Source organism: Peromyscus leucopus, chromosome 8b (genome assembly GCF_004664715.2).
Source record: "Peromyscus leucopus breed LL Stock chromosome 8b, UCI_PerLeu_2.1, whole genome shotgun sequence".
NCBI classification, from domain to species: Eukaryota; Metazoa; Chordata; class Mammalia; order Rodentia; family Cricetidae; genus Peromyscus; species Peromyscus leucopus.
In genome coordinates, this window is record NC_051086.1 from 50,104,051 (window position 1) to 50,175,911 (window position 71,861).

General features: G+C 42.5%; 2 protein-coding genes across 3 annotated transcripts in view; both read left to right on the forward strand.

Moving 5' to 3' along the window:
- Window positions 1-11,670, forward strand: part of Myh4 (myosin heavy chain 4) — a 21,671-nt gene extending 10,001 nt beyond the window's left edge. The window contains 24 exon segments of the mRNA XM_028869378.2: window positions 1-37; window positions 552-639; window positions 718-835; window positions 1,008-1,131; window positions 1,223-1,359; window positions 1,475-1,730; window positions 2,624-2,866; window positions 3,135-3,311; window positions 3,519-3,664; window positions 3,929-4,019; window positions 4,114-4,503; window positions 4,952-5,078; window positions 5,435-5,553; window positions 5,678-5,874; window positions 6,342-6,525; window positions 6,613-6,778; window positions 6,873-6,997; window positions 7,242-7,550; window positions 8,144-8,347; window positions 9,867-9,992; window positions 10,080-10,250; window positions 10,336-10,440; window positions 10,539-10,634; window positions 11,409-11,670. The exon segment at window positions 1-37 is cut by the window's left edge and continues 37 nt beyond it. Coding sequence (XP_028725211.1) covers window positions 1-37; window positions 552-639; window positions 718-835; window positions 1,008-1,131; window positions 1,223-1,359; window positions 1,475-1,730; window positions 2,624-2,866; window positions 3,135-3,311; window positions 3,519-3,664; window positions 3,929-4,019; window positions 4,114-4,503; window positions 4,952-5,078; window positions 5,435-5,553; window positions 5,678-5,874; window positions 6,342-6,525; window positions 6,613-6,778; window positions 6,873-6,997; window positions 7,242-7,550; window positions 8,144-8,347; window positions 9,867-9,992; window positions 10,080-10,250; window positions 10,336-10,440; window positions 10,539-10,634; window positions 11,409-11,561 — 3,889 coding nt within the window. The 3' untranslated portion in view covers window positions 11,562-11,670.
- A 14,842-nt stretch (window positions 11,671-26,512) lies between these two features.
- On the forward strand, window positions 26,513-57,437 carry LOC114693131 (myosin-8). Of its 2 annotated transcripts, none has more exons than XM_028869377.2 (40): window positions 26,513-26,569; window positions 26,795-26,838; window positions 28,252-28,491; window positions 29,285-29,428; window positions 29,511-29,667; window positions 32,782-32,809; window positions 32,907-33,015; window positions 33,108-33,200; window positions 33,329-33,392; window positions 33,999-34,097; window positions 34,183-34,286; window positions 34,444-34,582; window positions 35,760-35,878; window positions 36,007-36,156; window positions 37,699-37,869; window positions 39,027-39,336; window positions 39,446-39,513; window positions 41,286-41,373; window positions 41,456-41,573; window positions 41,869-41,992; window positions 42,090-42,226; window positions 43,618-43,873; window positions 46,055-46,297; window positions 46,409-46,585; window positions 46,664-46,809; window positions 46,891-46,981; window positions 47,232-47,621; window positions 48,051-48,177; window positions 48,508-48,626; window positions 48,751-48,947; window positions 49,715-49,898; window positions 49,983-50,148; window positions 50,243-50,367; window positions 51,854-52,162; window positions 53,163-53,366; window positions 54,426-54,551; window positions 54,638-54,808; window positions 54,971-55,075; window positions 55,710-55,805; window positions 57,149-57,437. In XM_028869377.2, the coding sequence occupies exons 3-40, from the start codon at window positions 28,282-28,284 to the stop codon at window positions 57,296-57,298; spliced, it is 5,814 nt and encodes a 1,937-aa protein (XP_028725210.1). In that variant the 5' UTR covers window positions 26,513-26,569; window positions 26,795-26,838; window positions 28,252-28,281; the 3' UTR covers window positions 57,299-57,437. The 2 variants fall into 2 exon arrangements, with proteins under 2 accessions (XP_028725210.1, XP_037057021.1); XM_037201126.1 differs by having other exon boundaries at window positions 26,524-26,569; window positions 28,256-28,491.
- The last annotated feature ends 14,424 nt before the right edge of the window (window positions 57,438-71,861 follow it).

Consider the following 71,861-nt stretch of genomic DNA (forward strand, 5'->3'; position numbering starts at 1 on the left):
GGGTTCATCTTTCCAGACGGTGTCAGCTCTCTTCAGGGTACAGTATATATAATCCTACACTTAGAAGACAATTAAACTCTCCTTAATGAGAGGTTTTAAAGGATGCTTATGGTAAATGTGAAAAAAGTAGTATTTTTTTTTTAAATCTGAAAAATGCTTCAGGAAATTTTAACAAATAGAAGGCATACTACATCTCTTTTACAGCAAAGCCTATTATTATAAATGAGGTATTTCCCCAAGCTTCAAATACAAGAGATCTGGTAGAAGAGAGATTTTTACATAAAATCAAGCCCTCTTTAAAAATCACCTACTGTGTTCAATGACATCAATTCCATATGATCAAAGTCTCAAGACAAAACTTTTCTGATGGGCATGGTTTGAGAAAAACAAACTGAAATGGACTACTTTTGTATGATCAGGAATGTTCTAGAAACCCACCTTCCAGACCTAGGATTTCTCTTGGTCATCATGGTTTGAGACAGTTTGTTAGAATGTGAGAGAGGAAAGATACAGTCACACGTTATTCTAAATCTCTCCATACGGTTTTATAGGAGAATTTAAATAAGCTGATGACCAACTTGAAGAGCACCCACCCCCACTTTGTCCGCTGCCTCATTCCCAATGAGACTAAGACTCCTGGTAAGACACTTCTCATGCGCAGAGCAACCTCAGTGTGGCTTCTCTTTAGATGGCTATAAGATGTGTTCCCCTTTCCAGGTGCCATGGAGCACGAACTGGTCCTGCACCAGCTGAGGTGTAACGGGGTGCTGGAAGGCATCCGCATCTGCCGGAAGGGCTTCCCCAGCAGGATCCTCTATGCAGACTTCAAGCAGAGGTTTGTCTCACATCTTCCAATGTTTTATGTAGAGCAGTGTTAAATTTTAATTGCCATTTGGTTTGCCATTGTTTGATCCATTTTTTTTCAATAGTAGCTATTACTGTTCTAACTTTTATTTCTCGATGAAGAAAAAAAAATCATGTTTTAAATATGCTTTTCATTTCGACAGATACAAAGTTCTGAATGCAAGTGCTATCCCAGAAGGTCAATTCATTGACAGCAAGAAGGCCTCTGAGAAGCTCCTGGGTTCTATTGACATCGACCACACCCAGTACAAATTTGGTCACACTAAGGTACCACCAAGTCCAAATCGCTGACATGAATTTAGCACTTTTAGAGTTTCTGCTTGAGTGGAAATAACACATCTGACTGTCCTCTGCCAAGGTTTTCTTTAAAGCTGGCCTGTTGGGAACTCTAGAGGAGATGCGAGATGACAAGTTGGCTCAGCTCATCACCCGCACTCAAGCCATGTGCAGAGGGTATTTGATGAGGGTGGAGTTCAAGAAGATGATGGAGAGGAGGTGAGGAGCAAAGCGTGTTTGCCTTTTCCACCACCATCGTCACCAAACTCAGTGCAATTATGATGGCCACTTTACACATTTTTGCCCATTTGTATCTATTTCTCTCCTCCCGCAGAGAGTCCATCTTCTGCATCCAGTACAACGTCCGTGCCTTCATGAATGTGAAACACTGGCCCTGGATGAAGCTGTATTTCAAGATCAAGCCTCTCCTGAAGAGTGCCGAGACAGAGAAGGAGATGGCCAACATGAAGGAAGATTTTGAGAAGGCCAAGGAGGATCTGGCTAAGTCAGAGGCAAAAAGGAAAGAGCTAGAAGAAAAGATGGTAGCTCTGATGCAAGAAAAAAATGACCTGCAGCTCCAGGTTCAAGCTGTGAGTGCCATGCATTGCACAGAGCTCTTTCATATTACCTAATCAGGATGTGACTGGAATTCCAGGCTTCAGAGTAAATGATTTATATGCAGGAATCTGCTGTGGTTTCCTGCCTTTCAAAACACTAAGATTCAGACCCAAAGAAACAACAGCTGCAATGCCACACCCATGATGCTTATATTCATGTGTGTATAATACACAGGCATATCCATGATGCTCATGTTTATATGTGCATCCTACACAACACACATCCATGATGCTTAAGTTCATATGTGTGTCCTACACACACACACACACACACACACACACACACACACACACACACACACCCAATATGCTTATGTTCATATGTGTTTCCTACACACACATTCATGATGCTTATGTTCATATGTGCTTTATACACAGTCTGGTCACTAGTGAATAAAGTCATGAAAATATCTCTAGGCATTTTTCTTTCTGTATGGAGCACCCTCTTATATTAGATATTCTCTTTCATAAATATTGTTGAAATTTAACTAGAAAGTACATTGTTTTTATCAGAGCAGAAAAAAAGGCTAATTTAAGCCCTTAATTGAATGTGGAAAAAAAACTGAACCCAAGAATTAGTAAATTACTTTTCCAAGGGAGTGAGGGCTAGTAGATCATATATTTTTGCAACAAAGCTATCTTTTCCTGATTTTATCTTCCACACATGGATATTTAGAGGGAATGTTACTCTACTTGATCAAAGGATTAAGATACTTGCATTTTGTCCATTTAATTCTTTAAAAGTTGGCAATTTAATGGCCTATCCATTAACCAAGTGGTGGTCATCCATTCCTAACTTTTAACACACGAGTGTGTGTTTGCAGCTAGAGCCCACACAAATGAAAATGCACTATTCCTCCCCTTAGGAAGCAGATGGCTTGGCTGATGCTGAGGAGAGGTGTGACCAGCTGATCAAAACAAAAATCCAGCTGGAGGCCAAAATCAAAGAGCTAACAGAGAGAGCTGAGGATGAGGAGGAGATCAACGCTGAGCTGACGGCCAAGAAGAGGAAGCTGGAGGATGAGTGCTCAGAGCTGAAGAAAGACATTGACGACCTTGAGCTGACACTAGCCAAGGTTGAGAAGGAGAAGCATGCCACAGAGAACAAGGTACAATTATTATTCACTTTGGAGCATTTACAAGTGTTCATTTAGTGCTGAACCTTAAATGTTAAAAATTACTGAATGTGAAAAAAAAAGTCACAACCACGACATCTGTTTGCTTTCAACTTAATTTCCCATTGTATTCAGCCACATGGCCTACCTTGGTTTCTGACTGCTGTCAGGATGATGTTGTCCTAAGACGTTGCATTATCATGCATTTTTGTCAAGATGGCACAGTTTCATCAGCCTTCCTACCATCTGTTCAAATCTAAAGGTGAAAAACCTCACAGAGGAGATGGCAGGCCTGGACGAAAATATTGCCAAGCTGACCAAGGAGAAGAAGGCCCTCCAAGAGGCCCACCAGCAGACCCTGGATGACCTGCAGGCAGAGGAGGACAAAGTCAACACCCTGACCAAAGCCAAAACCAAGCTTGAACAGCAAGTGGATGATGTGAGTATGAAAAATATCTTCTTCCTTAGAAGGAATGAAATAAACAATGGTGAAATGAGGCCATCAGTGGTATCCATGAGCCTCGAAATCAGGCTTTGAGTCTTCATGCTGTTTGTTCTCTTATAAGTTTTTTTTTCTTCTTGAGTTTCTGGCTAACAACATATGGTTCAACGCTTGAGAACCTAAACAAAATCCATTATAATTTAGCTTGAAGGATCACTGGAACAGGAAAAGAAGCTTCGGATGGACTTAGAAAGAGCCAAGAGGAAACTGGAGGGGGACCTCAAATTGGCCCAAGAATCCACAATGGACATAGAAAATGACAAACAGCAACTTGATGAGAAACTCAAAAAGTAAGTGTGATGGAATTCAGCTCTGGCTTCTCACTGTGTGAGCGCAGATAAAGCACAATGTGTCCCAATTATTGCCTCATGACATGGGATAAGATAAACAATGACAACTTTGATTTTTTTTTATTTAATTCGAATGGCACATTGTGGATTGTAAAACATGTACTGCTCTCTTTTTTAAGGCTGTCAGTATGAAAAAGTTCACTTATACATAGATGGGGCTATGGGAAGAATTGACCATAAGCTAATGTGTTGCTGTTAAACTAGGAAAGAGTTTGAAATGAGCAATCTGCAGAGCAAGATTGAGGATGAGCAGGCCCTTGGCATGCAGCTGCAGAAGAAAATCAAGGAGCTGCAAGTAAGTAAATGGCTTCCATCAGTCTAACTAATCAGGAAAAAAAAAAAAAAGGACTGACCCAAGAAGCTGAGTCTGTACTTTCCACCACCCCCAGGCCCGAATTGAGGAGCTGGAGGAGGAAATCGAGGCAGAGAGGGCCTCCAGAGCCAAAGCAGAGAAGCAGCGCTCTGACCTCTCCCGGGAACTGGAGGAGATCAGTGAGAGGCTGGAAGAAGCCGGTGGGGCCACTTCAGCCCAGATCGAGATGAACAAGAAGAGAGAGGCTGAGTTCCAGAAGATGCGCAGGGACCTGGAGGAGGCCACCCTGCAGCATGAAGCCACAGCAGCTGCTCTTCGGAAGAAGCACGCGGACAGTGTGGCTGAACTTGGGGAGCAGATTGACAACCTTCAGCGTGTCAAGCAGAAGCTGGAGAAGGAGAAGAGCGAGCTGAAGATGGAGATCGATGACCTCGCTAGTAACATGGAGACTGTCTCCAAAGCCAAGGTCTTTCCTAACTTCTTATATTTATCTGAAATACTTGAAAGTGACTATATAATGTATGTGACTCTAGCTAGTCACACTGCATGCCATCTGAGATTTTCTGATTGACATCACTGTATTGAAGAGAATCCCTCAAGTTTACACATCTTATTTTTTAAAATCATCTTAAACTTCGTTGCTATGGCCACCACAGTAGTAATGCATTGACAAGGTAGAGTCCCCTCTCCATGATGTGGGCCATAAATGATGCTCATGTTTCCCCAAAGAGAAGAATTCCACATTCATTCAATCAGTCACCTATGTTCCTCCACTGCTTCCCAAGCACCGTGCGAGGCTTCGACAGCAGCATAAATACTACTCTGTGCCTGTCATAAATAGTTACAGATCTTTAAATCTCAGCCTTCTGAGTAGAAATGTGTCATCTTATCTTATTTTCTACTTCCCACCCCAGGGGAACCTTGAGAAGATGTGCCGCACCCTGGAGGACCAGCTGAGTGAAGTGAAGACGAAGGAAGAGGAACAGCAGCGCCTGATCAATGAGCTGTCGACCCAGAAGGCACGCTTGCACACAGAGTCAGGTCAGTCCGTGAGCATCACTACCTTTGGAACAGCAAAGCATGGAAGGTCGGGACCATCTGTGAAGCATGGGTCACACCTTGTCCAGCGTGTGCACATTTATGATTTCTTACTCCTTCACCTTTAGAGTATAAGATCGTTACAAAGCAATGACTCTAAGCTATCCCTGAGGGCAGGGGGAAATTAATCTCTTGGGTTTAGAAGTTTTGTTACCTCAATCCTAAAATACCAAAAGAAAGCAGTGCACTAACACTCTGGAGACACCGTTTGCGTTATATGAAATAGGAGGGTCCAATGCTATCCCACTTCACTCTTTGCCGAGACAAAAGAATCCAATCATTCATGTTTTCTCTCTCAGGTGAGTTTTCCCGACAGCTGGATGAGAAAGATGCTATGGTGTCTCAGCTCTCCCGAGGCAAACAAGCATTTACACAACAGATTGAGGAACTAAAGAGGCAGCTAGAAGAGGAGTCAAAGGTGAGAATCCTCAGCTGATACTTTCATTCATGAAACTGGGCAACCTGACACACTACTGAACTTCACAAAGAGACTATCAGTGATCAGAATACAAATTCACACCATATAATTTTGGGTTACTTAGGCTAAGAATGCACTGGCTCACGCCCTGCAGTCAGCCCGCCATGACTGTGACCTGCTGCGGGAACAGTATGAGGAGGAGCAGGAAGCTAAGGCCGAGCTGCAGAGGGCCATGTCCAAAGCCAACAGTGAGGTGGCCCAGTGGAGGACAAAATATGAGACGGACGCCATCCAGCGCACGGAGGAGCTGGAGGAGGCCAAGTATGGGTTTCAATGAATTAAACAGAAAGAAACCAAAAAGAAGGGAAACTAGGAAAGAATATTCATGCCACGATGAATCATCAAATAATTTCACAACTTCCATATCTATACAGTTAAGAGGACCATCTGCACAATGTCTAGGATCCCATTCAATTGTAACATTATTGAGGAAATATATCCTCTATTGAGTTGTCTGGGTTAACTCAGCTTCAGAGTCCTCCTCTTTCCTCCTTCTCTCTGGTTTTGTAGATATGTTTGATAACATTTGAAATGAAGAAGAACTCACCAGGGAAATCAGAACTCAGAAAGAGATAAAATGGGCTCTAAGAAGTAATTCTGGGAAAACCTGTGGGCATACAGAAATAAAAGATCTCAGGGGAAAATAGACTTTCCTAATCAGCAGCTAGGCAGAGTTCATTGTGGTAATTGATTCTTCTCTTGGTCACTCACACTGACCAACTCCTCAGGAAGAAGCTGGCTCAGCGTCTGCAGGATGCAGAGGAACATGTAGAAGCCGTGAATTCCAAATGTGCTTCTCTTGAAAAGACGAAGCAGCGGCTCCAGAATGAAGTGGAGGACCTCATGATTGACGTGGAGAGGTCTAACGCTGCCTGCGCGGCACTTGATAAGAAGCAAAGGAACTTTGACAAGGTAGTCCACGTGATCCGTGAAGTGTCCCTCTTGGGAGAAAGAGGTATTATACCCGGGTTCAGAGTTTAACTAGTGATGTCCTTCCAGGTTCTAGCAGAATGGAAACAGAAGTATGAGGAAACTCAGGCTGAGCTTGAAGCCTCCCAGAAGGAGTCCCGTTCTCTCAGCACCGAGCTGTTCAAGGTGAAGAACGCCTACGAGGAGTCTCTGGATCAACTCGAGACTCTGAAGAGAGAAAACAAGAATCTGCAGCGTGAGTCCCGACCTTCTCGATCCTACTCAGCCCTGGCTGGACCCTCCCATGTTGCCACCGTTCCAACCACTTCCTCTCATCTCTTCTTCCACAGAGGAGATTTCTGACCTGACTGAGCAGATCGCAGAGGGAGGGAAGCATATCCATGAACTGGAGAAAATAAAGAAACAAATTGATCAGGAAAAGAGTGAATTACAGGCATCCCTAGAGGAAGCAGAGGTACATATGTTTTTTGCGCAGCTGTCTATTATAAACAAACTGAAAAGAGAATGGCAACTGAGGTCTACCATTTTGTAAGCTTTAAGGGGGCAATGCACGCCATCAAGGTAAAACCTGACATGAATGTCTCGCAAATGCAGAATCAATGATCTAAGCTGAGATATGTGAAAGTTTGGGGAGGAGGGCTAAATGCCTCCTTGAGAAATTGCCATAATGAGGTCACCAAAATGTTGCTTCTATTAAGGCATCTCTTGAACATGAAGAGGGCAAAATTCTACGCATCCAGCTTGAGTTGAATCAGGTGAAATCTGAGATTGACCGCAAAATTGCTGAAAAAGATGAAGAAATAGATCAGCTGAAGAGAAACCACCTCAGAGTCGTGGAGTCCATGCAGAGCACACTGGACGCGGAGATCAGGAGCAGGAATGATGCCCTGAGGATTAAGAAGAAGATGGAGGGAGACCTCAATGAGATGGAAATCCAGTTGAACCATGCCAACCGCCAGGCTGCGGAGGCAATCAGGAACCTCCGAAACACACAAGGAATGCTGAAGGTACCTTGGGGTGAACACACGCTCTGTCAGCAGGCCATGTGTTACTGTAGAGCTCAAGTCTTAAAATTTTAGGAAAATTACAGGCCATAAATCGTCAAAGGAATGTGGTAGCAAGATTTTTTTTTTAATGTATCTTGAAAGGGAGCTAAGTTTCATCTGAAAGGTCCAAGAGAGAATTTGCTTTGTCATCTCAGACAAAATGAGTGGTAAATAAGTGAAGACAGAGTGATGCAAGAGTTCAGCCTTCCAAGTGCGAAGACTGTAGGCGTGACCTACCAAATCTAGATCCTGGATTTCCCTTCCTAAATATGTAAAATAACATAATCGGGTTAGCTGATTTTTAAGGATTCTTGACAAAGAGTTTCATAGATTTACCCACGATTGTTTTTATGATTTGGGATCTGAAATAAAACATTATGTGCTTTTACATTGACGGATTGCACCAGGGTTCCAAGACTATGTCCTTATTGGCACTTGTAGATGCTCCTGTTTGATCAGACTCTGAGTTCATAAGACCCAGGTGTGAGCCTGATGGTAAATTTGAATCCACGTTCACTGGAACACAAGTAAGAGTTTCTCTGATTTCTGTGCAGGACACTCAGCTGCACCTGGATGATGCTCTCCGAGGCCAGGATGACCTTAAAGAGCAGCTGGCCATGGTGGAGCGCAGAGCGAACCTGATGCAGGCTGAGATCGAGGAGCTGCGGGCATCTCTGGAACAGACAGAGAGGAGCAGGAGAGTGGCGGAGCAAGAGCTGCTGGATGCCAGTGAGCGCGTGCAGCTTCTACACACCCAGGTGAGGTTCAGGACCAGGCTTATCAAAGGCACTCCCTGAAGCTAAAGGCTGCCTGAGGGGATGTTCATAAGATGCACACTGGTTTATTAAGTTTATTAAGGTACACAATATTTTAGGGAACACAATACCACCACATTTCCTCTTTTTTTGTCTAAAATTAAAGAAAGCTTATAACTAATACAAGAAAAACTATCTAATAAGTATATACAATATATACAGCCAAAAATTACATTAATGATGTCTAGTCCATTAACATTTGACAGATTCAGATTAAAAACTCTATTATATATATTAACAATGTCCAGTCCAGTAATATTGGCAGGGAAACCTTCCCAGGGTTTGGGGAAATGCACAGAAGGATCTAAATATGTACTGAGACATGGACAGTTTACAAGTCCACTTATGGGCTGGTGCAGTTGTGGACGAGAAACGATCTGGAGTTTAAAACTTATATAAAGAAGCACAGAAGACCACCTATGAGGAGATATGTATACAACACTGGTGGCCATCTTGTCTTTTGAAACTCTACACAGCAAATAAATACGCAAAAAAAAATGTAAAAATAACAAGTCATCATGATATTTATTATCATGTGCGAACCTAAAATTAACCTCGCGGGATACATAAAGAGCTCTTGGGTTCAAATCCACGGAGCCATCATCAGTGCGCTTGTGTTCTGCACTGCATTTGTGGAGTAAATGGTGGTATGTCCTCGCAATGATCATATGAAGCATTCACTGCCTCAGAAAGACAGTCACAAAACAGTAAAAGAATAAAGCAAATTAAGGTGAGGGATCCCCTAGCTTTTTTCTGTAAAAAAAGTATTCAAGAAACATTCAAAAGCATAAGCAAAAGTGTTATTAATGGTTGTCTCTGGTTACTGAGCATGTATTATTTTTTGTCTTATGCTAATTTGCATGCCCTCTACTTTTTAAATAATAAACCTATGTAACATAATATTTTGTACATTGTAATATATAAAATCAGCAATTATGGGAATGTTCAAATCAATAATGTAATTTTTAAATAAAATTTATTAATATATAACACTTTTCTTACTAATTATGAATATCTAGAATTGATTGACTATTTCAAATACTGTTAACTTTCCAAAAACATGGAGATTCATTCTTGGTCAATCGTTTGTACTAATAGAGATGCTATTTATGAACTTATAACATAGAGCCAACCAATAAGGATGAACAGCTAAAATTAATGAACTATTTTTCATCAGCTGTGTGGTACACAGCATTCTAAAGCAGGATGGTTTTACTTTGTGTTTACAAGCATCCACAGATAACAAGTAAATACCTTTGGCACTAGAGATTAAATTTTACATCGAATCATTTATGTTTTATGACCAAGGATATAGGTAGAAAAAGCCACAAGCTTGGAAATAACTTCTGAACATTTTTATTTTTATTCTGAACATTTTTAATTATCAACAATTTGGAACTTAATGGACTAGTTATAAATGTAATTAAATGTAGTTTTCTTATTTTTTTTTAATTTGCAACAGAACACCAGCCTCATCAACACCAAGAAGAAGCTGGAGACAGACATTTCCCAGATCCAGGGAGAGATGGAGGACATTGTCCAGGAAGCCCGCAATGCAGAAGAGAAGGCCAAGAAAGCCATCACTGATGTGAGCAGAGGGCAAGATGCAGATGGCAAATCTGAATCCTGCCGGGCCTTGCCAGCTCTTAACCAACTCTGTCTTATCACTCACCAGGCTGCCATGATGGCAGAGGAGCTGAAGAAGGAGCAGGACACCAGCGCTCACCTGGAGCGGATGAAGAAGAACATGGAGCAGACAGTGAAGGACCTGCAACACCGTCTAGACGAGGCTGAGCAGCTGGCGCTGAAGGGCGGCAAGAAGCAGATCCAGAAACTGGAGGCCAGGGTGGGTGTCCCCATGTTCCTTCAGCTCCTGGCCTGCATGTGTGAATAGCCACAGGCAAACTGTTAACCGCGCTTTTCTCTTCCAGGTGAGGGAGCTCGAAAATGAGGTTGAAAATGAACAGAAGCGCAACATTGAAGCAGTCAAGGGTCTTCGCAAGCATGAGAGGAGAGTGAAGGAACTCACTTACCAGGTGACTGGCCTGCCCTTCTCCACCAGGCCTACAACCTTTGAGAAAATAGAGTAGGGTAGTGTCAGTGAACGATGCCCTCTGCTTGCTGTGTCTTTCAGACCGAGGAGGACCGCAAGAATGTGCTCAGGCTGCAGGACTTGGTGGACAAACTGCAGACTAAAGTGAAAGCCTACAAGAGACAAGCTGAGGAGGCCGTGAGTATCTTCTCAGAAAAAGGATGCTCCAGAACCATGTCCGGTTCTGTGAAGCGCTGAAGTCCCTCACATCCAAGGGGCTTTCTTCTAAGGCAACGATCAAACCAGGAGCCCAGACTTAGGTGGGAAAACGAGTATTTACTTGGAAAACTAAAATTTTGCTACAAATTATTGGAGCTTTAGACATTCTATCTGATTTCTCAGAGACTGCATCAAACAACGTTTCAAATGAGTTAATACAGAAATGCTTCTCCACTGCACCACACTTATTATCTAGAACATTCCAAATTCTCAGCATTCATAGGGACTATGCAAATGAGGGTCTGAATTATTCTAAGCCTTACTTAACATTATGATTAAATACAGTTCTGAACTTCAAAAAAAATTATCTTTCTCATTCTGAAAGTTCTGAACTCTTCCTTGGGGCTCTCTGTCCCCAATATCACTACTGTGTCTTCTTTTTGAAGTTTGTTTTGCAGAAACAAGATTAACTCAGATCCCTGCTTCTTTGGCCTTGTGTAGTCACTATAGCATCCTCAGTTTGCAGGGAAAAGAGTCAAGTGAAAGAGACTGAAGGAGGGGGTGAGCAAGAACACTCATTCATGTAGTCAGATCCGTGGGATGTTCTGCCCCCAAATAAGAATGCCACCAATTGACAGGACCCTTTACTTTCTCATTCATGAAGCAAATCCTGTAGCTTCTTTTAGCAACAAAGGCAATTAGCAAGCAGAAAATGTCAAATCTTGTTCTCTCCAATGCGCTTCCCGTTCACAGGAGGAACAATCCAATGTCAACCTGGCCAAGTTCCGCAAGATCCAGCACGAGCTGGAGGAAGCCGAGGAGCGGGCTGACATCGCCGAGTCCCAGGTCAACAAGCTGCGGGTGAAGAGCCGAGAGGTTCACACCAAAGTCATAAGTGAAGAATAATTCATTCTTCTGTTGAAAGGTGACAGAAGAAATCACAAAATGTGACGTTCTTTGTCACTATCCTGTATATCAACTAAATAAAATCTGCAGATAATTTTGCAAACTAAAAGCTCATTTGTCTTTTAATTAGAAGATTCATGATGCTTTGGGGACCAATTCATTTCTTAAACATTGGTTGAGTAACTACAATGTGCAGGGACATCACTAGCACTCATCCAACTTTACATGAGTACATGTCTGGTACTAAAATGGTCACCAAGGAAATGTTATCCCTGTCTTTGAGGAACTCAGTTGAGGGGGTGGGGGACAAAGACCTCAGACAGATGTGGAAGGGTGCACATACTCTGACCGAAGACTAAAGATAATGCATGGCAATGATATAAAGTGATACCTAAGGGTCCAGAGAGACTTCTCAAAGGAGACTGTGAGCTCCTTCCTCAGAGACGAGCAGCCAGTTAACAGGTAATAGGGAAAAGGAGATGGCCACTGTGAGAGAAAGCAAGTATGAGATTCCACAGTCATTTTTACCACAGACATCATGAGCAAAAGGCAGCAGATGAAACCAGACACAAGAAGGGAGAGCCTGACAGTGAAGGGTATATATGGTCCCTCACATAGTACTGAAGGACTAGGGCATGCATCAGACTGCTCTGATTTCACAAAGAAGACAGTTAGCCAACTCTGGTAAGGGTGCAGGGGGAGGAATAAGTAGGCTACGAAAGATGGGAGCCTGTGAAGGCTGTTCAGGAGGCATGGTCCTGACTCAAGGCAGTGGTGGTTGGATGAACAAGAAAGCAGAGTGAATGCAGGGTTCTCATGCTGGCACAGATGAAGTACGGAAGCATGGAAGAGGTCAGTGTCATGACGTTCAAAACATCAGGTTACTTTTTGGTTATCCATTTTCTTTCATTTCAGGAGAAATCCTTTTCCTTGGAACCCCTTCCCCTCCAAGAAGAACGGCTAGAACACTTAGAAGAATTCTCGTGGCCTTTCTACAGAACTTGACTTTCCTTAGTAGCTTATACATTTTAAGGAGGAAGGAGAAAGGGAATTTATTTTATAATGTCAAAAAAAGAACATTTTATCATAGCTGTTGTTTGAGTGATTTTTTTCATTAATTCTTTCTTGTAACTTCAAATTTTGATTTTATTGGGTGGATGTTGAAAAAAGGAGGCAGTAAAGGTCAATTTCTCTTTTTCCTAGTGGCAGATATCCCTTTCTAATGAGGAGGCCACTTTGAGAAACTGTCTTCCCTTGCCTGAGAAAACTAATTAGTAATGAGGAGCTTGCTTCAGCAGCAGAGAATTTTAAAAGGCTAGAAAATAATTATGAGGAATATCTCACCTCAGCTGTGATGAAGACTAATGAAGTATCCTGCATAGAGGAGGCATTTATTATCAAATTTTAATTAAGCTCTATAGAGTTAACCTATTGACCCCCACAGCACTAGGCAACTAGGCCATATTATTCTGTCTCCCAACTACGAGATTGCTTAAGTAGAGTTAAGAGTGGGTTCTGTTATATGTAGGTCAATTTTTCTGCCCCATCCTAAAAGCAGGAAGATTAGAGATCACAGTTATTCTGGTTAACATTCTTCCTCATTTTCCTCACGGATTAGGTGGGTTTCAGCCTCCATTCTGTATCTACTAGAATAAAGCCACACCTTATCATCTCAGACCATTCACACAATACCTCTTCTCCTTTTCGTTCATTGCCCTGGGGCATTAAGTGCTATCTACACCTTCCTGAACCAAGACAGGGTGCAGGCAAAGAGCAGGCTGCATTGAAATTTCAATGTAGACAAATGTTCTCATTACAACTGACACTTCATCTGAAGTAGCTGGCTAACCAACTAAGAAGATCCTGGGGCTGGATAGATGCTCAGAGCATGCACTGCTCATGCAGAGGACCTGAGTTCAGTTCCCTGCTCACAATGGCCTGCAACTCCAGGAGAATCTGGTGCCTCTGCCTTGACTTCCATACTTCTTATCTTCTTGATTTGCTTTATTTCTGTCGTGCTACAAGATCAATTGCTCATCTGTCTCCTGCTAAAATATAAGCTCTACAATGACAGACAATGCATTTGGCTTATTGTTGAGTATGTGGTAAGCCAGGCGTTGTCTGGCCCATAATAAATGTTTAAGAAATGCTTACAGAAGGAATGAAATAGTTTAGTAAGAATTTTCTCTGTCTAGTGTGCAGTGCTAAATTATACATGTACCGACTACAAATGAACCTAAAAGCAGTGGATATTTTAACTCTCTCTCATACATTTAGTAAGGAAGACTTTCCCTTCTGAGGAGATGGAATCGTTTGTTTCTTTACCTTTTTTCCCAATAAGTACAACTAACACCCCCAGACACTTCACTTCACACTATCATAGGAGACTCTGCCAGGCAGAGTGAAGATGGAGTATGAAAGTCCTTAGGCTCCCGGACTGGTACACTGGTGAGGTCTGCGACTTTTCTGCATTTCATCAGACACCTGGACTTGGTGTCAAGGGAGCAGACAACCAATGGGTACTGAAAAAAGAAGGTAAAGAAAGAAAAGGGGGAAATAAAGCTCAACAGAAGCCGTTTTCTCTAGGTAGAGAACAAAGAAATGAGCAGCCTAGCAAAGCAAAAACCTTTTTAGCCAAGAACTGTTCTACACAAACCAAATGAAACAAAAGCACGCTTCCACCCATCCCCAGCAAAAGTTCAATGCAAAGCCTGTATTTCACCTTTTTTGGGATTAGAACAAGGTACTTTTATACCAGTGGAGTGCTGTCAAAGGAGGCCAATGGGGAAGATGGGATTCATCCCGGCTAGTTAGCAACAGGTCACATGACATCACTAGCAACAGCACTGTCACTCTTCCTGCCCACCACCTGAGAGCAACAAGCTTCTGACCTCCTGTTGGAGTACTATTATGATTATTGTTTTAGTCTCTCCCCAGCAGTATGAAAACTACCCATGTCCAAAGGAAGCGGGTGGACCCTCTGTGTCAACAGAAGGCAATGAGGACTTGTACCTCCATCCTGGGAGCAGCCAGTGCATGACCCTCCTTCTTTCATAACAGAAATGTTGCAAAGATCTAGCGTAAGGTTGAAATAAGATCCAGGGTCCAAGAGCATGATGGAAAACTCCCCAGTTTCAACAGGAGTCAACCACGGTACCAGGAAAATCTCACCCTGAAGAGAGAAAAGGTAACTCATGCTTGCAAAATAAAGACTGCCTAAGGGCTAAGGGAGACGACTCATGGAGAAAAGGCACTTGCTGTGGAAGTTCAAATCCCCGGCACCCGTGTAAAAAGCATGCCTGTGTATGCCTGTCACCTCAGTGCTGTGTGGGTCGGAGACAGGAAGCTCACAGAGGCTTCCTGGCCCCCAATCTACTCCAGATTCAGTGAGATACTCTGTTTCTAAAGAATAAGGCAGAAATTGACAAAGCAGGCATATTCCTCTGACCTCCATAAGTGTGAATATCCCCACCTCACAGTTTCCCTCCTACATCCACACCAAAAGACTATATGGATACTTACTTCCTCTTTCTTACCTAATTAAAAAAATGTAATAGAATATGCATGTAATGTATTATTAGGCCTGCAATCACAAATGGATATCATAAACACATGCAACATAAATAAACGTAATGCACTCGGCAATACAGCACAAAAGAGGCTTATGGGAGCAAAGCTGTGTTGAGCCAGGAAATGAATGCAGAGAGTAAAATAATAATTCTAACAATGCATTTTTGAGTTTGTAACATTAAGAGATATATTACGTATAAAATAAAATGACAAACTAGAGGAAAGGGAATAGAGCAGTATGAGTAATACTCTTAAATATCATTATAAGAACTGAACTAATAAAAACCTAAAGCCGGTCAGTTAAGGCACATATGATGAACCATAGAGCAATCGTTAACATATAACTCAAAGAATAAAAAAAGTCATTAAATAAGTTAAAGTATTATATTACAAACTATAGCTGTAGCTCGGTAACAGAGTACTTTCCTCCATGGGCAGGATCCTTGTTTAATCCACAACACCATGCGAAAATTATATTAGAAAACAGTGCAAGAGAAAGCAAAAGAAAAGAGAAGAACAAAGTGTCATGAAGCACTTGAGAAAAAAGCATCTAAATAACACATTAAATGTGGATGAATTAAACAATCAATTAAAAGATAGAGGTTGTCTGTCTGGATTTAAAAATCATGATCCAAACAAAGGTCCTTTGTATTCGCCAAAATACAAGCAATTGAACATAAAAGAATGGGGAAATATACATATTATAAACAATGGCCACACGATAAATGAAAAATAGCTCTGTGTATAGATGACAAAATTAGCCTTTAAAAATTATCTACTGTAAGAAATAAAGATGGAAATAAAAAAGAAAGAAAGATGGACATTTTATAATAACATGATAAATTTGTCATTGCACATCAAGGCACATACTGACAGAAATAAACACTAAAAAAATAAATGCAACAAAATAGCTTGGAAATATGTCTGATACTAATATAGTCAAATGAAAATGACATTTTACTAAATTTCTAATTCAACTCACTCTAGAGGAAAAAATAATACTGAATCAATTATATATGTATGTGGGAAAATAAATATAATTGACTATTTCAAGACAAATAGTAGGTTTCACAAAAATCTTAAAAAGACAAACCTCCTAGAAGAATCACAGATGCACATCTCTGTGATGACAGGCAAAAGCTCCAAAATAACACACTGTACACAAATATGAAATATAAAAATATGACTAATTAAAGCTACCACTGGGCTGGAGCTCAGTGTTGGAGCCCTTTCCCAGGGTGTGCTCATCCAGGCACTGTTGGGAGAACAAAAAAGGCAGGCTACAGGCTGGGAGAAAATATATGCTGTACATGCATTCAACCAATGACTGGCAGAGAAAGAACCCATAGGAAACAACTAAAAGAACACAATCCAACAACACTGAGCAAAAGAGACAATTCATGAAGAAGATATTGTAAGGTCTAATAACTAAATTATAAGACATTCAGTATCATCAGCCCAGGGAAACAAAATCCCAAGGAGATTCCATCAGGAACCTGTAGGAATGACTAATTTACAAAGACTAACCCTGGCAGATGCTGGACTGGCTTCTGAGCTTCTACACCCCACAGACATTGCTTGTTAGGAGAGTGGAAAACTTCATCTTCAAAAAAGAAAGTTTGCTTATTTCTTACAAATGCACTCCTAGCTCTTCTATCTATAGATTCCACTTTTTTTTTATTTAAGCAACAGAAATGAAAGATAACTTCACAGAAAGGTAATAGAAATATTCATCAGCAAGGGGATGTATGAACAAGCTCATCATGGTGGTACATGCACATGGTCCCAGCTACTGGGGAGATTAAGATCACTTAAGTCCACAGTTCCTGTGTCCTTAATTCAGGTCTATCACAGGCAACACAGTCAGACTGTCTCACAACTAAAACAAAACAAGCCAACAACAAATTTAAAGCGAGACAGAAGAGGTGACAAGATATTGTATGCCCTCACAGTGGAATGCTACTCACCACCACCAACAACAACAAAAAAACCAATTATACATTCAAGAACACAGATATATCTAAGTAACACCTGTGCCAAAGAGGCATTTGAAAAGCCAGTTGTTTCCTTTAGTTGAAGACAAGATAATTTCCCATTTCTACTTCAGAACACGTACAGATGTCTGAAGTGGTTGTAAGCCCTCTACTTTTACTCACTGGATGGAGAAAAACAGAGGAACTCTTGGGGCAGAGGGAATCTTAGGAATTGCAAGCTGATGTCTGGTAGTGCTTCTCAAAGCCTCAGGATCATTAGAGACAGTAACTTGACGCTTACCCTGGGCTTAATTGTAAGTGGATACTAGCAAGAATAGCAGGGACAGGGATGTGCGCCAGACCTTGGAAGAGTTTCTAACTTAAAATAAAAGAGCTGCCACACAGGACCCATGTAGAAGTTATTTGTGTACTGCGATGGGCTAGGAAGACAACAACAATTATTCTGTAACAAAACACATCTCGGCATGTTGTTTTCTTGTGGAGACCCATTAGAACTCCTTCATGGTTTAGGACTATTTACAAGGCTTTTAGCTTTCAGTATTGTAGCTCAGAGAATCAGTGGAAAATGTGTTGTGACGGTCCAAATCTCAGATTAAAATGAGTGTCAAGTTCCAACCACTGACCACATCATCAGCGCCATCACTTAACAGGTGGTCACCTAATTAAACTTACAAAGTCACTGAAGAGATACTTGTCTCCCAAAGTTTGTTGTTTAGAAGAAACACTAAGTGTACTGCCTTAATCACAATGTCCTTTCATGGGAGAGAATGAGAAATAAAATTATGTAACTTTTAGATTTCAAAGATGCAATTGCCCTGGAAGTCTTATTCCACCTTTATTTCCAGCAGATGAGAACTTCCACCCTTTCACATGCCACCATTTGCTACTTTTGGTTTGTTTTTTTTTTTCTTTTGTTTTGCCAACCTGATTGGTAAAACACACTCATGCTCTAGCATTCAATTTTTCATGACTTGAGGTTGAGTATGTTTTAATTTCCCAGTCATTAGCTTCTCCTGTTCAGAAAGCCATCATTTCTACCCTATATCTCTGCTCCCTATTTACATGGGTCTCCCTTTCTTCTTGACTTGTTTCCGAATGTGAGTGCACACACATTCCGTTAGGTAAACATCACCAATAGTTTCCTCCAGGATGCCATTTATCTTTCAATTGGTTGATGGCCTTTTTTTTTTACTCAGTGAAAAGTTTTAGTTTTTGAGAGTGTCACTTTCATAGAAGCTACTTTTGCCCTATTAAAGACCTTGCTGAGTTGAGTATGTAGCACAGTGGCTACAGCTTGCCTATCATGTGAAAAGATGCAGTTGCATCCTTAGCCCTGAAGGAAAGGCTGTCTCTCCTCTCAAGACATAAGCTACATCTCCTCATCTGCTCTGACCATTTTTCTCTTTGTTTTCAGGTCTAAGAGTTAAAACCTTTTGTAACTGACTTTTAGAAATAGTAACAAGCAAGGAAGAAACTATTTTCCTTTAAGGGGTAAATCTCAGCCTTGCTTACTAAATTGTCCCTCTTTTCCACCAGTGACACAAATGGCCACTTTTGTCACATACTAACTTATCATACATACAAGAAACCACGTTCTAATTATCAACCTGCCTTCATGGTAACTTCATACTGTTTAAAACCCACATTTAAAAAGAAATCTGTTTTGACACTGCAAAATCTTATTCTTGGAAACTTGTTTTCTTATTGGGAAGTTCACCATTGCAATTTTCCATTCAGAAAAATCTCTACTTTTTGTCTATTACTTCCAGATCTGTTCTCTTTCCATGGGAAGTATTTTCTTTGACCCAAGAAAATGTCTTTTATCTTCAAGCAGAACCAATTCAAGTGGTTTCTGAAAATCTAGAACTATTTTTGTTTCTCTAGCAGAGAGGTCAATCAAGTCTACAACCTAAATATTGCACCTCTCTCTTCTTGCCCCCCAGAATCTGATGGCTTAGCTTGGGTCCTCAGCTCATTTCCTAAAATAGCACAGCTGCTTAAGTGGGTCCTCCATCTCTGTTTCAGTCCTCTGATCCGTCCTCCGTGCTGCTAGCATGGCTGTGCCTAAAACAAATCTTAAGTCAGTTCTTTATTTAAAACACAGCACCAATAACCCATCGCCCACAGGACACAGCCCCTCCTTTACATGATTCTAAACACACTATTTAGTAAGTACACTCAGCACTGCCAAGTACTATTTAAAGTACTTTGCATGTGTGACTAAATAAATTAATAATGAAATGGGGTAGAAAAACAAAACAAATCCTTCTTTAAAGGATAAACAGGCTCAGGTTTAGAGACGTTAGGCAGCCTGAATAACATCATAGAAAATGATACCTGTTCAGTTACATTGATTTTTAACCAACCACTGGACACAGCATAAAAGGCACACAAGCCAACTTGATTTCCAAAACTTACCTACTACTGGGATCTCACAATAGATTTTCCAAGTCACAGCTTGGTTATTTCATTTATTTATTTTTGAGATAGGGTCTCACTGTGTAGCCCTGGGTGACTTGGAACTCTCCATGTAGATCAGGCTTGCCTCAAACTCATAGATATCCACCTGGCTCTGCCTCCCAAGTGCTGGGATTAGAGGGGAGTGTCACCATACCCAGCAGTTTTTATTTTTGTCATCACATATTAATTATGCAAAGTTAGACATTTTGTTATGATCCAACCATACTGGCTGGTTGGATTCTAAAAGTTAAATTCAAGATAAAGTAACTCAGAAAGGTTGAAAATACAGGTAAGGAGAAAAAAAAAGTTTGTATATGTGCTATCCAAGTGTGAAGGCAAAGAAAGCACTATTGACACCAGAGGAAATAGAAATCAAGGCAAAACAAGTGCAAAGCAAATACAGTCCATACTTGAGTTGTAAACGACTCAATCTACCAGGCAGAGATAATAAGCAGAAATTTCTACAAGGTTAACATATCTTTGAACTAAACAAACCAATCTAATATCTGACAATAACATGGAGGATTTTAAACTGGTGCCCACTAGAAAATAACAGACCAGCTACCCCCAAATTAAGACATGTATACTTTCAGTAACATAAGTAACAATTTAAAAAATAAATTTGGGGACTTGAGAGGTGGTTCAGCTGTTAAGCATACTTGTTGCTCTTCCCGAGGACAAGAGTTCAGATCTCCAGAAATCATGTCAGGCAGCTGGCTCTCATCCGCCTGCAACTGCCTCTTTGGGGGACACCAACGCCCTCTACTGGACGCCACAGGCACCCTCACATACTTGTGCAGACTCTCACACACATAGAATAAATCTTTTCAAAAGGTAAATATAAAACTTCATAGCACTAATAAGGGAAACTAAATGCTCTCTACATATCTACACATATAATTTCACTGGGAATGATGCTGACCCTATGAAAGGATGTGAGAATTAGTTCTTGAAAGAATAAAAATAATCTCAGATATTATAATAATTGGTCTTATCCCCTATTCCCGAAGGTCAACTAACTGGAAAATTTTATTAGTTAGCATTTAATTTCTCTCTATGAGGATAATTTAAATTTAAATGAATATAATTAAATCTTAACCCTTAGTATTTCATTTATTTTTGTAGACAGAAATTAAATTTAATTAAAGCTAATTAGATTTTAATTATTTTTTGTTAATTTAATTAGGTTATTTCCTCCTCAGTGGATAATAATGAAAAAAATTAAAGCACCATCTAAAGTTCTCACAAAATATTATTCATATGCCTGCATTGTGGGAGGAGAATATGTGTGTTGTTTATTTACCTACAACACTTCTTGAAAGACTCAAGATCTGATACCCATCCTCTACTTCTGAGGACTGAGTACCAGGAAAGCTCAAGGCTAGTGTCCACTGTGTATTCTGTGCTTCTGGAATTTTAAAATATATACATATATTCACACAGATCATTAGGACCATGTAGTTGGCTCAGTGGTTAAAGTACTGAGAACTTACTTTCTTTTATTCTCAACACCCACAGAGTGGCTCAGAACCACATGAAATGCCAGTTCCAGGGGACCAGGCACACACATGGTGCACAGACATACATGCAGGCAAATCAGATGCATAAAATAAAATAAACAAATCTAGAAAATTAAAGAAGCATATCATTTCTATCTTGAAACAAGAAAACACAATCTAACACTTCAGCAGTTACCAAGACACATCAGCTGATGGAGGAGGACTATTTCAACCATTAGAGATCACAGGTGAAATAGACTAAGCTGTCAGCCCAGAAGCAGAAATTAACTCAAAAGAGGATGCAGTTACAAGTGAAAGAACTTTAAGTATAAAATAACTGGAAGAAAGACCTTTATGACTTTACATTACACAAATTTGGAAGAGCTAACTCTAGAAATATGGCATATAAAAGTAAATATTGAGAAGTTGAGCTTCTTTGAAAAACTGTCATTATTAACTTGGAAACTGAAAGATTTGCAGATAGGAAAGAAATAGTCATTAATCATCTGTCTGGTAAATGACTCATAGATAAAGCACATCTAAAGGACTAGCAATTGATATAATAAGAACATGACAGGCTAAATATTTAGAGATTGCAAATGCATATATATGTATAATAGGTAAATGGGAGCATGATAAAAACATTCAAACCAGGGTCCATTCAGAAAATGCAGATCTGAACCACAGTGAGAGAGCACTTTACATCCACTAGGTTGGACACAATCAAAGGAAACACAACAGAAGAAGAAGTGACAGGAAATGAAATCGGAACCCTTGTTCACTGCTGGTCCCCTGGAACTGGCATGTCAGGTGGTTCTGAGCCACCACGTGGGTGCTAAGTATTGAACAGGGTCCTCCACTAGAGCAGTCAGTACTTTAACCACTGAGCCAACTCCCTGGTCCTAATGATCTGGGAGTTGTCAATAACCCTTGACAAATCTACAGCCACTGCAGGAAGAGAAATGGAAGCAAATGTCCACCCAGCAATTTGTAGTGTATTCACAGTGGTGGGAAGAGTCCACACAGGGCGAGGTGTGGCTCTTCTATACAGTGGCCTACTATCCAGCAACAAAGAGAGAAGTACTGTGAGCACATGGAAGAGCATGGACAGAAGAGCCAGATACAAACAGCTCCACTGCAGAATCCCATTTATGTGAAATTTCCAGAAAAGGCCAAACAGTACTGACAAAGAGTTGATTAAGGGTTGAAGATCTCAAATTAGCATTGGGAACTTCTAAAGGACAGTGCTTTAAGACTGTTGCCGGAGAGGGGTACAATTGTGTTGAGTCTACCAAATTCTGTGTATTCTTACAACAGATCACTTTCAATGCATGCAAAAATTCACTAAGGACATTAAGGAGGTGGATCTCAACTAATTCTAAACATCACACAAATGGCAGTCGCTATTTGTAACATAAAAATAAAAGCAAACAAATTAAATAAAACTGAAGTTCTAGCAAAAAAACCCTAATAACTAAAAATGTATCCATAGTTGAATGAATAATAATCGTATTTATCATATAATACTGTAGAGCAATAAAAGCAAAATATAGTTACGTTTAAATTTATGGGAAAATCTTACAATAATTATTTGAGGCAAAATAATAAAGAGAATCTGGAGAGATGACTCAGCAGCTAAGGGCACTTCATGCCTTTCCAGAGGACCTGGGTTCAGTTCCTAGAACTCACACTGGCAGGCTCACCACTGCCTGTAACTCTGGCTCCAGGAAATCAACACCTTCTAGTCTCCACAGGCATTTCACTCCCATGGTGCACATTCATACAGACACACACCGATACATATAAATAAATACACCTTTTTAAAAAGGTATAAAGACAGTAGTATTCCTATGCTACATTTTATGTGAATAAAATCATTAAATATGAGAACTTGGTGTCTAACTCTGTTCACTTATTGTAGGACCTTTGAGGTTCATCTACATTCCAGCACCTACTGTTACTCCATCCCTTTCTACAGAGCTAACATCCCATCAAACACACACACCAGAACTTGCTTATGTACCTGCTAGGTGATGGGCATTTGATCAATTCTGTTGTGGGCCATGATAGTGTTTTTATGGTCTTCAGTCACAAACTTTTGTATGAACTTGTATTCAAGGGCAGAAGAGATGGCTCAGAAGTACTTCTCTTAAGGAGTAACTAAGTTTGGTTCCCCAAAACAATATTGGGCAACTTATAACTGTCTGTAATTTCCAGGTCCAGGACAGCCAACATCTTCTTCTGGCTCCCTTGGGTACCCTGTACTCACATACTCATACAGATACAGACACAGATACAGACACATATACACGTATTATTTAAAATAAAATAAATATTTAAAAACATTTGTCTAATTTTCTTGGATGAATACCTAGAAGTAGAATTATTAATTTATTTTGTTATTAAAATTATTATCAAACTAAATATAAAATATACAACAAATATTACACTAGATAAGATCAAAGATGCTATAAATAAAATATACATTTATCAAGATACATTATTTCACATGAAAATTTACAACTATTATTATGTCGATCAAAAATAAAACTTGTAAAACAAAATATTTTATGAAAATGAAGGAAGAGCAGTATATGTCACAAGTTTGAAGAATAGACAATATAATAATACCATATTACTACAACAATATATTTTAATAATACTCAACATTTTTCTTAATGTCACAAAGAATGCAATAAGAGAAAGGGGAAATAACATAAATTAAGAGAGGAAGAAAACACAAAATTGTGATGATTTGTACAGGACGCACTAATATTCCAAAAGAATAATTTTTTAAAATGTTGTAACTGATTAAAGAGCAAAGCCAGACTTGTACTCATAATCCCAGCACTCAGGAGGTGGAGGCAGGAGGATTGAAGATCAGCCTTGGCTACAATCAAGTCTGAGGATAGCCTGGTCCACAAGTGATCCTGTCATAAAACCAACCAATCAAACAAAGAAGCCATAAGGGGATTCAGCAAGGGGTATAAAAGACACAGAAGCATGACAGAAGGAATTAATGGACTTTCTGGAACAGTCCAGCTCAGGAACATCAAGGTTAAGCTCTCTGAAATTCTCTCGATCCTTCTTTCAGTACTATCTCCACACATTCATCCATGCTCTATGCAGGGATCGGGAGGACGGGAGAGGAAAAGGTGCCACGTGGAGTATGCCCTCTTTATAAAAAGCAATTGCGGAAGCCCCACACAGCAACTTCTGTTGGCATCTTATTACCCCAAACAGTGTCACCTGCCTCCCTGTGTGCAAAGGATTCTGAAACACATACTTTAGTTGGGCAAATTGCTCCCATAAATGAAACTCTAGTTCCAAATGTGCAAACATGTCTGACACATGTTAGTAATCAACAAGCAAAAAGTATACTAGGAAAAATAGACCTAGTCAACAACAACAACAACAAAAATTATCAAAAATATCTAAGACCTGGAAAAGAACTAGAGGAGAGATGTAGAATTTTTCGAGGGAAGAGTTCACTACTTTAGCAATTCTTGCCCAATGAACTTACTAAATCAACTTAATCCAAATCAAAATCCAACAGGATTTTTTCACATCTGAAAAATTGATTCTAAAGCTCATATATAGACTTTAAAAGCCACCAAAATGCCACTGAAATAAGTAAAGAAGAAGAAAAAATTGTCCCAATAGACATCAAAATCTGTGCTATTTGCATGGGAATATGGGGAAAAGTATGGAATCCCTCATACGTGTGAATGCACACACACACACACTACAAAATTAAGATTTTTCTTAATATCATTAGTTTGAAAATATAAAATAATGTATGTATGATCCTGAGTCCCAGAGTTTTAGAAATTCTTTTACAATACACACAGAAGAGCAAAGACATAAAGGAAATATTTTTCTGACTTTGCCTAAAAATTTAGGACTTCTGGAAGACCTAAATACTAGAAGTTAGAGATGTTCCAGCAGAGTTAAGACCATTATTAGACCACAAGAAATTGTCCATGTCTTGAAAAAGCAAACTGTATCTCAAGCATATGAAATCCCACCCTGATTTTACAGTAAGTAACATCAAAATAATCTAGTAATAAGGGGGTGGATGATGCTACAAATGAAATAGGGTGGACCATGAACTACCAATCAGAAATACCACGGGTTCATTAGACTAACATACTTCTGTATATTATGAAGTGTTTCCATATTGTTTATATACTAATGAGAGAAATGAACCAAGATCAGAAAAAAAAGCAAGCTGGCAACTATATAGGCTGTGATGTTACCTAAAGTTCATTTTAAATATTTATAGCACCCATTTTTCTATGAGCCTATTTTCTTACACCGATTTTACTAATTTATTTTTTCCCAGAAATCCATAGGAAAATATACCCCCAAAAGTCTGGGCTATTACAAACCAAACTAGAATTGAGAGAAGGGAATTATCAAAAGGGAAATTTTGCCTAGTCTATAAGATGTTGATTTTCACGTCATTAAGATACAACGAGGCTACAGAATTGCACACACATAGCAAAGCTCTTGGAACTTAAGCTCTGCCACATCCTGTCCTTCATGGTGGTTAGGTGAAGATGTGCAGGCATAAATATGACAAAGAAAGTGAACTCTGTTGTGAAGCTTAAAAAATCGTAATTATCACCTATAAAGGGTAAGCTAGACCATATGTAAATTATATCTTAATACAGAAGACTTCAAAAGGAAAGGCTTTAATTTTAAAAGCATAGCCACAAAATAATTTCTTTTAAAAATAAGGATGTGAATTATATGAATAGCATGAAAATCAGCCACACTAATGTTAAGGCAGGTCGTAAGAAATAATTGTACATAAAATGTGGCCCCACTTACATTCCCCCATCTTATCTCTGCAGACGGGAGTCTAGCTGCATTTTCTCTTTTCTTTCCTATATTTTTCCCTACGATGAAGGCATTAACTTCTAATAATAGTTCCTCTGCATGCTGGCTGGGTGGGCATTGGCCCAATGGTGGAGACTCAGCATAAAGGCTCTTCTTGATTTGGCTCTGCTGCCCAAGTCAGACTCCAAGGATGAGCCCTGGCGATGACCCAAGGGAATGCTGTGTGGGGGCTCCTGTGGGAACAAATAAGGAAAGTGCGTTGCTGGGCATCTGATCGTTTGGCAGCACCGGACGGGCGTGCATGACAGTTTGCCAAATTGAATATAACTCTTAAGAACGAACTTATGAGATGTCCCACCAGGCACTGTCAAAGATTCCCCTCCCAGCACACTAGAAAGCATTCTCAGAGGGCAGAAGGGTCCTTGTCAAATTATTTATAGGAGATTGGTTCACATACTCTGAATGATATGAATACTTCTAATTATATCCGAACATGCCAAATGTCGCTACAAACTACGCCGAGGGTTCCTGTTGCCAAATGCCTTGTCCTGACAAAGGGGAGGTAGCTGCAGCATCAGCACTTTAGTTCCTATATAAGCAGGGCTGCCCCTCAAGCCCTATCTCCGCCAAGAGCCCAGAGGTAAGTGATGGGAGACTTGGGACACTAAGGACCCTGGGGGCAAACAGCAAGGACCTGTGGCTTGGGACACCAAGGACCCTGGGGGCAAACAGCAAGGACCCTGTGGCTATTTGAGCATGAACCAGTTCCTCTTAGGCTTGAAGTTTCAGTGCAGGGGAACTTTTCATTCTGTACTCTAGGCCAGGATTGCTGAGCGTCACTAACAGGAAACTTCATGTCTTACAGTGTGGGACAGTTGTGACCCTGCATTTTCATCCAAAACCCTAGAGGTAAGACTTGGATTTCTTCTTTTATTGATGACAAAGGGGATTTAACCTAAGGGAACTGTGAATAGTTCTTAATTATCCACCATTTCCGTGTTTTTAGAGCAGAAAGCATTTGGGGATGACTGGTTATACGTGTTGGAAATCATCTTTCCACAAGGCCTTATTCTCAGAGACTACTTAGCCTCACTGAAGCCCAAAATAAAGGGACATTTGGGACAGGATGAGTTTTGACAGTGAGTTAGCTGCTATAACTGTCCAGTGGCAATAAACTACTGTGTGCCAAGGCCTCTACTGCAAAGCGTTGGACGGACGGACACTTTATAGACAGTGTCTTAACACTCCAGAGAGTCTTACTTGACACTGGAAACATAAACATCTTGTTAAAACCATATTTGAGTTACTTTGTAAGGATTCACTTAATTTTAGTGAGAAACAAAAATACTGTCCTTCTTTTGTAAAGCTGCAGGTATTCCAGCCTTGAAATACCATGCATAATTTAGGAGCCATTCTGCTGTGCCCTAAGCAAGTTAGTACCTCAGAGTAAAGCAAAAAGTCTGCCAGTTTAACATGTCTCCACAGCAGAGGCTCACTGATCGATCCTAAGTCAATAGCCTTTGCGTGTGTGACAAACTCTTAATGCTTTTCTTTCCCTGAGCGGAAAGAAAAGAACCCTACGGAATTTTTGTGGGAAGAAAAGCCTCCATATGGAAGCACTCATTGCTCTGTGGTTAAATCAGCTAAACTGAAAGCTGAAATCTCTCACATCAAAAGAGATTTAGGGGACAGGACAGTGCTAAGTCTCATGCTCCCAAGCCAAAGGACGAAAATCCAGAACAAGAACTGGTTAGGAACTTCTAACAGTCCACCAAGAGATGTAACACCAAATGCCAAGGGAATGAAAACTCATTTGGTTTTGAGCAACAGTGAGATCATCTAAAAAAAAATCAGAAAGTGTCTCTGGTAGCTTTGAAAATACCCACTTCCATGTGCACAAAGCAACGTTTCCTTCCTAACTAGGTGGCTGTCCTAGCTTGTGGCAGATGCAGACATTCTGCAGGAGACAAGGGGATTAAGTAATGACAGTTGCTGTAAAACAATCCCTCACCAGCTTTAACGACAGAGATCGCTCTAGTTCAGAAGGGGAGAGCTGGGTGAAAGGGTTTTCATGGCAATTGAAGATGTAGGTACCTACTCCTGGGAGTCAAGATTCTGGAAAGGACAGTTGCCAAGTTCTAAAACTGAGTCCTCGAATTACATTTTTCATTCCTAACTAGCCCTCCACACAGTGTTAGAACGCGAGCCAAGATGCCAGATTGAAGGGAGGGTCTCAGCCTGAGCTGAAGACCACACTTCAAATCCTCATCCACATGTCTGACTTCTGCCTTCTATTTCTCTCTCTCCCCCCTGTTCCCCAAGGCAGATACCTCAGCTAAATAAGTAGCAGCCATGAGTACGGGTTCGGATGCGGAGATGGCTATTTTTGGCGAAGCTGCTCCTTACCTTCGAAAATCGGAGAAGGAGCGGATTGAGGCCCAAAACAAGCCTTTTGATGCCAAGACGTCTGTCTTTGTGGCGGAGCCCAAGGAATCCTACGTGAAAAGCGTCATACAGAGCAAGGATGGAGGCAAAGTGACCGTGAAGACAGAAAGTGGAGCAGTAAGTGAGAATGCTCTGGGCTCATTTCCCCGGCTCAATCCAGATTCTAGCTTTCCCTTGCTAGGGCTGCCTAAGCCTATAGCCACTGTAAGAGTCTCCTCCCAGTGTGTGGTCCTAAGATCTGGGAGCTAAAGGAATTCAGACTCCAGCATCTCCCCCTTCCCAAGTTCCCTCAGGATCCAGCCCATTATGGCCTCCACCATCTCCCTTCAGTCCCCTACTTCCAGGTCTAAATCTCTAAGCCTGAAAAATAAAATAAAATAACCACCCCCTTCTGTCACAAAAATTCCTGGGTTACTTATTTAGTTCATAAAGTATTGACGTAGTTAAAGAAGTTTCTTGTGATGGGTGGGATGTGAAAAAATTAAAAGTGCTTAGCCTAACAAAATGAGTATAAAAGGAAAGGAAAAAAAATCTTGTTTAAAACATGGGTAGTGTTACAATAATCAGGGGTCTCTGGACCTCTCTTCTGTATGCTGATTTCATTTCCTCTGTCTATACAACCAGGGAAGAAATGGTAGCTGGATAATGGAGGGATAGGTGGATTCCATCAACCCATGCTTCATGAGTGTATGAAGAGCAATCATGCTAAACCTTCTGAATTTATACAATTAAAATATGCTCACAAAAGTACAAATCCCTACATTATAACAGGAAACAGTCTTTCTTGGCATCAGACCTGAAAAACAAATATGCTCATGCCTTTAAAAGGCATTGAATAATTATATAATGGAAAGCGTGTTCAATCGTAGCAGACTTAACCCTATCTCTGACTGGCCTGCTTCCTTGCCAGACTCTCACTGTCAAGGAGGATCAAGTCTTCCCAATGAACCCACCCAAATATGACAAGATCGAGGACATGGCCATGATGACCCACCTCCATGAGCCGGGAGTGCTGTACAACCTCAAAGAGCGTTACGCAGCCTGGATGATCTACGTGAGAGCCCTTTTTAGACCATTTATTTCTCTTAAAAACAAAGTAAGAGGCACTATGTTGAATTTTCTGATTTCTTCACCAGACTTACTCGGGCCTCTTCTGTGTCACCGTCAACCCCTACAAGTGGCTGCCGGTGTATAACCCTGAGGTGGTGGCGGCCTACCGAGGCAAGAAGCGACAGGAGGCCCCGCCCCACATCTTCTCCATCTCTGACAACGCCTACCAGTTCATGCTGACGGGTGAGTGAAGCATCTGTTTATAGGAATGTGCACACACACAATTGGGATGGACAAGCGGAGCTCACCCCAGTCTTATTATAAGACACCCCTGCCTCATGGGACTTGCCATTTCCAAAGAACAACTACAGCCATGACATTTACTCTTTCCGGCAGTCATCTCCACTTTAGGATGTGAACAGTGACACTCTGGAATTCACTGGCCTGCCCAAGCCAACAGGGTGAGCACATGCAAGCTCAGATGAAGCAAGGAGCAGGTCTCTGAAGACAAATTAGTTGCTTCCCATATTGTCTTCTGATTTAGATACAAAAGTTCAAATAGATCTTAAAACAAACAAACAACAACAACAAAAAACCATTTACCTCCTCACCAGTCCAAGGAATGAGTTCTCAGCCATATCTAGAGAACTCTGAATTCTTCTGTGGATGTTGCCAGCCTTGGGGACTGGGCATGAGTAAATTGGAGGTGCAGTGTGGATAAAGAGAGACCCATAAAATTTCTCCCACAGAGGTTGAAACATTCTCCTATCAAAGTCTGTTAGTCCTTATCAAAGCATACTCATGATAGGTCCCAGTAGAGCACTAAAAGCTTTTATCTTCACACACCAAATGTTCTCCCTCTGAACATAGTCTTAATTCCCTAATTCCCTGTTCTGTGGAGTTTGGGTTGCTGGGGGACTTTTTTTTTTCCTCCCATTTGTTTTGCTGCACTTGTTCGTAAGTTGTCTTTTAAAATGGGGAAGAGGGGAAAGGGATGCAACAGGGACCCCCTATGACAAATTGGCCTGGACTTTCACAAGGATTCTGTGCCCAAAGGCAATATTCTGGTTGTCTGCAGAAACTAGCCACCTCCCCCTGCCCCGGGAGGCTGGCTCCAGTCAGAGGCTTCAGTACTCAGCAGCTGTGATGTGCGCCACCACCCATAAATGACTCTCCAGGCTTTGCGACCTAGGCTCCCAAACATGTGTTTCATACAAAGATGTACAGAACCATGGCATTGGCCTGCTTAGTGTTATTTGAACATCACCCGGAAGACCGGGAGACAGTTTCCTTGTCTGTTCTCCTACAAGAAGCAATATGGCTGTCCATGATTTTATTCATATTAGGAAAAAATCTTATTAATCATATTTCATAGTATTCCCTTGAACAGAAGCCTGAGATTTTTTTTTAAGTCAAAGTTTGTATAAACATCTAAATAACATCTAGACTTGTATTGATTTTCTCTGGAAATACTTTTAAACTTAGAATTCTCAAAAATCGACACTCTAGCAATACAAGATTGCAGAGGTAATAAACTAGGAAATTGGTATGAGTTTATTATTAATATATAGACAAACATTTATAATATTAAGAGGAAAATCAAAAATAAATAGAAACAAACATGTACCACTTCAGACCATCTCTTATTTGGCATCCATCACCAGCAGTCAGATGAGTGACAGCAAAAGCTGGACAGAGAGCAAGGAGTTGAAAGATACACAAACTGGAAGCCCAAAGACCTGATTATCTTCAGCCTTGTCTAAGTCTGTAATTCATGTTTAAAAGGCCATTTCCTCCTCTCTACGTCTCAGCTTTCCTCTCCGATAAACAGACTTCATCTGAGCAACATCTCAGGTCTCTAATGACCTAACAATCCTGTGATTCACAACAATCCTATTCCTCACAACAAAAAAAAACCTCCTGATGCCTGAGGGTTTCTTCAGAATAATCCAGTAAAATTAAAAGAGCATAGAGATGACATGAAACTGGCCGAGTACTTAGGACTATTTCTCTATAAGATGGGCATCCGGGGTCTCATTAGTATAGTCTCTATTCTTATGTGTACTTAAATTTTCTAATAACATAACTTAAAAAATAATAATAAAACATGCCCCCCTCACATCTGAATGGCTATGATGAAAAAAGAAACGAAAATAGAAAGTATTAGAAAGTATGTGGAAAAATGAGGAGACCGTACCCTGTGGTGGGAATGGAAAATGGCACAATTGCTACAGAAGAGAGTAGAAGAGGTTCTCAAGCAACTGGAATAGAATTAGGGTCTGATCCATGGTCCCTGCTTCTGGGAAGAGAGCCAAAAGAACTGAAGCAGGCGATCGAAGAGCTCTTTGTAGGCCATGATTGCAGCAGCATCATTTACAACAGCGAACATATGCGAGGTACCCACACATCCACTAGCAGATGGGTCGTTAAGCCAAGGGTGGTATAGTCATACAATGGAATATTACTCTTCCTTTAAAAAGAGTCAATTCTGACAGTGCCACAACATAGATGAACTTGAGGACACATTAAGGGAAAAAAATCACAAACACTGTGTGGTGATTCAGCTTGTGTGAGGGCTTGATAGTAGTAATCAAATTCATCAACAGAGAGCTGACGAGTGGTTGCCAGGTCCTGAGCAATGGGATAAACAAGAGAACCACTATGGACTGGATACAGAGGGTAGGTTTTACAAGATGAAAAGAGTCTGGAAGTGGAAGGTATTGATGGATGCACATGAGGAAAGTAATACTACAGAACTATACACTTAAAATGGTATGAATCTAACCAGGGAGACAGCTCCATGAATAAAGTGCTTGCCACATAGAGGAACAGAATATGATGACATAGTGCTACCAGTGAAATGCCCAGCTGCTAGTGCTAGCCATTGTGAGCAGAATAGGACTGCCTAGCAACCATCAAGGAAGACCTGGCCCGGGCCTGCTTGTAACCACAGTGCTGGGGAGCCATGGAGTGAAAATTGCCCCCAAACAAGCTGGCTAGCTAGACTAGCTCTATCTGTGAGCTTTAAGTTTAACTGAGAGACCCTGCCTTGATAAATAAAGTGCAGAGCCATCAAGGAAGACTCCCTGCACCAGTCTCGGGACTCTGTAACACACACACACACACACACACACACACACACACAGGTTTACATGCACTTATATAATAAAGTGAGAAAAGGAAGTAGATGATTCCTTCCCTCTCATTTTCACAGATTTTACTCTACTAAACCCAAAGCTGAAATCACGGGTGCCATCTTTGAAGAGGCCAAGTCTGAGTTCACCTGACTCCATTGCTTTCTGTTGAATATACATTGCATTGTTTTGTTTTGACTGGTGGTCTTTATTCCTTTCACAGATCGAGAGAATCAGTCCATCCTGATCACGTATGTTACTTTTTTCTTCTTCCTGGTAGGCAGTGACTGTCTTAACCGTTGCCCCGATGTGCCATGGTTCTGATCTCCTTTCCCTTGTATTTGGCAGCGGAGAATCCGGGGCTGGGAAGACTGTGAACACCAAGCGTGTCATCCAGTACTTTGCGACAATCGCAGTCACTGGGGACAAGAAGAAGGAGGAGTCTGGCAAAATGCAGGTGGGCCTGGTAGCCAGAACAAGGATTCAGACTCAGTTAGAGTGCCTAGGAGTCTGGATCCCCAGATGTGAGGATTCCTCTTTCCCATGCAGGGGACTCTGGAAGATCAAATCATCAGTGCCAACCCCCTGCTTGAGGCCTTTGGCAACGCCAAGACAGTGAGGAATGACAACTCCTCTCGATTTGTGAGTCTCTTGGTCACAGAGGGACCCTTTCTGCCCTTACATGCTGGGGTCATTGTATCTGAATATTTCAGGTTCTTATCTCTGTGTGCTTGAGGGTTTAATACTAAACACATCATTATCTTTTCCAGGGCAAATTCATTAGAATCCACTTTGGTACCACAGGGAAGCTGGCATCAGCTGATATTGAAACATGTGAGTAACTAAACTGTGGGAAAATCTAAATGCGGAAGCAAGTCAGTTTGGTTGCAGGGACGTTCTGCAACATGTTCTGTGTAAGGAGCCTGCAGAGAAGCAGTCTACCACCAGAGCTGTCTATGAGCTAATGCCAGACTCACCCACAGTTCACTATCTGTACCCTGAATCTCAATCTAAGGCTGATGATCCCCTCTCACATGTCAGAGGACTTCCAAACCTCAGAAGCAAGTCTAATCTCCACCCCATGGTTATCTAAGGGTTAGCTCTGATTTGGTAAAGGTATCCATCCTTCCAAGGTAGACTTTTACCACAGATCATGTGAGCTGATCCAAGGGCACTAGAAATCAGCTAACACACAGAGGTCACGGATTCCACATTTGAAACTTGTCCCAGGGAAGGATACTTCAGTGGCTGCACCTACATGGAAAGACACATGGCAGCTACCATGTGCATTTTGGTTCTAATATGTAACCACAGGATGAGAATCCTGACGACACCTCAGTGGAATCAAATGTAGTGTCCCCAGTTTTGGCCAAAGACACAAACATTTACAATATGTCAATAGAGTGGACAGTTTTTCTAGTTCAATATCTTTCTTTCCAGATCTTCTGGAGAAGTCCCGGGTCACTTTCCAGCTAAAAGCTGAAAGAAGCTACCACATTTTCTATCAGATCACTTCCAATAAGAAGCCTGAACTAATTGGTAAAAAAGAACTTAAATTTGTGGGTGGAGGTTAAATTTTATATTAACAATATCTCATGTTAAAACAAGAATTCTGTGTACCCAGAAATGCTCCTGATCACTACCAACCCATATGACTTCGCCTTTGTCAGTCAGGGGGAGATCACAGTGCCCAGCATTGATGACCAAGAAGAGCTAATGGCCACAGATGTAAGTCATAAGATTTACACACACTTTTTCAAAAGCCCATTATGTGTAGGAATGGCAGCAGCAAACCCCACACAGGTGTGGTCACCTTGGTGTAGTTATAAATTCTCACAAATAGCGTCTTCTACCCTAACCTCTGCCCTTTCATCTTTCCTGGTAGAGTGCCATTGACATCTTGGGCTTCTCACCTGAAGAGAAAGTGTCCATCTATAAGCTCACAGGGGCCGTGATGCATTATGGGAACATGAAGTTCAAGCAGAAGCAGCGAGAGGAGCAGGCTGAGCCAGATGGCACCGAAGGTACCCAAAGACCCTCTAGCTCAGTTTAAAAAGCAGAATCTTCTAACTGAAACACTTTCCACCCTAAACTCACATCTTCTTGTGTCTGCACTTCTGAAGATGAAAGCCTAGTTGTATACACATATCCCTTCCTCACCACCCTCATTTCTCTTATCTCCATCACTTCATTATCACTACCAGTTCAAATAAGCTATAACAAACCCCAAAGTCACATAAAAGCTCAACTGAGGGCCAGAGAGCTGTAGAGATGTAGACAGAATGAGGTGGAATAATATTCCTACTTTGTCTTGGCAAAGGTAGGTAGGTATACACGATTAGGTTACATATTGTTTTAGCATTAGTTAGGAAAGCCTAGGACCTAGCACTAGAGGATCTTTGCATAGGGTGAGAGGTGAAGGGTATTCCTAGGCACATCTGTTTGTGTGCATGTGCTGTCTCTATATAAACCTCTCAAAGGCAGCGAGCAAGTAAGATACAAAAAGAACTGACAAAGAAAAATCACATGCTCTGCATATGAAAAAGCATTCAGTACATAGGAACCACTACCCAGTTATTCCCCTTCCCCAAACCCTTCCCCAACAACCTAGTCTGACAATCTTCTCCCTCTCCCTTTCTCCCTCAATCTTCTCCAGATGTTATCTTGAGACTGACATATAGCATTACACATACTTTTAGAAAGGATCACCCAGTTTAATTAATGCCTTCTTTTTCAGATAAACAAGTAAGACCTTTGATCCAGTCAGGTTAAATCCAGGGAGGTGAAAGTTGCATAAGAGTCCCCATACTCAGCCTTTTACCCTCCCTGACAATGAGTGCTATGGTGCATTTATCTTACTCTTCTGGCAACACCTGAAGTCTTAAAGGGGGAGCAGGGCTATGTCTCAAACCTTAAACAGAATGTCACAATAAACACTGTTTACATTTTTATGGTTAATGAAGGTGCTCTCAAATCCTACCTGCAACAAGTTACTAAAAGCCGGGATAAATGATAAACCATTCTGTGGCAAACAGGTGCCTCAGTATACATACAAAGAATCTTATTTGACTTTCTCTGAAATTATTTAAAGTTTTTTTTTAACCTTTTTGTTACCAATAATAGAGTAATTGGATAGGAGAAAGACAAAATGATGAGGACAAACATTAAATGTTAATCATTTTTTGATTTGTGTCACCACAGTGGCTGACAAGGCTGCCTATCTCCAGTGTCTGAACTCTGCTGACCTGCTCAAAGCCTTGTGCTACCCCAGGGTCAAGGTCGGCAATGAGTACGTCACCAAAGGCCAGACTGTGCAACAAGTAAGTGCATATCCTCCATGAATCACACACACACACACACACACACACACACACACACACACACACACACACCAAGTCCTCCATGACATGGCTCAATAACACTAACAAAAATTACTATATCTGCAAAGGTGTACAATGCGGTGGGCGCCCTGGCCAAAGCTGTCTATGAGAAGATGTTCCTGTGGATGGTCACCCGCATCAACCAGCAGCTGGACACCAAGCAGCCCCGGCAGTACTTCATCGGGGTCTTGGACATCGCTGGCTTTGAGATCTTTGATGTGAGTTATCTTCCCATTAATAAAAAGTGACGGACATAATTTTGAACTTCAATGTACTAAGTGATAATCATTTATATTGTGCATATTATTTGCTCCAACATTGTACCTAGTACAAGAGTTAGCCCCCAAATATCTAAGAGATAATAGGAAATAGTAACAATAATAGCTTAATTTATTGAACAGTCAGTATATTTTTGATACTATTTTAGAGACCTCAAAATGTTGCCTTGTTTAACTTTCAATACAGAGAAGTTAATGTTACCATTATTATTACAACAGAAATTGGATATGGAAGGAAAATCAGACTTCTGCTAAAGATTCCATGGACATGTAACACAAAGCCAAGATAGGATCTATCGGCAGCAATTGGTTGGTGCCTCTGCAAGGCATCTTGCATTGATACCTGGGCATGGCAGGGAGAAAGTCCATAGGTAGGAGCCCAGCCATAGGTGCTGGCCTCCTGTCTTCCAGGTTTACCGTATAAACCTCCAGGCTTTGGCTTTATCCTGGGTAAAGTAAGAGAGTACGTGATCACAAAGACTCTCAGATCTTCAACTGCTATACTGCACCAGATCTCTACTTTCATAGATCAGACAAGGGGTTATTTGTTGTCAACAGAAGAGAAATTGAACTGTCTATTTCATTTAGACAACTAAATGTCTTAACATAGCCTTCCCTTAATAACATGATGACCAAAGGTAAGAGTGCGAACTCTCTTAGAATTAGAGACTAGAGGCTTCCACCTCTATTAGTGAGCTTTTCTAATAACCCACTTCCCCCTTCTCTCTCACATCAGAGTCATAAAGCTGTAAAAGTCATAAAACAGGGTCGTGGCTATACCTTGATATACATTCTTTTCTTTGCATTCTCACAGGTGAAAAGAAAGTGAATTCCATTAGAACTGTATTGTGATAGGTAGGTAGGTAGGTAGGTAGGTAGATAGATAGATAGATAGATAGATAGATAGATAGATAGATAGATAGATAGATAGGAAAATAAAACGTGGAAGATGGATTTTCCAGGCATGGTGGTACACACCTGTAATCCCAGCACTCAGGAGACAGAAACAGACAGGGAGGTCTCTGTGAATTACAGGCCAGCTTGGTTTATATAGTGAGTTGAAGGACAGCCAGAGTTACTTGGTGAGACTCTGTCTCAAAAAAAAAAAAAAAAAAAAAAAAAAAAGGAAGGAGAAAGAGATTCAGGGAGGGAGGGAGGGAAGGAGAGAAGAATGGAAGGAAGGAAGGAAGGAAGGAAGGAAGGAAGGAAGGAAGGAAGGAAGGAAGGAAAGAAGGAAGAATGGAAGGAAGGAAGGAAGGAAAAATTGTAGTGTAATTAATACCCAAGTACCTAAAGACTGCCCAGAACTCATGAGAAAAGCATGTATTCCTGGGGATAATGAACAAACAGCAATCAGCTTAAATACCTAAATTTAATCTCATCACTCTACTCAGATTATTTCCCATAAAGAATATTTCCACTAACAGAATTTGCTCCTATAAATACCCACTTAACCTGGGAAATCTCTACTGCTCTGTGTAGTTCAACAGCCTGGAGCAGCTGTGCATCAACTTCACCAACGAGAAACTGCAACAGTTTTTCAACCACCACATGTTCGTGCTGGAGCAGGAGGAGTACAAGAAGGAAGGCATCGAGTGGACGTTCATCGACTTCGGGATGGACCTGGCTGCCTGCATTGAGCTCATCGAGAAGGTTTGTATGAATTTCATGGAAGGGTCTGTCTATGAGGATGACTCTTCAGATGTCTTAAAGAATTCTACAAAGTATTATTGTCCTTCCAGTTGCTTGAGATCTGAACAAATTGGAAGAGCACTATTTAGAAATCACTTCCTCTTTACAACTTTTACATGAGACGGGTCTGGAAGGAGTTAGCTTCATTTAGTTCCTCCCCCATCGTATTCTAATACCGATTCCTATCCAGTTTAGAGGCAGTTGTGAGCACTCCATCATGACAGTCAGCTTCGCTAGAACCACTCTCGCCAGCTCTAATCTGCCTCCATTATAGTCCAGGATGTCATCAATAGAAATAAACACGTTTCTAAATGAAAACTGATGCGCAGACGATACAGCCAGTATACCAGAAATCAAGAAGGCAAATTGCTTGTACTACTTAAGAATCTATATTTAAGGAGATTAAACATCTAAAATATCTTAAGTAATATTTAGGTTATTTATATTATTTTTTTCTTCCTGTGCATGGAGTCGAATATTATTCTCAGCCAAAAGAGTGAGTGAGAGAGAGAGAGAGAGAGAGAGAGAGAGAGAGAGAGAGAGAGAGTGTGTAGTCAAACATGTGCAGGTACATCTTCTGTGCACATGTGAATACCAGAGAAGGATGCTAGGTGTCTTACTCTATCACATTTTGCCATATTCTCTTGAGACAGGGCCTCCACTAGATTGGTGACCTCTTACCTGCCCCACAGCAATGGGGTTACAGGTAGGCATGTAACCATGCCTAGCTTTTATGCACAGCAAGCATTCTTACCCACTGAGTTATTTTCCCAGTTCCAGTACATTTTTTGGAGGAAAATAAAACTTTGACAACAAATTTATTCATTGAACAGTGTTGGGGAGGGGAAGTATGGTAATAAAAAATATTTTCAAAATTACCTGCAAATTCCTTGGGATTCGTGTCTAGCTATTCTTTTAACTGACCCTAATGCTACAGATTGAATGATGGATGAGATGGTAGGAAAGTCCTTCTAGGGATAACAAAGGGACTTTTGAGCACAGAGCCTGACTTCTGTGTTTATATTTAATTGGGAGTGCTCATAATTCAAACGACAGCCATCATGTCTACATTCACCGAAGAAAGTGAAGCTAACATAGGTCTCCTTTTCTGAATTCAGCCACTGGGCATCTTCTCCATCCTGGAAGAGGAGTGCATGTTCCCCAAGGCAACAGACACCTCCTTCAAGAACAAGCTGTATGACCAGCACCTGGGAAAGTCCAACAACTTCCAGAAGCCCAAGCCCACCAAAGGCAAGGCCGAGGCCCACTTCTCCCTCATTCACTACGCGGGCACCGTGGACTACAACATCACTGGCTGGCTGGACAAGAACAAGGACCCCCTGAACGACACCGTGGTGGGGCTGTACCAGAAGTCCGCAATGAAAACTCTGGCCAGCCTCTTTTCCACATATGCCAGTGCTGAAGCAGGTACTTTCTATGTCCTTCGTCTAAATCAAACTATCCCCTCCAAATGTTCCTGCACCACTCCGTCCTCTGGGAGTTGACTCTATTGATGGGTTTTTTTCTTTTATCTCAGATGGTGGTGCAAAGAAAGGAGCAAAAAAGAAGGGCTCCTCTTTCCAGACCGTGTCGGCCCTCTTCAGGGTAAAGTATAGATTTAAACTGCAAAAATACATTCAGATTCTAGGCATTTAGAATAGGATTTAGAATAAATCAGGAGGGAATGGAATGGTGACAGGAATTACTTTAGATATTGACTCTCATCAGGATGGATCTAAATCAATACTTGGGTAAGATGCTTTCTTCTTTATTTCTTATTATGATTACCTGAAGCATACAGGATTGTCAACATGTCCTTAGAAGCTTCTTGGGCACAACACACACACACACACACACACAGAGAGAGAGAGAGAGAGAGAGAGAGAGAGAGAGAGAGAGAGAGAGAGAGAGAGAAGAGAGAGAGAGAGTAAATATCAATAATAAGGATGCTTTTTAAAGAAGCACTTCTGATCCTCAATGTTCTCCCTGTGACAGCTGTATTCCTATCTCACTAATAGTATTGTTTAAGAATGTTCTTGAGTTTCCCTTTGTTTTCTTTGGGACAGGATCTTCCTATGTAGGCCAAACTGACCTTGAACTTGTGAAATTAGTACCTCAGGCTCTTGAGTGCTGGATTCCAGGCATGTGCTACCTTGCCAGGATTTAAGTTTTCTTTGAGAATGAAAATGAGATGCATTCTTTAGAACATTCTCCCACCAAAACATGTTTCCCCCTGAGATGGATTTGACATTTTTAGAAAAGATGAAAGCCATCCAGCCACTGAATGGACAGTTAGCTACAAAAGAATAATACTACTATTTACAAAATAGTGTAGCTCTTCCATTATATACTTGCACATTTCCATAATGCAAGTATAATTCTTCCATGGCAAGGCTGTTCTTGAGGGATGCATGTAAGATGTCTACTCTGAGGACTGTTTGTGAGGATTTTTATGCCTCATTGCTTTCAAAACTAAAATGCAGGTGTGATCTATGACCTTTGACCTACCCCAGAAATTTGTTCTTACTCTTTTCCCATCTTAATATAATCTGCATCAGCCAACAAAACAGACGGTTGCTTTGTAAACTTGTCTGTAAAGGTATTTTCAGGCTTAGATAGTCATGTTATTTGTTTTGATTTCCTAGTGGCTGAGATGTGAAAAAAGCATATGTAAGAGATATTTGCATGTGTGTTCTCTATGGCTGAGTGAAACATTCTCTGTCATAATCAATTACTTCATTTGTTTAGAATAACTCCCCCATATACTTGAGATGGAAAATGTTTTCAGGCACCCAAGATCCACCCACACAAAATTATATTGTCTCACACTTTTATACTCTTTAAAAAACAAAACAAGAAATTAGAAGATGCTGTGAATGATTTAAAAAGAAGAAGAAGAACAGAAAAAATTGGAATGATTGCTAAGCCAGGTTTTCACTGAGAATTGCTAACTACTGTGAACATTGTGAGTACTGAAAAATGGAAGAGGCCACAGAGACCATCATCAGATGAGGCCTAGGGAGACATGGACTGGCGTAGGGTCAGCTGACTCCCTAGTGGCAGAGAGAGCCTGTAGTCTTTGTTTTCTGGTGCTGCCTGAGAATTCTGCCTGTGTATGGAGGCTACTGACTTTGCTATCTGGACCTAGGTGTTACAATGGATACCTTGGTAATCCGAACTTCTTTCTAGTACTTTGACCTTCTGGCCGTTTAGCAGGTTAAATACTGAAGCCTTCAAAATAAACAGCAGTTAAAGTCTCATAAGCTTATGTCCAGTAGCTAAGAGTGTGCTGTATAAATTTTACCACCACCACCCCCCAAAAAAGAAAAAGAAACTCAAAATGCAACCTTTAAAGACCCTTCTATCTCACTTTCTAGGAGAACTTAAATAAACTGATGACCAACCTGAGGAGTACACACCCTCACTTCGTACGATGCATCATCCCCAATGAAACTAAAACTCCCGGTAAGACACAGAGCATTGACAACAAACTAGGCCCCATCTGAAAATTCAGTGCCGGGACTTAACTCCTTCTTTCTCTTTGCAGGTGCCATGGAGCATGAACTGGTCCTGCACCAGCTCAGGTGTAACGGGGTGCTGGAAGGCATCCGCATCTGCCGGAAGGGCTTCCCCAGCAGGATCCTGTATGGGGACTTTAAACAGAGGTCAGTCCTCTTTGCTATATGACGCTGAATGCTATCAGTATTTGTCATCTTAGTTGTACTTTGCCCATCATATTTCAGGTCTCCTACTTAGCATAATTACAGAAATAAAAAAAATCAAATAATTCAGTCCTGTGACAGAGGATAGAATAATAGCTAGGTCACAATCTGATCTTAGAGAATCGTCCAATCTCTACTTCCATTTTTATTCTGGGATCTGAATAGGTACTTCTTTTTGGTGGCAGTTGGGTAAGGGATTACACCTTTCTGACCATTCCTTTTGTGTTTAACTGAACAGATACAAAGTTTTAAATGCAAGTGCTATTCCAGAGGGACAGTTCATCGACAGCAAGAAGGCCTCGGAGAAGCTCCTGGGCTCTATTGACATTGACCACACCCAGTATAAATTTGGGCACACCAAGGTATGGCCGTGACTCCTGTACACCTGATCTATGTACTCACAGCCATTTCTGTGTCTGCTGAAGTGTGGGGATGACGGGTGACTTTCTGCTCCTCCAGGTTTTCTTCAAAGCTGGCCTCCTGGGTCTCTTGGAAGAAATGAGAGATGAAAAGTTGGCCCAGATTATAACAAGAACACAAGCGGTCTGTAGGGGATACCTAATGAGAGTGGAGTATCAGAAGATGCTGCAGAGGAGGTAACAGCTATGCACATCAGCAGGATCACAAGGGTCCCCAAGGACTCTCCATCCACCGTCCTCATGCACTGACACTTTCATTCTTTGATTAGCATGAGCGTTCACCCCTATAACTCGTCAACCTTAGTGTCTTCAGGCTAGACTTCCCCGAACTTCTCTCCTGCCCCACCCCCCATCTATCTCACACACAGAAACAGTCTGCAGCAAGCGGTTTTCATCACCCCACATCTCTGTTCCCAGCTCCCCATTGTATCCCACAACAAACCCAAGCTGCTTTGCTTGGCTGTCAAGGCCTTCTATTCCCCATTATATCTTTCACACCTAACCACACAGCCTTTCCAGCCTCGCTAAACAACTCGCCTACCTCCTATTCTCATGTCTGTATCCACCCTGTCACCCCACTCATATCTACCTCGTCACAAGTCCCTTTTTTCTTTCCCAAATTTACTTCACATAACTTATTTACACAACATTTTTACACATTGCTCTAGTCACTAGCTACACACACATTCTGCTCATTTGGTTCATCTGTATTTTTTTAGATTGGCATTACAAGAGTTTGGGGTTTTTTTTTGTTTTGTTTTGGTTTTTTAATCCATCTGTATCATAGCTTGTGTCATGGTATCTGCCTTTTCAGAGTCAGAATGCCTAGCAACTGAACCAATAGAAATGGAATAACACCTGCATGCTAATAAACTTAAAGAGGCCTACATGTTGCTGTAAGCCAGCCAAATCTTGCTAGCTCCTTGCTACCATTTAAAGAACTATACCAATATTACCATTTCAATCTTCTAATGTGAATAAAACAATTTTGGAGTTTAATCATTGCCTAAAAAGACCTTCCAATGTTAATGGACCTATTGAGTCGACAGGACTGAGTCACTCAAAGCATTTAGAAAATCCAGTTTTATTGTCTGAAGACACTGACAAGAGGAGAGCGGCTAATTCAGTGGCCATCAAAAAGGAAAGAAAGGTTTCAAGTAAAGAACAGTTGAGCTGGGCTGTGAGGCAAATCAGTCAGCGTATGGCCCCTCACCTTGCCACTCACAGCTAAGTGGCAACAACAGGTCAGCAGAATCCAATTACAATGGCCACGATCTCCCCACCACGACTCTCCAAGGAGTGTGCTCTTTCTGTGGCAAGGGTCACTCAGACAACACAGTCTGCACCCTCCACACTCAGCCTGTCTTTGCCAGATCACCGGGGATTGAGAACTCTCAATTGTTCCATAGGAATAGCACTCATATTAGCCAAGTAGCAATACTGAGGACTCCATCACTCTGGTTGTGAGAATGAACATGTGTCGGTACAGGAAAAGCCTGTTGTCTGCCATAAATGTCAACCACATGGCTGCCAATGGCACGATTACACCATCTTTCCCCACGTTCCAGGGAAGCCCTGTTCTGCATCCAGTACAACGTCCGTGCTTTCATGAATGTCAAGCACTGGCCCTGGATGAAGCTCTTCTTCAAGATCAAGCCCCTGCTGAAGAGCGCAGAGACGGAGAAGGAGATGGCCACCATGAAGGAGGAGTTCCAGAAAACCAAAGATGAGCTCGCCAAGTCGGAGGCAAAGAGGAAGGAGCTGGAGGAAAAAATGGTCACTCTCCTCAAAGAGAAAAATGACCTGCAACTCCAAGTTCAATCTGTGAGTGTTCTGATGTGCACACATCACATCGCCATGCTACAGGGGCTCTGGCTGGCCTTCCAGAGACTATCTCTTACAACATGGAGCTTTCCTTGAGGAAAAAAAGGTCTTTGGGGAGATGGGGTGGCTTTATTTTGTTAGTAGCTTGCTTACCTTTCAATATGGCGTTGAGGAGGAAAGCTACAATTATTTCCACATTACACAGGGAAAGGGAAGATTCAATAACATCACAAAATTTAACAACTTTGAAGAAAGTAGTTCAAAGCTAAATCCCCAAGTCTTACTTAAATAGTTTGCGTCTTTGACTTAGCTGCACTGTCCCAGCCTTAAAAATATAATTCTGAGCTAAGCCTGCTAGTACAGGCCATTAATGTCAGCTACTTCAAAGGCTGAGCCAGGAGGATCCCAAGTTCAGGGCCTGCCTGGGCTATAATAAGTTCAAAGCCAGCCTCAGCGATAAAATAGAAAAAGAGGCTAGAGATACAGCCCACTGGTACAACTGCACTTTCCCATCTGCTCAAAATTCTGGGCTTAGTCCCTCCCATGACACAAGACAGCAAAACAAACAAACAAAAACAACAATAAAATCTGCCAGGATGGTTCTTTTTAAAAATCCAAGTGCAGCTGGGCAGTGGTGGTGGCGCATGCCTTTAATCCCAGCCCTTGGAAGGCAGAGGCAAGCAGATCTCTGTGAGTTCAAGGCCAGCTGGGGCTACAGAGTGAGTTCCAGGGAAGGCACAAAGCTACAAAGAGAAACCCTGTCTCAAATAAATAAATAAATAAATAAATAAATAAATAAATAATCCAAGTGCTTAAGACTGTCTTATAAGTCAAGATAATCAGCACTTTGGAAGAAGCGGCAGGTGGACCTCTAGGAGTTCAAGGCCAGTGGGTCTACATAGTGAGTTCCAGGATAGCCAGGGCTACATAGAGAGACCCTGTCTCAAAAAGCCAAAAAAAGAAGAAGAAATCAAGATAACCATCCCTCCTTTCCTCAACCCTTGAGATTTAACTTAATAAATATACATATTTACATCTCCTGGAGCTGAACTACTACTACCCTGGAAGAGTGCAGGGCATCCTCCCCAACTCTTCCATTAGTGTGAAGGAGTCTCTGAAGGGCACTGCTGGTGAGTCCGGGAGGAAGCGGGAGTCCATGTGGGAAGAGAATTTAGCAACAGCACTTCAACCCTGACATAACCTCCTATTTCCTTGCTCAACAAGCCCAACAATGTCAGAAATTGTGAGGATAGTTTCAATGCTTAAGACTGGATCCTCTCTGTCTCTTTTCATGGTGGTGCAGTAAGAGTAAACACTAACAAGTGTATCACTTTTAAAGATAAAAACAAGAACCTAAGTCATCCTCGGGCTCAGCTGCTTCAAACGCTCAGCTAAAACAAACACTGAAGGAGGCAGAGAAAGCCCCAGGGCAGGGGAATCTAGCAGATTCCTGGCTGAGTTTTTGAGTCCTTTAATTAGTGACTTATAAAATTTTGTGGAGCGGTATAATTTCCCAGAATTACTTGTTCTTATATACTCCGAAATTCATTTTGAGGATAATAGGTAATTCTTCAAATAGAAATGGAAACTTCAAACCACTGTAGTATTGTTACGGACCATCATAAATGTTTGAATGGACTAAAAATGCTGCTGCATGAAAATGCATTTAATATACTTTTTATTTTTATTATCATTTTTAATTCTATTTGACAATTAGTACTTTGAAAAAGAAATGATTGAGATCAAAACTAACCAATGTCACTAAATCCACATCTTACTCTAACAACTAAATAGCTCTCAGAAATGATTTATTAGAACCTCTTATTTACATATGAAAAACTGGGGGAAAGCAACCTGCCCAAGACAACACCTATGGGTGTTTGGAGACAAGAATCCAGGCTTCTCACTGCCCTGTCTGCCGATCTTCCTCCTGTTCTACACACAATTCTACAGTCATACCTTCTCCGGCCCAATGATTGTGTATGCTCCTTTGCTTCTAAACATCCAGGCTCACTTTTTAATTAGTTGCATGGCTCTAAGTCAGATTAGAGACATTCAATTAAAGGTGCTCTCATATTCATGCTGAGAAATTCAATAGAATTCGGATGAACACTAAACACCTTGTGCAAAAAGGCAAGTTTCAAAATAAGAAACAGACTAAGTGTCTTAATGAATCCACAGGAAGCAGACAGCTTGGCGGACGCCGAGGAAAGGTGTGAACAGCTGATCAAAAACAAAATCCAGCTGGAGGCCAAAATCAAGGAGGTGACAGAGAGAGCTGAGGATGAGGAGGAGATCAACGCTGAGCTGACCGCCAAGAAGAGGAAGCTGGAGGATGAGTGCTCAGAGCTGAAGAAAGACATCGACGACCTGGAGCTGACACTGGCCAAGGTTGAGAAGGAGAAGCATGCCACAGAGAACAAGGTATGAGATATATACATGGAAAGTTTATGACCCTTTTAAATTATGAATTAAAACCTAAGAGCCAGTCTATTAAAACATAATATGTAATGCAAAGCATGTTTGCTTCCGAAGGTGAAAAACCTCACAGAGGAGATGGCAGGCCTGGACGAAACCATTGCCAAGCTGACCAAGGAGAAGAAGGCCCTCCAAGAGGCCCACCAGCAGACCCTGGATGACCTGCAGGCAGAGGAGGACAAAGTCAACACTCTGAGCAAAGCCAAAAGCAAGCTTGAACAGCAAGTGGATGATGTAAGCACATTTTCAATGTCCTTTTGAAGTATTTCTTTAGATGCATTTCAATTGTAACAGATTTCTCTTCCCCATCAGCTTGAAGGGTCGCTAGAGCAAGAAAAGAAACTGAGGATGGACCTGGAAAGAGCCAAGAGGAAACTGGAGGGGGACCTCAAACTGGCCCAAGAATCCACAATGGACATAGAAAATGACAAACAGCAGCTTGATGAGAAGCTTAAAAAGTAGGGGCTCCATAAAGACTTCTATGTGATGCCATCTTTCGAATAATTTAAATATTAATATGTCTGCTACTCTGTTTAAAGGAAGGAGTTTGAAATCAGCAATTTGATAAGCAAAATTGAAGATGAGCAAGCCGTAGAAATCCAGCTGCAGAAAAAGATTAAAGAGTTGCAGGTGAATTATCTCACTTTTGTGTGTGTGTGTGTGTGTGTGTGTGTGTGTGTGTGTGTATTGTAAAAGGGCCACACTATGTAGTCCAGGTTGACCTCAAACTCACAAGCCTCCTGCCTCAGCATCCTGAGTTCTGGGATAGAAGGCATGGACTACCATGCCCAGCCCCTCATCTTTTTGTTTTTCTACACATCAAAAAACACTAAAATTGAAATGAGTTTGAGATGTGTTAGTGTACTTGCTTGATTTCCAGGCCCGCATTGAGGAGCTGGAGGAGGAAATCGAGGCAGAGAGGGCCTCCAGGGCCAAAGCAGAGAAGCAGCGCTCTGACCTCTCCCGGGAACTGGAGGAGATCAGTGAGAGGCTGGAAGAAGCCGGCGGGGCCACATCCGCTCAGGTGGAGGTAAACAAGAAGCGGGAAACTGAGTTCCAGAAGCTTCGCAGGGACCTGGAGGAGGCCACCCTGCAGCATGAAGCCACATCAGCTGCTCTTCGGAAGAAGCACGCAGACAGTATGGCAGAGCTTGGGGAGCAGATCGACAACCTGCAGCGGGTCAAGCAGAAGCTGGAGAAGGAGAAGAGTGAGCTGAAGATGGAGATCGACGACCTTAGCAGTAATGCAGAGGCGATCGCCAAAGCCAAGGTACCCAACACCATCTCTAGATGAGGGCAATAAGCCAGAAAAACAGCATCCATTGTTCTTGGCATCAAACATGGTTTGTAGGCATTTTATAGTATTTGTTCAAATATTTTCCATCCTAATCCTGTAGTTTCATTTTCTAAAAGTACTGACTATAACCCACTAAGATGACTTCAAAATCCAATTAGGTGAATGTCAACATCACTGGATCTATGGGTAGCTTCCAACAATGAATGTAACATGTATGTTGAGTTCTGGCACATGCCAAAACACCAATGTCATAACTTTCTACTCATATCTCACCTATTTTTGAAATATATTTTATTCTTTTAATATTAAAACATCTTAAATACTGTAAGAATTGTGGTTTATCTTTTTTTTTTTTCCTGCCGACATTCAGTGTTTGATCCTTCCTTGTCACGTGATCCTTAGGGAAACCTTGAAAAGATGTGCCGCACTCTGGAGGACCAGGTGAGTGAGCTGAAGAGCAAGGAGGAGGAACAGCAGCGGCTGATCAATGAGCTGACAGCGCAGAGAGCCCGCCTGCAGACGGAAGCAGGTAGAGATGCCTTCTCCGGCTCCCCACATCCTGCACTGTGTGAAAGGGGTTCTTACTATGCAGCCAAACCCTCATTTTTAGAGGGAAATCAACAAACTACCAGAATTTTTCAAGGCAGTCAGTCCACAAAGGTGCAGGCAGGCAAAAATAAGAAGACAGGTTTGTTATGCTCCTGTGGCAATCTGGCTTGCAAATCTGCATTTTGATTTTTATTTTTTGCTAATTTCCATTTCCGTATCAAAGTTTAGAAGTGAATAAAATATATATATATATACACATACACACGGCTCATTGTTATACCATGAGTTCTCCTGATTCTACTGTTCTTAGGTGAGTATTCCCGACAGTTAGATGAGAAAGACGCCTTAGTCTCTCAGCTGTCAAGAAGCAAGCAGGCATCTGCCCAGCAGATCGAGGAGCTGAAGCGTCAGCTTGAGGAAGAAACCAAGGTGACTTTGACCAGAGATTTTTCTTGACAAACCAAACCCGAGAATGCCCAGTTATATTCTACTTGAGGTGTGTAAGTATCACAGGATCTATGAATTGAAATCACTGGTTCTGTCCCTTCTGCAGGCCAAGAACGCGCTGGCCCATGCCCTGCAGTCCTCCCGCCATGACTGTGACCTGCTGCGGGAACAGTATGAGGAGGAGCAGGAAGGCAAGGCTGAGCTGCAGAGGGCGCTGTCCAAGGCCAATAGTGAGGTGGCCCAGTGGAGGACCAAATATGAGACGGACGCCATCCAGCGCACGGAGGAGCTGGAGGAGGCCAAGTATGTGGTGTGCACTTAAGTTTTGCCTTTCCTAGTGGTCTCCATTCCTGTGTCACGTGCTTCACATCCATTTAGCTGTCATAGCAATGTTACATCACTGCCACTATTTATCTAAAGAGATTTATTTAGAGAGACGGCTGGTGTTGGAACCAGATGTTCTGATTCCAGAGGTCATCTTCTTAAGCTCTGAGTGGACAGACATCCCTCTTAAAACTTACAGTCTAAAGTTTCTAAACTGTACAAAATGTCTAGGATTGGTCTAATGCACCTTGTTGGGGGTCAAGTTTAAAGGAATTTTCTGTGTCTTAAGGATGTGGCCTTGGCACACCACTGGGAATGAAGCAAGAACGTAGATCATTCAAATGAAAGTCAAACTTGCCTTTACTTCTGCTGCATGAATTATCCAGATTATCTACCAACTGTGTTCTCTCTTTAGACTGTCCAAACATACACGATTTAAACAAATTAGCTATTCTCTGGGGACAGGGATCGTGAAAGGAATCAGAAGGTCACTGAACGTATAAAGGCATCCAGCGCTGATAGCAGCCTGTGGGACTCCAGTAACATTCCCAGAACTTCACGGAGTCCAAATATCTACCATTTTGGACTTCTATCAGTTTGTTACTCATGAATAGGAGTCTGGTGACCATTCCTTTGGAAAGCAGATGGTTTTGCCGATACAGGACAGGACAGCAAGAAGGAACCATGGCAGTTATCATTTTGTTCCTGGCTTTGGCCAGATCCTGACAGTCTGGCTAATTTCTCAGGAAGAAGCTGGCTCAGCGTCTGCAGGCAGCTGAGGAGCACGTGGAAGCCGTGAACGCCAAGTGTGCTTCCCTGGAGAAGACGAAGCAGCGGCTGCAGAATGAGGTGGAGGACCTCATGCTGGATGTGGAAAGGACCAACGCAGCCTGCGCCGCCCTGGACAAGAAGCAGAGAAACTTCGACAAGGTAGTCTAGTCTGCTTAAATTTTACAAAAAACTTGATGTGGCCTTTCTTCTCCCTGTCCTGGCTGACAATCTATGGCTTTTCAGGTTCTGTCAGAATGGAGACAGAAGTATGAGGAAACTCAGGCTGAGCTTGAGTCCTTCCAGAAAGAGTCGCGCTCCCTCAGCACCGAGCTGTTCAAGGTCAAGAACGCCTACGAGGAGTCTCTGGATCAACTCGAGACTCTGAAGAGAGAAAACAAGAATCTGCAGCGTGAGTCCCAACCTTCTTGATCCTACTCAGCCCTGTCTGGCCCCTCCCATGTTGCCACCGTTCCAACCACTTCCTCTCATCTCTTCTTCCACAGAGGAGATTTCTGACCTGACGGAGCAGATCGCAGAGGGAGGGAAGCATATCCATGAGCTGGAGAAAATAAAGAAACAAGTAGAACAAGAGAAATGTGAGATCCAGGCTGCCTTAGAAGAAGCAGAGGTACATGGTACTCTGTTATGGGGGAAAATCAAAGACAAACACTACAAAAATATCAAGCTGAGTAATGGTACCGTGAACTGACTACATTACTATAGAGCAGAGACAATTTAAATATGGGACCTTTGTTTACAGGGCAATTCGGTGATTAATAATGCTAACACTGAGGCTGGAGAGCTGTCTCAGCTGGTAAGAGCTCTTACTGCTGCTCTTCCAGAGGACCTGAGTACAGTTCCCAGGACCCACATCTGTGGCTCACAACCACCTGTAACTCCAGCTCCAGAGGACCAGACACCCTCTTCTGGCCTCCAGGAGCTCCTACACACACATGTCATACATCCACACAAACACGTATGCAAAAAATAAATTTGAGAAAAACACAAATTCTCTAACCCATCAATTCAGTGTCTTAGAATTTACCACAAGAAGCTCATCTTAAAAAGAGATAAAACTTTAAGACAAAGATGTCCAATACAAAAGTAAGCAAAGTGTAGAACAATAGATTTCCAAATAAAAATTAAGTATGGCTAGTAGGCCAGGAGGGGTTACACATACCTGAAATCCCAGCACGTGGAGGTAGAGGCAGGAGGATTATCAAAGCCAGCTTGATCTATACATAGTAAGGCCCAGTCCAGCCAAAGCTTTATAGCAAAATCTCACCCTAAAAGACCAAAAGAGCCCAGCAAAATGGCTCCGTGGGTTACGGCACTTTCCACCAAAACTTATACCCTCTGTTCAGTCTCCAGAACCCACATGGTAGGAGGAGAGGAGCAAACTCCCACAGATTTATCTCTGACCTTTGTGTTCTCTCTCACCCTCTCTGAATTATTGATCAAATGAATAAGTGAAACGATTCCAAAAGTAGTATTAATGTGGGGAAGGATTTGTGATAGACACAAATATTTGCTTTTAAAAAACAAGAACTATATTTGCATATGCAACTTCAATTAGATAGAAATAGGGGGGTCAGAAGGATCATGAATGAGCCCAAGGCCAGCCTGAACCACAAAGCAAGACAGCCTGTCTAAAAAAATTAGTATAAAATATGTACCTCATTAAAATAGTTGTCTCTCCGTGAGTAACAAAGGGAAACTGTTTTTATACATTATCCCCACATTGTACAATGAGTATGCAATATATAATCAGAAAAAAACCACTATTTTTAAAACTTATAGTTTCTATGATAGATTAGTGTTTTTACACATGAAGATTTTAGTTTATGAATCATTATGTATATTACATATAAAATTAATCAGATAACTGTTAGTACTGTCATGAATCTTTAGATCGTGCAGAGTATTTTATTACAGAGCTGACCTATATAATCTGTGACCAGATAAACAAAAAATTATAAGTTCTTAGAACAACTACATTAACATTAAAATTCAACCAGAGTACAGCTATAAGAGGCTGCCTCACAAACTCAGAGTAGACGCCAACCACTCGAGTTCTCTTCCACTCAGTGCTGACTGATGACTGTTTCCTTAAGGCATCTCTGGAACATGAAGAGGGAAAGATCCTGCGCATCCAGCTGGAGCTGAACCAAGTCAAGTCTGAGATCGACAGGAAGATTGCTGAGAAGGATGAGGAGATCGACCAGCTGAAAAGAAATCACATTAGAGTTGTGGAGACGATGCAGAGCACGCTGGACGCAGAGATCAGGAGCAGGAACGATGCTCTGAGAGTCAAGAAGAAGATGGAAGGGGATCTGAATGAAATGGAAATCCAGCTGAACCACGCCAACCGCTTGGCTGCTGAGAGCCTGAGGAACTACAGGAATACTCAGGGCATCCTGAAGGTAGACATCCGTTGGCTGCTCAGCTGAGTCACAGAACACACCTGTCTGCCGTTCTCACAGTTAACTTCTTAAGTAATCTGTTTTAGCTACTTCTACTGCTGTGATGAAACACCCTGGCAAAAAGCAACTTAAGAGGAGAAAGTGTTTAATTCCAGCTTTCAGGTCATTGGTCCAGTCTGTCATGGCAGGGGAGTCAAGGCAAGGGGAGCCTGAAGCCGCTGGACACACTGACCCACAATCAGGAACAGAGAGAAATGAACTCACACTAGTGCTCAGCTGGCCTTCTCCATTTTATACAGTCCAAGATCCCTGCCCAGGGAATGGGCATGCCCACAATTACAATGGGTCTTCCTACATCAATTAACATAATCATGATAATCCCCCTCTGGCATGCCCATTGTCCTCTCCCAGGTAATTCTAGATTCTGTCAAGTTGACAATTAACACTAACTATCATAGCCACCCCCTCCCAGTTACCAAATTATACAGTTGAATGCACCAAGAACACCAATTAAAAAGTGTCTAAAACATAATAGTTTCCAGAAATTATGTATAGACGAACAAACAGGAGTTGAAAGATGGAGAAATGGCGAGATAGAAAATACACAGGCTTTCCACAAAACAGGCCTGAGGGTGAATCTTAGTTTTGTTGCTCTCTGACTTCGGGCAAGTTACTTGCACATAATAAGAGTAAGTTTCCCACCTCAAAGATGGCAGTGGGGACCAAATGAAATAGCAGATATCAAGTACTATGTGAGGTATACAGAAAATGCTCTATAAGTGACATGTATGGGACAGTCAACAAGATAAAGGTAGAGACAGAGCGAGAATCTGTCTCTTGACAATTTGCTCACACACCAAACAAATGCCACCATTGTCCTTAAGCTCATACAAATGACAGGCAAGTCACCTCCTGCTCCTGGCACGGATACACCGTGGGAGGTCATTTCCTGGGTGTTCATCTCCTCCTCAGAATAGTCAAGATATTTTTCAACTTATAGGACACCCAGCTGCACCTGGATGACGCTCTCCGAGGCCAGGAGGACCTGAAGGAACAGCTGGCGATCGTGGAGCGCAGAGCCAACCTGCTGCAGGCTGAGATTGAGGAGCTGCGGGCCACGCTGGAGCAGACAGAGAGGAGCAGGAAGATTGCAGAGCAGGAGCTGCTGGACGCCAGTGAGCGCGTGCAGCTCCTGCACACCCAGGTGAGCAAATGCTGGCGCGCTGCTAAGGGAGGAGTCTAGAGCGTAGGTATGTGCATAGAACCAGGGATGGGGCTGCATCTAAACCACCACTGCAGTTATGACAGGCCGATAGGTGGCTTTGTAGTGCATTTCTAGTTCTTTTCTAGACTCTCTACCAAAAAAGGTTTATACATTTAGAAATAAGTTTAGACTTTGGGGGATATTTGAAATCATGAAGAATAACACTGAGAAAACATGTCTTTGACTCCAAACTGAAACACATTTCATGAAGTACTTATCAGGGGCACATTGGAGTTCAGTTGTTCTGTGTTTACTGTTCTCACGCCTCACAGGGCGCTTAGCATCCCTTCTTGCTCAGGCACTAAATGTAGTAGCAGCCCCTCGTAAGATCTCTGTGACACCAAAATAACCACACTCCAGCCTTTCCAAGTACTCTCCTTCGAGAATACTGGGTTGAAATTTAAAAAAAAAAAAATGTTTTCATAATACAAATTCAAAATCCCCCCAAAGGACAAGATTCCCCCTGCCCCCCATACACACACACACACACACACACACACACACACACACACACACACACTTCTTTTGATAGACTTCCAGTGTCATGCACTCACACACACACACAAAAAAAAAAAAACTGTTATTCCCAACCTTTAAAACAGAATTCTATAAATCAAAGAAAAGAAAGAACAAATAACAAATGACTACTAATATTAGCATTCATTGTTGTTGTCTTGATACAGGGTCTTCCTATACAACACAGGCTGGCCCTAAACTCATGATCCACATGCCTTAACATCCAGACTGCTGGTATTACAAGCATGTATCATTACAGGCACTCCTAAAACTTCATAGGTCCTCCTATAGAAGTCAGATAGGCAGTAAAGGACTGAGTATAGGGAGGGAGGTTTCAGCCATGCAAATGATTACAAGTTTGCACCAAACAGAATAATTCACGTTAGTTGGCATCGGGTCTCCTGGGTTAGACAAAAATAGAACATTTGTAAATCTCAGCTGGGAAACTTGAAAATCTTATTAATTTCCACTGTCTTTTAACAGAACACAAGCCTCATCAACACCAAAAAGAAGTTGGAAAATGATGTTTCACAACTCCAGGGCGAAGTAGAAGAAGTGATTCAAGAGTCACGCAATGCAGAAGAGAAGGCCAAGAAAGCCATTACTGATGTGAGTGCCATGCACGTATTCTCCTCACACCTGTGTTCCCTGCCACCACCAGGGCTCATTATTTTCTTGATTTACTTGCTTTTCAGGCCGCCATGATGGCGGAGGAGCTGAAGAAGGAGCAGGACACCAGCGCCCACCTGGAGCGGATGAAGAAGAACCTGGAGCAGACAGTGAAGGACCTGCAGCACCGTCTAGACGAGGCCGAGCAGCTGGCGCTGAAGGGCGGCAAGAAGCAGATCCAGAAACTGGAGGCCAGGGTGGGTGTCTTCATCCCTAATTCTGGGAAGGGCAAAAGGGGCACACTCTTATCATCATGGGGTCAAGAACACCCTGGCCACACCTGCAGTAGACCCTAGGCTAATTAACATCCCCAGCACTGACTGGAGAGGAAGAGATACAGCTTTCTTTCTTGGTTACAGGTCCGTGAACTTGAAGGAGAGGTTGAAAATGAACAGAAACGTAATGCCGAGGCTGTTAAAGGGTTACGGAAACATGAGAGAAGAGTAAAGGAACTTACCTATCAGGTAAAAGGAATCATTTTCTAGAATGTACAGGCATCGTGCCCAAAGGGAAAGGGAGACCCTGGTGACTCCTCCAGGGGCACTCTCAGATGTGCGTGTTAACTGCACGTATGTAAAGAATAAAGGCAGAGTTGCTCATCACAGGCAGACACCAAGCTAGGACGGTGAGGGGAACCTTTACAAAACAACACAGAACAGGGCCTGCAGGTCAGTGGTAGACTATACAGATTCCACGGGCTTGATCCCCAGTAAGAGGAAGGAAGGTGGGAGGGAGGACGGGGGGGGGGGGAGAGAAAAAAGGTTGGGGTGGGGGGAGAAAAGGAGGGAAAGTGGCGTAAGAGAGAAAAGAATATAAGCACTAAAGCAAAATAAACTAGATGTCAGTCCTATGGCTTCTCCCAGAACAGCAGGGCAAGGATTTGAGATGATGTATAGAATTCTTTAGTACAGAGACCAACTAGACACAGCACACGTTTAACAAATGTGACCACTGTTCATAGCATAGGTTGGTCAAGTTCATCCTCAGGTCCCCCTGCCGGCATATAGGACCCCCTTCTGGCATATCGGCGACTTATTTGGGCACCAGGTAAACATATTTCTTTGGGCTGAGTGTGTATCTTTTTTTTTAAATGTTCAGACCGAGGAGGACCGCAAGAATGTGCTCAGGCTGCAGGACTTGGTGGACAAATTACAGGCGAAGGTGAAATCCTACAAGAGACAAGCGGAGGAGGCTGTAAGTGTCTTTGAGGTTTGGAGAAAGAAGCAGACTTCTGTCAGGGAGAAACATGTTTTTAAACAAAAAAAAAAAAACATGTATTGGTGAGGAAGAAAGGCACACACTAAGAATCCACCATTCATGTCTTCTCCGAAGGCTGCAACCTTACAAATATATATGTACACATGCCCATCTTAATTGCAGACTCGGCCTCAAGAGGAGATGTGTATTGTTAGGCAGAAAGGCTGGGGAAGGAGAAAGCTCCAAATACCCAGCCTTAACCGGTAGCAACAAACACACAACAGAATCACTAACGTCGGGATGAACAATTCCTGTCTCTCCACATGCACAAACTCAAGTGTTCCCGACAGTGAAGTATTGACTTCCCCGCACCCAGCTGACTTGTGGACTCACTCCGTAAGTGAGGCTCCCCGCCCCCCCCCCCCCGCGCCTCCCCTGCATCTATCCCAGCAACCAGAAGAGCATGATGGAAGAGCTGGAGGCACAGTCAGTGGTGTGTGAGGCCCTGGCTTCTGTAGGGCCAAACAACAGAAGAAAGGATGCTGGAAGATTCTCCAGCTGCACTCCCCCCCGACCCCCGACCCCGACCCCAACCCCAACCCCGACCCCGCCCCTGCGGTGCCCAGCCCCCATTCCTCCAGATGTATGTGACAGGAAGGAAGATAGGGCACAAATAGTAACAGCCACACAAAAAGAGGCAACTATTATCTTCGGCCCACTTTTCTCTCTCTTCTGTATCACTCTTAAAACACGGGGGAAAGCCGTGTCTGGTGGGATTTCCAAAGCTCTTTGTTAGCATTTGCTTACTGAGGTCTCTGAGGGTACCTGGGTCTCTTCTACCTTTCCACCCAAGAGACACACCAAAAAAGGTAGGCAAGGAGATGGAGACGGCCCAGTTGCTAAGAGCACTGGCTGCTTTTTCAGAGAACCCGGGTTCAATTCCCAGCACACACATGGTGGCTCATAACCACATCTAACTACATTCCCAGGGGAGCCAATGTCCTCTTCCGGCCTCCCGGGGCACCACATGACTATGTTGTGCAGACACACATGCAGGCCAAACACCTACACGCATGAAAGAAAAATAAATCATTAAAAACAACAACAACAGGGAGGTGTTAGGCAGGTTGACAAAAGTCTGGTCTCTTCCACTTGAAAACAATTTCTCCTTTCCTTCCTTTAAGTCAAAATTGTCACTGGAGTTACAGATTAGGCTGAGGTTGGAGGTCGGACATGACCAACAGCACAGGAGAGGGGAATGTGATTGTAGCCGACCTGGCCTGGTGACATTATAGTGAGGCCCACGGCATCTAACTGCCGGGACGCTTGTCTGTTCTCAGGAGGAACAATCCAACGCTAACCTGGCCAAATTCCGCAAGCTCCAGCATGAGCTGGAGGAAGCCGAGGAGCGGGCAGACATCGCCGAGTCCCAGGTCAACAAGCTGCGGGTGAAGAGCCGAGAGGTTCACACCAAAATCAGTGCAGAGTAAGCGCCTCCTCCCGAGGCTGCCCACGGGCGAGTGGCTGAAGAAATGCGCAGAATGCGCTGCTTCGGGTCACTCGCTTCACTGTGTTGAGTTTTCACCTCCTGTTGACTAAATAAAAACTACAGCACATTTACAAAGCAAACCAGACTTCCTTTTCATTTGCAAAATTGTTTACTGGCGAAGCCAGTTTTCACCTAGCTGCTGTTTGTTATTATTATTATTATTATTATTATTATTATTATTATTATTATTATGTTGGTTGTGTGGAGCTGTCTTAGTTCACTTCCCGTTGCCATGATAAAACACAGCTTGGGGAAGAAAGGGGTTGGCTTACAGTTCACAGTCTAACAGTGAGAGAAGCCAGAGCAGGAGGTCAAGGGAGGAATTAAAGCAGAGACCGTGGAGGAGCCCTGCTTACTGGCTTGCTCCCCATGGTTTACTCTACCTACTTTCATAAACAACCCAGAACCACCCACAGACATGCCCTCAAGCCAATCAGATGGAGGCAATTCCTCAATTGAGGGTCCCTCTTCCCAGGTGATTCTGGTTCATGTCAAGTGGACCAGCACTAATGGGCACAAGAAGCTTTCTGCCACCCAGAAGCCTTTTCTGGACTTCGACCTCAGAACCTCCCGTTTGAGCCAGGGTCTCCCTATGCTGCACAGGCTGCATTCAAACTTAAGATCCCTTTGCCTGAGCCTCCCTCCTGTGGGAGTACAAACTGCAGGACCATGCTTGGCCAGATCTTGTTTTAATAAATATTTCTGGATTGCTACAAAGTATTAAGGAAATCCCTCTCTGAAGGCCCCTCTCAGAGGGTGGCTTTCCAGCAAGACTCAATGATATACTCACTCTCTAGATATCGAGCATCTATCCCATGCCAGGTACTGTCCTAAATTCTCTGGGGGTCTCAGAGAACACGCAGTCCTCAGGGAATTTATACTCTATAAGGAAAGAAAGACAATAATAAACAAGTAACCGTGAAATGTATCAAGTCAGTGCAAGTGGAAAATCCAGACACTGAGGGAAACAGTTGCATTTTACTGAGACTAGTCATGGACGATCTCTCTGTTTCCAACATATCCAAGCAAAGACCTGAAAGAACAAGAGAGCAACGCATACTGAGTGTTTGGGGAGTGAGCCTTTCCAGACAGAAAGAACAGAAAATGCCAAGACCCTATTGGGTAGCTGCTCCAATCGTCTACAGGAGGAGGAGAAAGGCAATATGAGAGGTCCAGGCGCTCATCATCCAGTGGCCCCCGGAGGCCCTCAAGGCCTTCCTCCTGGCTTTACTCAGAGGCCAGTGGGAAAGCCTGAGAGGGTTTTAAGCAGTGAAGTGATATTAACATGCATTTTAAAGGGATCTCTTCATCTGGTGCATTGTAAAACAGCATGGAGAGAACACAGGTAGAAAGAAACCAGACCAGAGAGGAACCTCTCTGTGAAACCTAAGATTGTAAAATGGCCATGGATTAAAGCAGAGAAAAAGCACTGGGAGATAATTAAAACGTCGATGCTATATTTACTGAAGGGACTTTCAGATGGGCTAGATGAGGGAGGGAGGGAAGGAAAGAGGGAGAGAGGAGGGAGGGAGGGAGGGAGGGAGGGAGGGAGGGAGAGAGGGAAGGGAGGGGGGGAGATGAGGAAAGCAGGAAAAGAGCCTAGAGAAGGAGCTATGAAGAGTGACAAAGGGAAGGTGGCCAGGTGGAGTGCGGCCCGGGTTTGGCATCCAGACAGTGTGGAGGCAGCAGAGCAAAAAAAAAAAAAAGCAATTTAGACAAAGCTTGCCTTTCCCACAGCCCTCCTTCCACCTTCTAGCATCTACTCTGCCCAACCCCTCACCCCATCAGCGTCAATTTTTACAATACAAATGGGGCGAGCCACAGTCTCAGGTCTGTCTACAGTAACAGCAAAGGCTTAAAAGAAAAGGAGGAGAAAAAAATTACCGATCATTTTCTCAAGTACAAATCTGGATCACAGAGGAAATAAAGATCATAATCATACAAATGACCAACAGCACAGGAGAGGAAATCGTCGTGATCTTGGCTTAGGTGGAGATTTTTTTTTTTTTTTTTTCATCTCTAACGCCAAAAGCATGAGCCACAAAGGGGAAGAAATACGAACTGGATTTCAAACTGCAATGCCTCTGTCTTTGAAAGCCCCTGTTAGAGAGAAGGAGGAGAGAAGCCACACACTAAGACCATGTTTACATAGACGCTCGAATAGGCACTGGAAACAGCTCAGCAGCCTGGGCCCTAGGAAAAGCACAAAACCTAGGGATACCTCACGGCACAGCTGTTAAATGACTGCAAGGGTGGTCCAGAGGTAGCAGCTGGACCTATCCTACCTGTTAGTCAGTGGGAAATGACCCAACAGTCGGGCATTTTTTTTTTTTTTTAGTTAGGAACTAACCCGTATAGCACCACCATTCTACCACTAGCTGCTTACCCCAGAGAGACAAGAGTACCAGCCACACGAAAGAAGCCTTGCGAGGACATGCACACAGCACAAGTTATAAAAGCTCAAAGCAGGAAAGAATCAAGATGTCCATCCCCAGACAAATGGGTAGACACGCTGTGGAGTATCTGTACAGTGACTCTTATCCCACATTAAAGGATAGAGTGAAATGACAAAAGTCTCAAGACACCCGTGTTGACTCAGCCCTTATCACCCAAAACACGGTTTCATTCATATACATAGGTTCACGTCACAAATATATAGTTTCCCAGAAAATCTAACCACAGTAGTAGAGACCACAGTGGTTTTCAATGCAGAGGGAGGCCTTGTGCAGTTCACAGACAGACAGTGCAGTTCGAAAAGAGCAGCAGGAAACCTTAGGGATTAGCAAACATGCTCATTATCTTGATGGAGGTGATAGTTTCAGTTGTAGAAGTTTGAAGTTACACGTGAACGTGCAAGGTTTGGGGAACAGCAAGATATAGCACCACAGAGTAAAGGTGCTTGCTGCTAAACTTGAAGACCTGAGTTCAATTCTCCAGTTCCACGTGATGGAAGGAAAGAACAGATTTCTGCAAGGTGTCCTCTGAATGCCACTCCCATGCCTGACAAGCATGTGTGCCAAATTAAAAATAAAAACGGAGAAGTAACCCCCAAGAAAGGGGAATACTAGGTGATGAGGAAGAATGAAATGCAACAAGACACATGAGTCCTGAAAGAAAGTATTTTTGGTTGTGAGCCTAGCCTCTAGCAGCTGACCCATCTCTTCAGCCCATGAAAGAAAATACAATGCCGATTGGTCTTCTAGTTTCGACACTGTCATTGTTCTGTTTTTCTTTTTTGTGGTAGATAAGACCACAAAGATATACTTGACAGTGAAGGTGTAAAACCCTAACTCTATGGCTTCAGAATGGCTGTTGGAATTGTGCAGAAGTTCGCTGGGGTGCACACACTTGAGACAGGGATGCACACACCTGAGACTGGGATGCACACACCTGAGCAGGGATGCACACACCTGAGACAGGGATGCACACACCTGAGCAGGGATGCACACACCTGAGACTGGGATGCACACACCTGAGACAGGGATGCACACACCTGAAACTGGGATGCACACACCTGAGACTGGGATGCACACACTTGAGACTGGGATGCACACACCTGAGACTGGGATGCACACACCTGAGACAGGAATGCACACACTTGAGACTGGGATGCACACACTTGAGACTGGGCAAGTGTTTGTTTGAGTGGCTTTATTAATATGTGTGATGTTTTTATTTGGGAGTTCATGACAACAAAGTGATTTTAAAAAATAAATTAATGAATAAAAATAAATAAAATTCTTCACTAGGGAAATGCTGCAATTATAAGAACTTTGGGAAAATTCATAATAGGATAGTGTACACTGAATGTAAAAATAAGGGAATTCTTTTTATAGGAACTACAACAAACCTACCAACTTGGTCGTATCTCCCAATTCATGGTTACAGCCTATCTCCATTTATTTGGAGCTTTGATTTCTTCACCAGCATCCTGGAGCTTTTAGCATGCACATCTCCTTCACATACATACATGCCCCTGAGCAACTCTAAATGATGACATGCAGATTTCCCTCAGCTTGCAATTAGACTATGTCTCAGGAAACCCTATCACCAGCCAAAAATATTGCTAAAGTGAAAATACACTTGACACACCTAACCTATTAGAGAACTTCAGAGTACTGGTTATTTTCCATTGAGATTTTTGGGCCAACCAGGGTCATAAGTGGGCAATGTACCACACAGCAGTCCGGGAAATGATCAAAATTCAAAGTTCATTTTCAACTATATGTGCTTTGCTTTCACACTTTATTAAATTTTTATAAATTAAAATTTTAAAAGTCTGACCATCACATGTCTGTGAGACATCTGTGATTGCTACCACAAGAAAGTTTCAAAACACGCTGAAAAGCAAAATCTAAAACCATGCTTACAGATCCATATCCGGATTATACATCTTTAGGGTGCATGCAAACATGGGAAGTAACAAAATTGAAACCGAGATAAAGACTTCTATCTAAAATTTTAGGAGATTTCTGGGCAATTTTTTGGTCAAAGGATACAAAATTAGAGCTAACGAGGAGAAAACTCAATAGACTTAACATAGAGTGTGCAGGTTAGGTTTCTGTCTACTTGACACAAGTTGCTCATCTGGGAAGAGCAATCTCAACTGAGAAAGGCCTCTGTAAACTGACCTGTAGGCGTCATTAATGATGGATACGGGAAGGCCCAGCCCCTTGCGGGAGATCCCACCCCTGAGCAGGTGGTTCAGTGTTGTGTATAAAAGCAAGCCTAGCTAACCATGGAGAGCAAGTCACCAGTAGGCAGTATTCCTCTGCGGCCCCTGCTACTGTTCCTGCCCTGCTTGAATTCCTGTCTTGGCTTCCCTCAGTGATGGACAGTAATAGAGACATGGGAAAACAAATAAGTCTTTTCCTGACCAAGTTGCTTTAGGCCATGATGTTTATCATAGCAACAGAAAGCAAAAGAGCACGCCGCATGATAAGTATGGCTAGTGACAATATCTATTATTCTTGAAAAACGCTAAATGGGTAGCAAGTGTTCTTACCCCAAAGTAACTATGGAAGTTAATGCATTTGTTAATTAGCTAGATTTAAATACTCGTGTATGTACATATGTATACATACATGTTCACATATGCCTAAATATATACATATATATGCACACAAGTATGAATACATATATGCATACACATGCCTATACATGTACATTTATGTGTGTGTGCGCCGGTTGATTTTTATGTCAGCTTGGCACAGGCTTGTCATCAGAGAGGAAGGAGCCTCATTTGAGAAAATGCCTCCATAAGATGGCTATAGGCATGCCTGTTAGGTATTTTCTTATCAGTGATTGATGAGGGAGGGCCCAGGCCACTGTGGCAGTGCCACCCCTAGGCTGGTGGTCCTGGGTTCTATTTATAAGCAGGTTGAGCAGGTCATGAGGAGCAAACTGGTAAGGAGCATCCCTCCATAGCCTCTGCATCAGCTCCTGCCTTCAGGTTCCTGCTGGTTTGAGTTCCTGCCTTGGTTTCCCTCAGTGGGCTGTGGCTCAGGATATATAAGCCAAATGAACTCTTTCCTCTCCAAGTTGATTTTGGTCATGGTGTTTCTTCACAGCGATAATAACCCTACCTAAGAGAATATGCATACATACATATATATGCATACACTTCAAAATACATCGTTCTTAATAAACACACACACATTTTGGGCGATTTTTAAATTAAACTTTTTATTTTTGAGTTAGTAAATTTTTGGGTGGTATAGCTGAGTGTGGTGAACCATCCGTCTTATTTTTGGGAGAAAAGACCTCTCACTGGCTTGGAACTCACTGACTGGCTAGGCCGGGATGCCCAGGGCATCATCTTTTCTCCACCTCCCCAGCACTGAAATTGAAAGTCGCTGGGGCCAGGTCCAGCTTTTTCACATGGGTTCTGAGGAAAACAGAATCAGGTCCTCACGCTTCCACAGCTAGCACTTTACTGAGCCTCCTCCCCAGCCCAACAAATATTATTGAATAAAGTTTCCCTTCAGCATGCTTGATCCTACTTTTCCAAGTGTGTATTACTTTGGAATTTTTTCCAAGGCTCATATTATTAAAATAAATAAAAATAACCTGCCTCTTAAGATTTTATATCCACTTCTCATCAAAGAGAGGGCCATGGTGGACAATAGAAAGACTGAGGAGAGCGCCATTTGATGGATGAGACCATTAGCACAGCTGCTAAAAGCTGTTGCCTTTCATGCAAGCTTTTCAGCGGGGGATTAAAATTCCAGAGCTAAGACCCAGCAGCTGTCAGGGGTAGAACTTACATTCTGACTCCTGGCTGAGGCAGAGGTTTGGGCACATGTTACCAGTATCAGTGTCCCCAACCACCCTCACTACAGACTTATCTGTCACTTTTTCCTAAGCGGGAAGCTGAAGAATCAGCCGGGGGCAGATCCTTAAGCCCTTCTTAAGAGTGGAATTTACCAGCTTGATTCCTCTCTCCTGGCTGCCGCAGTTCCCAAGATGCAGCTTCCTGAGGCTGCAAAGACAAATGAACGCCTCTGCTGCGTGATGAAGGAGAAAAACATCCCGCCTTAGGGATCACACCCAAAACAGGGCTTTTCTTAGATTCCACCAGGCTGACCTTCACAAGCAGAGGGCAGGCTGTGTTCTGAAGGTTGTCACAGAAGCTATGGCTTGTGCCTTGGGGCACTCTTGGGGAACGTGGGACTTGGAGCAGTGTGAGCTTCAAATTATGAGAAATTCTGCTGGAAGGGTAGATAAGGACGACAGTGCTCTAGGCAAGGATTGCTGTGGGGGTCCCCTCCCCCACCACCACCACTATTCTAACAATTTAAATAATTTACAGATTTCAGTACCCAGGCCTAACTCGCTATGACATTAAATATGGGTCTTTGTGTAAGTGACCAACATAAGGTGCCTGAAATTTTTCAAATGGGGGTCTGGCGACAGTTTTGAAGCCCTGATGAATGGTATGGCTGTAATGCCAGAATTTAGGAGGCTGAGGCAGAAGGATGGCTGGAGTGAAGCCTGGGCAGCCCAGTGGAACCTCATCTGAAAGCACAATACAACACCAGAATTTCCAAAATATTCCTTCCAGCCAGTCAGGCCTCCTACCCTGTCCTCAACTCCTCTGTCCACACCAATTTCACACACTCCGCACCACACCCTCACTGGGTCTGAAACTGCCCAGTGGGAAGGATGAGGCCCACCCTGGTGCTCACTCACTGATCTCACATACAGGCCAGACCGTCCTGACTCTGTAGACATCACTTCCTGCCCTTCCTCCCCTCAGTCTGACCCCTTCCCAGATGTTCTGGGAGGCACAGGAAGTGAATCCCTCCACCTTTGGCCCACTGGGATATGGTTTCTCTCTGGAGGCGTTGGGTGGTTCTCCCTCAAGCCCCCCTCCCACCTTATCAAGCGTTTTGAGACCTGGCCCTGGCCAATTAGACCCTGAGAGGTTTCAAAGGACAACTTTTGATACCCAAAGCCCAGAAGACTATTTTCAGTCACTTGTTAAACAAAATGGAGACATTCAATTTTTGTCGTCTTTTTGTATGACAAAATGAAGCAATGCAGAACATAAAAATAAATAAAAAAATAACCACAAGATCCTGGTACCATAGGGAGTTTTTAAGGTCTGGGTTTGTGGCTCAGCCCTTGCCTAGCATGCACAAAGCCTGATCGGATCTCAGCACATGCACACCTCCCAAAAAAGTGCTGTATGCATAGAAGTAGAGAGATGAGCAATATTTTCAAAGTGGAGGGACTAATGGTTACCAGAATGTGAGGGGAGGGGACAAGAAGAAAGGGAACGAGAGAGAAGAGGAAGGGATGAGAGAAGGGGAGGCGGGAGAGGAGAGGAGGGAAGTGTGGGAATGACAGGTGTAAAGTTACAAGAAGAAATCAATTCTGATGTTTTATTTCACAACAGACTGTGGTGAACTATAAGACAGTGCATACTTCAGAATAGCTAGAAGATTTCAAACGGTCTCATCACAAATGAATAGTAAATGCTTGTGGTGATGGAGATGTTGACTGCTCTGATTTCTCCAATATCCATATATACATGCACCAAAACACCAAGCTACACTCCATAAACAGACACAACTCCAACGGTTTAATAAAATAGGTAAATTAAAGGAGGACAGGCACTAGAACCAATTCTCAAGGAGAATGAAATCAGCTTTATAATAATAACTGACTTCTAAAGCCAAGTCCTGTCACTAGTGGCTGATCAGTAATGGGATGTGGGCTCAGTACATGCAGGGCCCCAGGTTGGTCCCCAGCACCACAAAAAAATAATTAAATGATGAATGAATTTGTTCAAAGCTCTCCCCTTCATTTTCAGGGCCATGGGCTGTTTGTCCTCTCCCCTTCATGGCCACCACTGGCTCTCTCTGTCCCTCTGGCCTTTGGTCTGTTCCCATGCAGGCACGTTGTCTCCACCACCCTTGGCTCTTGCTTCCTCTGCCTGGAATCCTGTTCCCTTGAACAGTCATGTCACTAGGTGTCTGCTCAGATAATATCTCTGAGAGATTTTTGCTGCTCAATCTGTTTAAACACCATACATCTACTGTTTCCTCATCTTATTCCTCCCCAGAGTATTTATCACTAAGTGATATCACATGTCAGTGTATAGGCTGCCTCATGACAGACATTTGCTATAGTCATTTCCATGAGGACAGAGTCCTGTCCATAAGAATTCCCTATCACATAGTAGGTCCTCAATACAGGGTGGATGAATAAATGATGGAATGAGTGCATGCTGTCAATATGTTGTTGGCTCTCCACCCAGCCATGCAACAACTTTGAAATTACTGTAGTAAATATTAGAATCAACAGTTTCAGAAGCAATTTTTAAAAATCATCCTAGTGGGGTGGAGAGAGTATCTTAAACTGGCCCATTAGAGCCCCATCTTTGAGGACTTCTCCATTATACTCCATCCATCTTTCAGGTACAATGCTGAGTTTATCCTGATTTTAAAATGTGTGCGTGTGCATGTGCGTGTGTGCGTGTGTGTGTGTGTGTGTGTGTGTGTGTGTGTGTGTATGGGTGTGTTAGCTGCATGTGGGTGTCTGAGGAGGCCAGAAGGAGTCAGATCCCCTGGAGTTGGAGTTACAGGTGCCTGTGAGCCACCTGACATGGCTATGGGAACAGAACTCAAGTCGTCTAGAAGAAAAGCAAGGGTTCTTAACCACTGAGCCACCTTCCTAGCCCTGGCCGTCCTTACCCTGGAAATCTCAAGGACTCCCTCCCTCAAACCGAGACGGGAGCTCGCCCTACCACCAGCATCAGCTCACAACCTTCCCCTCTCCTCTACGGTCGCAGAGAGTTGTACAGCAGATGAAAAATCTCCAGGGCTGTGGGAAGAGAATATTAGCTGTGTGCAGTGAGTAGGACTGGAGGACTGATAGACATGGACAGGCTGGGTCATCCGGTTGACCTCACCACGCACCAGCAGGAAGGACATGAGCACAGACGATGCCGACCAGCTTCCAGAGGCCTCTGCCACTGGTGGTGGTTGGCCAGTTCTCCTGAAGCTCATCATTCCTAAACCCCAGGTTCTTCTGTTGCCATGGCACCAACCCCTCTCCCTTTCCTAAACTATGGTTACTTCCTAGCAATGCCCTACCATGCATTCATTAACTCATTTAGTTGCCACAAGAACTCCACCATTTCAATGAATACTCAACTAAGACTCAGAAAGGTTGTTACTGCTTAATCCTCATACCTTAAAGGGTGAGAATTTGATAGACTGGAATTTCACCTCTTAAGATTTACTCTTGGTTATTACATAATCATGTAGATTTTAATGCTGTAAATCCATATTTTGACTGTGTTCAAAGACCTAGCTTTTTAAAAAGGATACATTACACCCCCAGAGGTGGAAAATAATATCAATTTATTATGTTGACCTTGGTTCTGATGAGGCTTTAAACAGGCAAAATACCAAATCATAGCTGATAGACAAACCAAAGGCAATGGAAGAAGATTCTAAAACTAACGGGTCTATTTCACAGGCTTGAGGCCTTGTGGAAAGCCTCCAGTTTATAAAACAGACCTAGCTAGTTAGATTTCCTCTCTGGACAGAATGCTTCAAGCCACAGGATCTTCCTTATTATCTTCAGAGAAAGTTACCTGGTTTGCTTGTGATTCTGAAAAGTGTGTCTAATTCTGAAGCACCCGTGTATTAGAGGATCTTGCAGAAGCCAGAAGCAGTTACCTCGTAGTAAAAAAGGCAAAACAAACTTGGAGTCCAAGGAGAGTTGTCTGCATCCTCACTCTGCCGCTTACTACCTATAAATGACCCCTAACCTCCCCAAGCCTGTTTCCCTCTTACAAAACGATGATGTCTTTGTGCCCAGCTGGGTTGGTAGTTCGGAACTCTTCTCTCAGCATTTGGGAGGCTGAGCAGCATTATCACCATGGGTTTAAAGCTGTTACGGACTGCAGTGTGAGGTCTTGGCTCAGAAAAAAGAAAGGCACAGGGAGGAAAGAAAAAAAAAGAAGGAAAGAAAAGAAGGAAAATAAATTTTCTGTCTTGCAAATTTTCAGTAAGTAAATGGCTGCACACTTGCAGTGAGGAAGGCTATGTGCTACGTTTCAAAGTTCTGATCTTTGTGTTCTTGGATTTCAGTAGGGTGAAGAGGCGTGAGGTTTTTACCTTTAGCACGAATTGGGTGACCTACACAGATCCTCAGCTTCTGATTCTGTAAGGTGAGAGATAGAAGAGAAAATGTTCCAGGCTCCCTTTACTATCCAATAGTGTCATTCAGTTCTTCCATTGGGCAATTCGAATATGAATTAGTGTTGTTCACTAACTTACCTGTCCTAAGGCATTCATCCAGAAACTTCTGTTCCTGCTTGAGAAACTCCCTGCCGCTCTTTGAAATTCCATCTGACACATAAGCTCTTAGACAGCCCGAGTTGTGAGGAGGGAGGCATGATCCCACTACCAGCACAACTAATTGCCCTTTCTTCTCAAGTATCCCCGTAAGAGATGACCTTGACCACGCTTTCCCTCTAGTCCTCTCCCTCTGGCCTTGCTCCGGTCCTCCTGTCCTTCCCACTGCACTGTCTGGATCTCCATTTCCTCCAACTGCACCTTCCATTCTAAATGGCGCCTAGCCTCTCCTGGGAAAATCAGGGAAATGCTTTCTTCCTCCTCAACACCTGTTCGCTCTTAAATCCCTAGCCTAAGCTGCCACCCTCAGCATCCTGCCAATGTCACTGTTGGGTCACCCTCCTCACCAATACAATGCCCTATCCCTGATCCTCTCTTTTTCAGCGTCTTTAAATAGTCTTTTTCACATACTCCCTCTTGAATATGTTACCGCCGTTGACTTCTTTATTGGCTCCAATAATAAAGTTACCTACGCCACAGAGTGAGGAAAGATTTTGTAAGGAGACTAGACAAAATCTTCATTCCCAGAGCTCCTTTCAGATATGAGAGAGAAGAGGAGTGGCATGATGTGGAAGCTATAAACTAGAGATCATAGTGGTGGGATAAAGGTAAGACTTCCAACCCAATGAGACTCTTGGGGGTGATGGGTTTTTATTACCTCGGTGTGGCAATAGGACAGTAGCTGCATCTATAGATCCGACTCATCTGATTGTAGACATTAAGCATGTGTGGGTTTTTATATGTTGATCAAATTCCAATACAACTGTGGAAGGGAAGAAAGGAGAGAGGGGAGGGGGGATGGAGAAAGAAAGACAAGAAAATCCTCTCCTGGGAGACCTAACTCACTCTGATAGACCAATATTAATCCCTTCACAAAGGTGGCCATGACCCAGTTACCACCCTGTAGGCTCACTTCTTAAAGACCCTCCACCTTTCAGTACTGATACACTTGGACCACACCTCCAAAACATGAAACTTGGAGGCACAGACCACAGCAGATGAAGACTCACTTGGGTCCTCTGACTCCAACGAAGGGAAACTACTTTTCATGTTGGTATTTGCTTCTTTGTAGAGCGATCTTGCTTTGTATTTCTTCCTCTCCCCTGTTTTGTTCTTTTTCTTCTTCCCACATCCTCAACACAGTCTCCCCATGAGTGTGCATCCTCTTTAACAGTTTCAGCCAGCACCTCCATGCTAATGATACTACCTCACACAGGCCCTGCATCTTCAGCCTCTGCCGGCTTAAGTGTCTGACCCTGTCTTGATCTGCCAGCTGTGTTTTAAATCTAAACTTATTTCCCTGCCTACAGCTTCTGCTCTAGGCTGATGTCAGGGACCTAGATTATCAGGCCGAAAGGAGGGCTATGTGAAAAGCAGCATTCTTTGATTCTTCTTCCTGCTTCCAAGCCTGCAGTTATCAAAGTCCTGTGAGTCCTGCCTTCGGGGTAGCCCTCTGATGTTCTTTTCCTTTTCAACCTCTTAATCAAGGCCCTCTTCATTTTACAGCATGATTTTTGTACTCAGTGCAAGTAACATATATGACACAGACTTTAATATATTGACACAATGAAGGTAAAGCTTCAAAACATAAGCCTAAAGTTCATAAGGAACTTAATTATTCTCAAACATACTTCAGTCATCGCATGACTGCCTGTTGGGAATCTGTTCTCTTTTCTTTTCTTTTTTTTTTTTTCTCGTTTCTTATTAAGTCTAAGTGGAATACCATGGCAACCACAACCTATGATGACACACAGTGCTCTTCTCTTTGAATCTGCAGCTGAACTTGGGGCCTCTAAGGACACAAAGACTATGAAGGCCACCCTACTGCTCTGGAAATGTTTAACCCAGATCTGAACTCCTTGGGGAAATCTAGGGCTCTCAGGTTCTTCTTTTCCTATTATATTCTATCACCAGTTCTAGAGTCATCTTCAAAAAAGATATATAACATCTGTTGTGTATATAATATATGAATTCTGCTCAGAGCGTTCCCCTGTGATCTCACAACAGTGGCTCCATTGCTGGGTATTAGAAGTCCATTGTAAGCCAGCCCAGCCTTTATCTCCAGCGTTCACCTGCGTGTTAACCCTGTCCACTCCATCCTGCACTTCATCCAGCCTCACCTGGTTGGCCTGCTAAAATACATCCTGGGAGGTCTGATTCTAAGCTGTGATTCTTCAGCTCTCCCATGCCTAGCCTCATCCTCATTCTTCTAACCTGGATAAAGCCTACCTCCTTTGGACTGGAATGTGGCTTAATGATAGAGCACTTGCTCTGAATCCACAAGGACCTGAGTTTAATCCATGACACTGAGAGGATGAGAAAGTCATCTCCTTTGGAGGGTAAGGTAGAGGACAGAATAAAAAGTGTCACTTTGGGATCAGAAACTCTAGATCTCCACTGTCTATGAACAAGTACCTGCCCCCTTGGGCCTCATTTTCCCCCATTTGAACAAGGATGTTCATGAGAATATAAATAAGAATATAAGCAGTACAATTCTCTTATGATAGCAAAACATAACAAAACAGACATTTTATGTGAATGACAAAAAGATCATTACCCATCCACAGTCACCACTACTCCACTCTTATAATTATAATTAGTAGTGCGTGCGTGCGTGCGTGCGTGCGTGCGTGCGTGTGTGTGTGTGTGTGTGTGTGTGTGTGTGTGTGTACCATGAGTTGATAATCAGGTAGCTTGATCAATTGCTTTCTACATTGTATTAATTGTGGTGGTGTTGCTGCTGTTGGAGACAGGGTCTCTCACTGAACCTGGTGCTTGCTGATGCAGCCAGGCTGTCCAGCCAGCAATCTCCTGAGATCTTTGTCTCTGCCTCCCCAGTACTAGGACAACAGGTATGCAATCCTGTGCCCAACCTCCAGCCTCCTTTATTTTTTTTAACAAGGGTGCTGGAGATTAAATTCAGGTCCTCATGTTTGCATGCCAAGCACTTTACTGAGTCATTTCTCCAGCTCCATTAATAAGAATTCTGACAGTTTGATAGTATATATGTGCATATATATATATATATATGTATATATATATGCATGTGTGTATTTATAATATAGATGAGACACTTCATGGTTTTCAGATGCTTACAAATAAATCTGATCCACTTTGCGTCCTACTCATTGGGTGCTTAATCTTTGGAGAATGACTTAACCTGTCTATGCCTATGTACCCTGTTCTCATTTCCACTGTCACGTACTTTAGGACAGTGACCCTACCTCATACCCCTCTTGCCCATCCCAGCACAGAGCCCCATGTCGCATGAGCACTTAGCAGTGCCTTGCTTCCACGTCAAGAGTTTAGAAGCATGGGTTCTAGATCCAGAGAGGATTTGAAAACCATTCCTGTTGCTTACTAGTTCTGTGGCCTTGGAGGAGCTACTTCAACTCTCAGAGACTAGGTTTCCTTCATTCTGAAATAGAGATGATACAAGCACATATCTAATAGAACACCTATGAAGTTCCTAAGATCCAGAGTGGAGAAAGCCTGGAACGTGGTAAATCTTTTTTTTTTTTTTTTTTGGTTTTTCGAGACAGGGTTTCTCTGTGTAGCTTTGCGCCTTTCCTGGAGTTCACTTGGTAGCCCAAGCTGGCCTCGAACTCACGGAGATCCGCCTGCCTCTGC

Excerpts from the sequence above, each read along its gene's own strand:
- LOC114693131 (XM_028869377.2), top strand. The coding sequence starts at position 28,282 with ATGAGTACGGGTTCGGATGCGGAGATGGCTATTTTTGGCGAAGCTGCT. Across the intron at positions 34,098-34,182 it reads TAAGAAGCCTGAACTAATTG|AAATGCTCCTGATCACTACC; the intron begins GTAAAAAAGAAC and ends CTGTGTACCCAG. Across the intron at positions 35,879-36,006 it reads AAGGCCAGACTGTGCAACAA|GTGTACAATGCGGTGGGCGC; the intron begins GTAAGTGCATAT and ends ATATCTGCAAAG.